Genomic DNA, 72,089 nt, shown 5'->3' on the forward strand with positions numbered 1-72,089 from the left:
CGGTTTACGGTTCCAACGCCATCCCCACGTCATCACCGTGCCTGCCACCTCATTACCCCATGGACCCATAGCAGCTCGCCATGTCACCTGATGACGTCAGCTGACGTCATCCGACCTCGACCCAACCAATGACGTCATGCTGACGTCATCCCAAAAAGGGCGCCAAATGGCCAAAGGGTCTATATTTCAGCCAAAAATCACGTTTTACGTTCTTTTCGTTCATTTTCTACTATTGTTTTCTGCATGCTGCTCACGTCCAAATTGCCACCAACCTGCTAAATCGACCAGGAGACCTCTAGAGCACCAATCCTGCCCGCATATACGACCTCTGCTCGCTGTTTATCAGGTATTTCTCATCATCTATCCTCCGTACGCCTGGAATTGTCTGTAAAATTATTCAGAAGGCTTAAGGAACACTGAAACTCACAATTTCACCGGCTATTTCCTTCTGCAACACCTCTATTAACAACTGCAAGGTCGAAAAACACTAGCTGAGCCTTAATTCCCGAGTTCCTATCAAAAAACTGTAAACTGCTCGCGCAATCGTGAGACAGTGGGTTATTCCATTAAAAAACTGCCACAAGAGACAGAGTGAAACCTGACAGTGGTCCTATTCCTAATTCAAACAGTATTTCAATTGCTGTTGGATCAAATCTCCCTCTGCTACCTGAAACTCACTTTCATTGTAAGAAATCATCCCTGGGTTGATCTGCTCACTTCAAACAGTTCAAAAAGCTTAATAGACCATGGAGACACCAATTGCATTGAACATCAAGCCTCTCAATGCCCCTCACCAGGAATTAGAATGGAAAGCCCTGGGAGATATGGATTATCAAATGCTAGACTGGTTTCCATTAGGCTCCAAATATAATATCCAGATGCTGAATGAGTTGAAAGCCCAGCACCTTAGTGGAGCTGATATCCTAGGGATTTGGGATTCAAACTTGCCCATCTACAACCTCCCCCAGGTAAATTCTATGCCAGAGTTGATCTACAGATGCCAGGAGTGCTATGATCCAGGCCAAAGAGCTGTCCTCGGCCCTACAGGCGCAATTCTGTTTCATATCACCCCAGAAAGCATAAATGAGATGCTGCACTTCCACACTGTAAAGCCATTGAACCCCCTCCACATGCAGAACTTGATAAAGAAGGGGAATAAGTTGTCAAATGACCAGACCATCAAAATCAACCAGATGTTTGTACAGTCAGGCTCTGAAGCCATCAGAACTTCTCCTATTGGATATCATTACTTGAATGAATTGGGCAGAATGCTAGTAGATTTGATCAGCTATGTCCTAGGGTTCGAGGGAATGGAGGATGTGGATGAAATCATAATGGCAATGTTGTCTATATTCTCTCCTGGAAAGCCTCCAGCTGTACATTATGACTATGCCACATACATAGCAGACAAGATCCATGAGCAGCTAATGAATCTGCCAAGGGAGAGATTGTTCAGATATACTTCATTCATCTACCATCTATTCTTGTTTAATCAACCAGGCAGCTTCTCCATTCCCCTGAAACAAGTTAATGCCCAGGGGAACCCAAGATCAGTTGTGTTTTGGACCTCTCTCTTTCACTGCACCTCTGTGTCACCATACACATACTGTGAGTTTATAGACTTATTCATACATCCAGCTATGACATTATTGTACGGTGTTCCTCCTCCAAGATTGACTGATGACATGAGGAGAATTCCCCACCTGAACAAAACCTACAGCATTGGTAATTGGTACCTCTACCAAGACCACATAGTCATCAGAGTATATGGCTGTGAGTTGAAGCCTTTTAGGTTGCCAAGGTATGTCCCCATGAGGCTTTTTGCCTTAGAATATTTCAGGCAATTTGGGAATGCCGACTACCTCCACTTTCAAAGCAAAAACAGGAAGGCACAGTTGAAGGTAAGGAGCCAGCTGGGCCCTTTCCTATACAACAGAAAAGAGAAGGGGTGGAAAGAGGCAAACAGTATCCTAGAGGCCCTCAAACTGCAAACTAGCTTTGAATGGATACCCTATGATCCCAATCACTTTGTCTCCCTCAGGAGGATAAGATACAAATTGGGCAGCTATTCATACGTAAGGCAGCCTGAGATTGAGCAGTATGCCAATAAATTAAGCTGGGAAGAAGGTACCCTAGAAGAAGAAATTACTAGTGAGGAGCTGCTAGAGAGAGAGGCTAGAAATATTCAAAAGAAAGCTGACTTAGAAACTTGTGGACAGGTTCCCCTCTCATACAAAAAACAACTTGGAGCAGCTGCCTCGTCCTCAACAACGAACCATGAAGCTGCCATGAATCCTCCACAGACAGTCAACAAAGGCAAAGAAAAACAGGTGGAACAGCCACCTCCTATGACCGAAGAGCAAATGGAAACCCTAATGCAGCAACAAGAAGAGATGGAGCAGCAGGGAGAAGGGCAGCAGCAAGAGGAGCAGCAACAACAACAAGAACAAAGGCAGGAACAGCCTGCCCAGCAAAAGCAAACAGTGGAAGCCCCTAAATCCACTGAACAAACTGAGCCTCCAAGGCAAGAGACTTCAGCTGAAGTATCTACACTCCAGACTCCACAAAAGGAGGACACAAGCAGGAAAAGGGACAGAGAAACTCCCCTTACAACATCAGCAACTCATGGAAAGAAGAGGCAAAGAATCAATCCTCTTTCAGAGGAAGAGATGCCAATAAGGCAGCCTCTGGGTATGGTCCCACCCAGCAGGGAAACATCAGCAAGTTCCTTTCAACAGGAACAGGATAGAGCAATGGGAGGAGAAGTGAGTTCCTCTAGGCAGCAAAGGGAAGGTGGGCCTAGTATTAAACAACAGTTCATCGATATTAAGATGAGAAATGAGCCCATCAAGAGACAGTTGTACAACCATCTGCTAAACTTGGCTCCCACCAATTAGCAAAGACTCATTTCTGCATATGATGTGCAGGAAGGCAAAATGATCATGAGTCATTTTATGCCAACAGCAGTACAGCCCCAATCTGCCTCTGATTATTTGAGGACTAACTTGGAAGTCCTTGCCAAGGATATCCACCCAATGGACAAGATAGAACTGCACAAGCAAACGGGTGAGATGGTCTATGCTTCCCTGGCAGACCAAACCTTGGATAACTATAGGTTACAAAATAGCCTTAACAATACAGCCTCTCAACTGGAGTTGGAGAGGGCATCATCCCAGGCAAAGGACAACAGAATAAGGTCCTTGGAAGACATAATCATTGAGATTGGACATGATCCCAAAGATATCAAAGGGATACAAGAGGTATTGAAGTTGAGGGATGCTAACATGACAGCCTTGAGGAGAAAGATCAAACTCCTTGCCACAATCCACCCTCAAACAAATGAGGTGGCCCAGCAAAGGCATGATCAAGAGGCCACAACCCTGTTGATATCTCTATACAAGGAGCTAATCCGGACTCAAGACAAACTAGGAGAATCAAAGGCTGCAAAGGCAGCACTACATGCAGCATTGAAGCAAAGAGAAGAGGGTCAAACCTCCCAGCCTCCTCCCGAAATAATCAATCTTGAGGAAGCTCCTCCAACAACTGCCCCTCCTCCTCAGCAAACAGGACCTACAGCACCAACTACATCAACAACTGCACCAACAACAGAGCAGACTCATAGTCTGGATATGCAGAAGCTCCAAAATGAAATTCAAGTCCTGGAAGCTCAAATGTTGGAGCTCAATTCAGCCAAAGAATCTTTGGCTAAAGTAAATGAGAGATATGATAAGAGCAAACAGAATGCAGCTGAAAAGGAACGAGAAATAAAAGCTCTAAAGAAGAGGATAACTGAGCTTGAGAAGGAGCTCACACTAGAAAAGGTGACAGCAGAGCTAAAAGAAGTCCTTTGGGCCAATATTGGCCGGTCTATCACCAATCAGTGGCAGTACATTGAGACTATAGATGAACAATCAGTACTCATTGCAAAGGCAAACAGGGAAATACACAGAGCTAGAGCAAGCCTTGGCAACATGCCTGATGCTGCCACCAGAATGATCAATATTTTAAATAACAGGACAAGCTCTCAACTGGCCACCATGGGAATTGCAGACAGGACTGAGACAATCTCAATGGTTAAAAGGGTCCTGACACTACGAAACCTGGTTGGAACATTGGAAAGAAGAACCCAGGATATGCAGACTGAAATCAACAAGTTCATGGACAGATTTCAGGCATTACAGAACAGAGGCCTCCCCAGCATATTAAGCAGTGTAGGAAGACTGCTTACCCTTGAAAACTACACTAAGAGGGTTGATGCCTATGCCGCAGGACAAATTGCAAGACAGCCCAGCACTTCAGCAGAATCAGGGCCAGCATCAGGGCAAACTTTATACAATAGGGTGGACAACCTATTTTTTATTATGAATGAGATCAATCATCTGTTTGATGTGCCTCCAAATTTTTTTAAGTATACAGAAGCAGATGAAACCATAGAGGCAATTATGAAGCACCAATTGCCCCCACAGGAAGTCTGGAATAATTTGACACAGATGATATTATCAAGCCAGAACCTGTAAAATGTTAATTTTTTCCAGTTTATAAGTAAGTCATACACAGGCAGAATTTTGATAGATAAGCATACACAGCAAAGATGAAAGGCTGAGCCAACTCAGCAGGGCTATTCGGTCGCCACAGCAGCAATCACAGTCACAGGTGGCAATCCCGAGAAAATACAGCGCAGCAAACATAAAGACGCGTTCGCCAGCATTAAAGCAGAGCGGCTCAACCGACTCCCTGACCTCCAAAGGTCAAAATTATCCTCTGACAAACTTAAAGAGCACTTATGCTGCATTCAAAGTTGTAATAACTTCTTTTCTACTTTCTGTACGAATTTATGAAGATATTTTCTCTCTCAGATGACTCAATGCCTGAGATATTTTGTAGAAACATTCCTATAAAGTCCCCTTCGCATGAGCTTGCAAGGGTTGTTGTTGATTTCTCCTGAAGAAATTCTTATGCTGTAATCCTTTCAGAAGTTTAATAAAGAAAGTGATGGAATTTCTCGGATTTCTGAGGTGTTGAATGTGTTCTGGTGTTTGTTGATAACTGTTGGATTCCTGTGTATTTCACCATACAATAAGTCTCTGTAACTCTCTCTGTTATTTACTTGTTTTGTTAAAATCCATATATGTTATCTGATTTTCAATACTAAGCAACAAGGAAAAAGAATAACTTTCAGGATTTATTCACTGAGTACCCTGGGTTCAATCTGTGTTGTTAATGAATGTTTTCTTCAGCTGTAATCTAGATAAGTGTAATTCTTAATTGCTGCACTTTCAGAATACACCTTTCACAGTGGCCTTTGTCACAGGAATTCAAGTTTTGCTCCTGTGCAACGTGCTACACTTTCACCTCACCAACTTAATAGAAAATTCTTAATTGCTTTCTGTTGGTTGACATATATCACCATTTAAGCTAAATTTGTTTGTCTAAGATACACTATAGGCCCTGCAGTTTGAACACCACCAATCCTGCATGTCTAAGCACTTCACAACTCCAGACTCCATTGCCCAATGATATTTTACTCTCTAAACAGTATATCATAAGACCTGAAAGAAATCCTTCAACCAAAACATAAACCAAACCTGAGCATAATAGCTAGCCTAAAACACCATCATAACAGAGACAAATCATAAAGAGAGAGCCCTCTCTGATTACAGTTTGGCTAGAAACTGTGATCCAAAGATTGGTTAGTGGTTACCCCGGCCGTATTCCCTTGGGAGTCATAGGGAACAACCTGGGTGTTAACACTGTTATATTACAATCCAGTCCCGAAACTTGACCAGGGAGACTACTCTTCCATGCCAATGAGAATGGCTATTACGTCACGTTCTTCCTCGAGATTCTCAATTTCGGACAGTAAATGTGACAATGGCCTATTACAGCCAGTTCTTAAACATCAAGACCATATCCAACCCAGAACCCACAGACTTTTGTCTGACTTGGAGCTTTCCACTGGCTCAAGTCCAATGAAAAAAATGCTCCTCAAGTAGCGTCCTGCCTCACCCTTCAGGTGTTTTGTTCAAGTTTTCCTTTTTCTCTCTTGGTGCCTTTTCCACACTTTTCCAAAACAGCCCCATTGTTTCCTCTAAGATGAGAGAAGATCAGTGTCTCTAACCGTCCGGAATTTGGAAATTCTTTTTAGGGTCTTTCCCGTGAGTTTCCGATTTTCAATCAAACCAAAAATAATTAATAATCTTTTAAAACATTGAAGTTGTGTTATGCCTTTCACTATGTCCATATGTTATTAAGTTCATAGTCAATAGTCAATTAAGTGATGGTAACAAAAACTATTTACAAAAATATGAAGTGTTATATTAAACAATTTAAATTCAAATTTTTAAAAATATATAGGATTTTGATTAAAATTAATTAGAAAAAAAAAATATCAGAAAAAGAGCCATTCTTTCTATAAGTTAGATTATACCTTATTATTTTCTTGTAAATATTTTTTTTTACTACTAAAAACTCTTTTCAACTTGAAATTTTTATTAATAGAAAAACCACATAATAAAAAACAAATTAATAATAATATATTCAGAAATTAACTATATTTTAAAATAAAATTTATAACATAAAATTTATATGTTTTTATATAGTTTTTGATATATTATCTTTAAATGATTGAGATCACTGAAATAATGAGTAATATAAATGGATAAATAAACAAGATAACTAAAATAATGAGTAATAAATTGATAAATAAACAAAATAAAAGATATTTGCTTATATATATTTAACCACATTTATTGTGCTAATTACTATTTTTGTATCATTCATATTTTTAGTATTTTTTAGCCTAGAAGCTCATTCTACAACCCACTATGATGTGTAAGTATGTCGGCGGTCATCAAAGTTGAAATTTTGTAGCCAAAAAAAATAACTATACAAAACATTTAAATAATGTTTACTCATAAAAAAATTGCAAGTGAAAAAATTGAGAGAGATTTACAAGTGAAAAAAGTGGATCCCTCTACACTCATGTTAGGTCCATATTTAAAATAAATTTATGTCTGTATAATTGAGCCGAAAAACTCATTCTAGTCAAGTTAAATTCATATTTAAAATAGATCTATACCAATACTAACCTAAATCGAAATAAAATCTAAATACAAAATTAACACGAGGCATGTATTGCTCGTCGTCGCTAGTATAGTATATGGTATATGAGATTTCAGCGCACACCCGAGTTTTCCGTCGAAATGGATGGAACCTTCTGCAGCTTTCCAAAGGTGACCACGGAATACTTTCTCACACGCGATCTTGCCCGGAGAGAAGAAATGTTTTCTCACACGTGAACTGGCCGGAGTGGTTCTTTTACGGGTAGTCTAACGAGGTGGAGGAGTTGTTAAGAAAGTTATGGAAATTTTGGTCATATTTAGAGAAAATCCGGCAAGGATTTTTGTAAAATGAAGTTATAGTTCTTAAACTGCAAAATTTTAGGTGTCCTAGACATTTTTGATGGTCTTGAATCCATTTCTGCCATCAAAAACACAATTCAAACACTCCCTCTACAAGATTTTTTGAAATTTTTTTACCCAGATTCTGGCTACTTTTGGTCGTCTGGGCAGTTCCTCCACCTCCACCTCCACCTTGCAATTCCTCCACCTCGTTAGAAGGTACCAAATAACACGGATTCCTTCAATGATTTCCGCCCAATCTCACTTTGCAACTGTATATACCTAATCATTGCCAAAATCATTGCAAACCACCTTCGCCCCATTCTATCCACTCACATCTCATCTGAGCAGTTTTGTTTCCTTTGGGATCGTCAAATACATGAAGCTATCAATACAGCCTAGGAGGTACTGCATTCCATCAAGTCGAAAACGCGAAAAGGTATGATTCTCAAGGTAGATCTGTCAAAAGCATTTGATCGCGCTAGCTGGTTATATATAAGAATACTTTTAAATCATTTAGGTTTTCCTCTCCGGATTTCATCAATTCGATTATGTGTTGTATAACAAAAGTATCTTTTAGTGTTCTCATAACAGGTTCAACTTCACCCCATTTCCACTCAGAAAGGGGACTCAAACAACGTTGCGCTCTCTCCCCACTACTATTTATGCTGATTATGGAGGGTATAAGCAAGCTCATCTTGGAAGAACATAGGCTGGGCTGAATACAGGGAATTAAGATCTCCAACAATTGCATATTGACTCATTTACTATTTGTAGATGATGTCCTGCTCTTCCTTAATGGAGGTATCGGAGATCTGACTGGGCTACAAGCTATCATGACCATCTTCAATATTGCATCGGGCATGGAGATTAACAACAACAAGTCTACCATCACTACTTCGGGTTGCTCTCCTCATGAAATTCAATTTTCACTCCATAGGGTTCCCTTCACTCTACACTCCCTGGATGATGGACTAAAATATCTTGGATATCGACTAAAACCTCACCACTATAGAATTACTGATTGGCTATGGTTGGTTGCCAAGATCAAGTGAAGACTCTACATTTGGCATCACAAATGTCTATCTAGAATAGGTCAACTGGCCCTTATAAAAGCTTTTCTAGTGGCCACACTTGTCTACTGGATGTCCCTAACATGGATCCCTAGGGGCATACTATCTAGAAGACAAAACCTATGCTACAAATTCATTTGGAAAGGTAAACAAAAAGGCAGGATATTTGCTTGGGCCCAATGGGAATTGATAGAACTGTAGAATTTCCTGCAAATTCTCTACAAATTTACCTCTAAGATCTATGTAGAAAATCTGACTGTAGATTAACTTGATAATGCAATATACCAAAGTAAAATACTATAATCTACTTCTACTATCAAACTTGCAGAAGCTTAAAGATTGAGAAAGATCGAGTTGAACACTTATAACCAAAAGAAGAAGAATCAATGCACATGAAACACAGAAAATACTCAGGGGAAAGCCTCAGCTAAAAACCCAATTATTTATATTATCATACAAGGTGGAAATACATCAAAATTATACAAAGCCTTAGCTCTCACAGCTAACCAGCTCTCAGTAAAATCCTCATGGATGCTCACAGGCAATCAAAGCTTCTCACAAGCCTTCTCCTCTGCCCTCCAAGCCTCCTATTTCTTTGCGCAGTTTCTCCTGGGTGATTCTCTTGTTACCAAGTGTAACATTTATCTCTCACATTGATCTCACACCCTGTAAAATTGTTCAATCCTCAAGGAACCTTCCCTTGACTACATGGATGAGTTTCCTTTATAGGAAAACACATGCAACTAATAGTAACCTGTCCTTGACATTTAGCTCAATTGGGTCTTTCTCATAACATACATGCATGAGTTTCAGATGAGGGAATCTTCAGTTATCTGAAGTACACTAGTTGAGTGCATGCATGCATCAACTGACTGATAAATCACAATTAGTTCCTCAAACAGTTTGGAACTAATTTAACTAGACTTAACTCAGTAAACTGCGCTAACTAATTACAACTCAAATATAACTCAATCTTATCTCCTTAATTAAGGGATAATCTCTTTAATTTAATGGATAACTGTTGCATGACTTTAGAAATACTTCTAACTTGAATTTCTCCAACTAATTAATCCATAATGAATTAATTAATTAATTCCAAGCAACTGGTGAGACTAAATTCGAATTTTAATTCAAGGACAAATTAAAATTGGAATATTCTAGTTTTTATTTTTATCATTTCTTATTGCTATTTTCAACACTCCCTCTCAACAAGAAAGGAATTCAACTCGATCCTGATCTTGAACATTCGGAATGTTTTGCATGCAACACTTCTCTTGAGTGTTGTAGCTCTAGCAACTCCAAAAAAAAAAAAAAAACACATCTAGCTTGAATTAGAATAATCCCTTTGTCGACTGAAAACTTTGCAGTTCTGCTAACTCAACCTTTCTGCACTGTTGTCAATCCTTCTTTGCGTTCTTCATTATCTGACTTCTCTAGCCTCTGTCACCTTGATCTCTGAGTGCAACAATCCCACGACTATGTACTTTGAGCTCCCATAGCAAGGTACGATCCATGAGATAAAACCTCTCAATGGACCCTACCTAATTTCAACCTTCTTGAGACTATCACTTCACATCACCCCACCTCACACCTAGAGGTATGGTTGCATGTGATCCCTCTGCTAACTCTAATTGTGGCTCCTCCATAATTGTCTGAGACTTCTTTTGGGACTACATGTTGAGAGGTAATTTACACTCCCTTTCAAGCACCAAGTCTCTAACTTTTTCCTTGCTCCTCAAGGCTTTGCATGCATCTTGAACCTTAAAAGCATACAGGTTCATGACTTTTGAACCGATCTGTTTCACCTTTCTCATGGTGATGTGTCTAAGGAAAACCTTTCCCTTACTAAAGACAACATCGTAGCCTTTGTCCTCCAACATCGCAACTGATACCAAGTTCTTCTTCAGTCCAGGCACATACTTCACATTTGTCAAGGTGATGGGAGCTCCATGCTCTCTCTGAAAAGCAATAGTGCCCACTCTTGAAACACTAAACCTTTTGTCGTCACCCATCTCTATGCGCATCTTGACGTCTTTCTCCTCCAAGGTACTGAATAAACTCTTATCACCGGTCATTTGGAATGAGGCTCCACTATCAAGATACCAACCACAACCCATCATCGATGACACTACGCATGTGATGAGGGTAAATTCCATTTCAAATTGAGAGGCTAATGCCTCACCTTCCGATCCTTCCAAGGATCCCTTCTTGGACTTCTTCGATGGGCAATTAGTCGCATAATGTCCCATCTGGTTTTTTTTTTTTTTTTTTTTTTTTTTTTGTAAATTGAAGTATGATATGAATTCGATTTTCACCTGCAACCCATACTTCAAATTTCGAATTCTCTTCTCAGTATACAAATTCGCAGCTCCGATAAAGTAGGCTCTAATACCATGTAGAATTTCCTGCAAATTCTCTACAAATCTACCTCTGAGATATATGTAGAAAATATGACTGTAGATTAACTTGATAATGCAATATACCAAAGAAAAATACTATAATCTACTTCTACTATCAAATTTGTGGAAGCTTAAAGATTGATCAAGATCGAGCTGAACACATATAACCAGAAGAAGAAGAATCAATGCACATGAAACACAGAAAATACTCAGGGGAAAGCCTCAACTAAAAACCCCACTATCTGTATTATCATACAAGGTGGAAATACATTAGAATTATACAAAGCCTTAGCCCTCATAGCTAGCTAGCTCTCGGTACAATCCTCCTGGATGCTCACAGGGAATCAAAGCTTCTCACAAGCCTCCTCCTCTGCCATCCAAGCCTCCTATTTCCTTGCGTAGTTTCTCTTGGGTGATGCTCCTATTACCGAGTGTACCACTGATCTCTCGCACTGATCTCACACCCTGTAAAACTGCACAATCCTCAAGGAACCTTCCCTTCACTGTATGGATCAGTTTCCTTTATGGGAAAACACATGTAATTGATAGTAACCTGTCCTTGACATTTAGCTCAACCGGGTCTTTCTCAAAACAGATATGCATGAGTTTCTGATGAGGGAATCTTTAGTTATCTGGAGTACACTAGTTGAGTGCATGTATGCATCAACTGACTAATAACTCATAATTAGTTCCTCAAACAGTTTGGAACTAAGTTAACTAGACTTAACTCAGTAAACTGAGCTAACTAATTACAACTCAAATATAACTCAATCTTATCTCCTTAATTAAGGGATAATCTCCTTAATTTAAGGGATAATTGTTGCATGACTTCAGAAATACTTCTAACTTGAATTTCTCCAACTAATTAATCCATAACGAATTAATTAATTAATTCCAAGTAGCTGGTGAGACTAAATTCAAATTTTTATTCACAATTTTAATTCAAGGACAAAATTAAAATTGGAATATTCTGGATTCCAATTTTATCATTTCTTGTTGCTATTTTCAACATAAGCTACCCAAGAAGTGGGGAGGATGGGGAATTAAAATTCTATCACACTTCTCATCTACACTAGCTGCAAAATTGGGGTGGAAAATTATCACCACTTACAGCTTATGGTCGAGGGTTGTCTCCATGAAATACATTCATCCCCTCAACACTCTGGATTGGATTAGACATCTCACAAGGAACAAAACAGGTATATTCAATATTTGGGAAGTAGTCCTCAACTCCCTTCCACACATTCAGGAAGGGATTACCTAGAGAATACATTCTAGATCTTCAGCATGAATTGGCTTGGATCCTTGGATAGATAGTGGTAACTCATATAGGCTCCCTCGTGTATTAATTACGATGCTCACTAACTCTGGCATATGACATTTAGATCACATAGCCAATCCTAAGAACACCACCCTCTTCCAACAAGCTTGGAAATCTGCTCACCGACTAAGCCTACTTGAAATATGGCATCAAAGTTGGGAATCATATATAAATTCCCTCACTGAATCTCATATAAGGATCACCAATGGAGAAGTTGAACTGATCTGGGCACTGGAAAAGCACGGAAAGTATTCTTCTAAGGAAGGATACCTCAACATCTTTGCGGACCATCGACAATCGATTTTGGAGTAGTGGTGGAGTGAGCTATGGAAATTAAAGGCACCACCTAGATCACGATTTTTAATGTGAACCATGCTTAGGAACAAGGCCCCCACCGGGGACAATCTCATGAAACAAACATTCCATGGTCCATCCTGGTGTTGCTTATGAAGGAACAACAAAGAATCCACAGACCACCTTTTTCTACATTGTCTTGTCACTGTGGATCTGTGGCACTCGATCCTCTCTGCCACCCTTGTCCCCATCCGATGGCAAGGCAATTCTGTCTTCGATGCATGGCACTCTTGGTGGGAAATGGCCAATCTAAACAAAGTTAGGAACATACATCCCCTCATCTGCTGGGCCATTTGGTTAGCCTGGAACCAACTCATTTTCTCAAATAATCTATCAAAATGGCAGCTTATCTCTGCCTGAGTTCTGGCAACTTATTATCTTATCCCTGATGAAGATACATCACCTTCTTCTAGGCATGTTATCCCTAAATTCATTAACAAAAACTACCCCTCGGAATATTTCGATGGGTATGAACAAGAAGGAGGTTGTGGGGGAGGAGTTATCCTATACCTATCTGATACTCATTTATTAAAAATTCAAATGGGGCTGGGAATGGGTACAAATAATTTTTCCGAGCTCATTACTCTCAGACATCTACTTCAATTTGCATTAGAAAAGCAGTGTAGAAATATTCAAAAATTTGGGGACTCAAAGATCATAATAAATTGGATCAACAATATTTCTAACTGTCATGCTTACTCACTGAGGCACATAGTGGATGAGGCACAAATACTTATAGCACAATTTCACTCCTTTGTTTTTTGTCATATATATAGGGAACGCAACTAGATTTCTGATCAATTATCCAAGGAAGTTGCGATCCGGCCTAGAGGTACATGGATGATTCAGGAATAGAGGGACGATGAACACTACCAATACTATCATATATCATATATGGACTTCAGAGTATAAGGGACCAATGGGCCTGATTTCATGGTTTATTTTTTGCTTATCTATTAGTACATATTTATTGTTTACTCAATGTATATATTGAAAGAATTGTAACTGTACTCCTTGTGGGAGCATTTTTGTACTCTGATATTTTTTATGGGCAAGTTGCCCCACCTGACAGCATATGCTACACAACATCTACAATATGTAATTTTCCTAATACCAATGAAAATTATAATTTTTCCTTAGGGGGCAAAAAAGAATTATTTAATATTATTTTCATTTTAAATTTATTAAAAATAAATATCAAATAAGTTTGTCTTTTCTACTTTTATTATTTCTCCTCATAATGTTAACTAACAACACCAAATGCCACTCTCCATAGTTCAAAATAGTATAAATTAATAATAATAATAACAATTGTCCCAAAAGTCACAAAGAGAGGCCCATAGAAGTGCTAAATCGGATTAATTGTATTTTGGTTTAAAATAATAAATGTTATAATAAATTTAGGTTGCTTAGTGTATTTCTATTTTTTTCCTTTTAATTTATAATTTGTAATAATATACATCACCTAGTGCCCATATCAAATACATATTATGAAAACAATTTATAATTAAATTTCTTATCAATGGTTGTTAGGTTTGCACAAAATGTGTATGTTGATGAGGCCTTCAATCTCTTCCAAAAAACACCTCAGAAAGATGTGTTCCCATGTATTGAGGTGCTTAGGCGTGCTAAATTGAAAGAATTGTATTTTGGTTTAAAATAATAAATTACATAATAAATTTAGGTTGTTTACTATATTTCTAATTTTTTTCCTTATATTTATAGTTTGGAATCATATACATCAAGAACCAACCTAGTGTCTGTTGGGTCCCTATAATACTAGTGATTACCCCATTACTATTGTAGTTATACCCCTTATTTATATTGATGTACCCATGTAGTGCCCATATTGTTACTATTGTGCCACATAGAAGCCCACTATTGTTATTGTTGTGCCCTACAATATTATTGTTATGTAGGCTTTGATTGTATTAGGACCACTTAGACTCCTATATATAGAAAGGAGGTTTTTTCATTTGTATCATCCAAGAATTGTTCATTTATGTAATGTAAAGGAGGTTTCCCCCTCGAAGAGGCTGAATTCTAAGGCGTGGATCTCTCTTTTCTATCTTTTTGTGAGCTGGTTTCATAACATTTGGTATCAGAGCTTTGGATTCTAGGGTTTCGCTGCTCCAAACAGGTCATCGTGGCATTTTCGCTATAACTTGTTTTCTGTGACGTTTCAGAAGTCGCAAAAAAAACCCATTTGAGAAGAATTGGCGCTGAACCTTGGGTCCAAATTTCAGAGCTTTTCTCGCGATATTTTCGGAGATATGATCTGAGGAAGTTGGTCTTTTTGCAGACTCCTGAATTACATTCAAAACAGGTGACCTGGGGAAAATCGTCATAACTCTCTCTCTGAGGATCGGATTGAAATTTCGTAAAAAGTTACAGAAAGAGGACGGACTGTAGTTTCTTGTGGGTGAGTTTCAGATTCAAAGGTTGAAACAGGACTCGTGGCACGTCGTACAAGTTCGCTCTACTGAACCAGTCTAAAAGCAAGTCACTGTGGGAGATTTCACATAACTCTTCCTTGGAGAATCCAATTTGGCTCAGACTTGTGGCATTGGAAAGAGGACGCAGAAGGCTACTACAGATAGCAATTTCAGAACTGGATGATCCGAAATTACAGAGATACATCAGATTCAATATCAGGCTTCTATAAAGTGAAAAAAGGTGTGTAGTTTTTTTTTTAAATTTTTGTGTAAGCTTGGTTTAACGGAATTCAAAGGGCATAGTAAAGCATTATTATCGGTAACTGATGCCCCGAGGAAAGAAAATGCAAACACCTAGTAAGGAACCTGAAAGCTCTAGCATGACTCATGAAGAAGAGGAAGAAATGCTACATGATATATCAAAATTACAAGAACAAGTGCAACAAATGTCACGCTCACAAAAGCTAACAGAAGCTAAGATAAGTGGCATGGAATCTAAGATAAATGGCGTGGAATCTAAGGTAAATGGCGTGGAATCTAAGATAAAGGGCATGGAAGCTAAGATGGATGGCATGGAAGCTAAGATGGATGGCATGGAAGCTAAGATTGACGCTAAATTTGATGGCATGGATGATAAGATGGATGAATTGAAGAAGTTGCTACAAGAAAGGGTCACTAATGGTGAAAAGGTAGTAAAGGAAACTCATGATGAGAACAAAAGAAATGTTAATCATGATTCCATAGACTCTAATGTTGGATCGAAGACTCACCATGTTCCAAAAATCGATATGAGGAAGTTTGATGGCAAGGATCCCGCCACATGGATATTACAGATGGAGCAATTCTTCGATCTCAATAATGTGCAAAACACACAAAAGGTACGTATGGCAACTTTATATTTGGAACCAAATCAGTTTGTATGGTATCAATGGCTTTGTTCTCGTAAACAATTTATCACTTGGGCAATTTTTACGGAAGAATTGATAGCACATTATGAGGATACAAAAAGCAACACTTTTTTTAGCCAATTGATAAGTCTCAAACAAAAGGGTTCAATAATGGAGCACATTGAGGAGTTCCAAAAATTGAACATAAGGGTAAAAGATATTCCAGAGGAGCATAGGATTGATGTGTTCATAGGGTCTTTAAAGGATAATATCCAACATGATGTTCGCCTTTGGGAACCTGATTCATTAGAGAAGGCATTCAGGTTAGCAAGAAAAATGGAAAGCAAAATTATGGCAACTAGGAAGCATACCATTCACAACTATAAAGATGGAAGTGTTGTTGCCCATAGTCTTCCACAACCTACAAGGTTGACACCACAACAATTGGAAGAAAAAAGAGCAAAAGGGCTTTGTTACAATTGTGATAGCAAATACACAAAAGGTCATAAGTGTGCTGAGAAGAAATTATTCTACATAGATTGTGAAGAGGAAGAAGAAAAGGAGCAAGAAAGGTCAAAAGAAGAGGATATATTCCAGGAACAAAGCCTAGATGAAGAACAAATAAATCCGACCATATCTTGTAATGCATTGGCGGGAATTACCACTCCTCAAACCATCAAGATAGAAGGACAAATCAAGAAGAAAAAGGTAATAGTGTTGATTGATTCAGGAAGCACCCACAATTTTATTCATTGTAGGGTAGCAAAAGAATTGAATTGCTTCCTATATCCAGCACCAGAGTGTCAAGTGATGATTGCAAATGGAGGAACAATAAATTGCTCTGGAAAGTGCCATAATATCAAGCTATCCATGGGAGAATATGTATTGACTAGCCCAATGCTTTCCATTCCAATGGGAGGTGCTGATGTTGTACTAGGAGTCCAATGGCTACAATCCTTGGGTACAATAGCTTTTAATTTTCAAGAACTTTTCATGAAATTTTCTGTGGAAGGAAAGGAAGTTGAATTAAGGGGTATTGCAGGGAAACCAGGAAAGATAATCAGCTCTAATGGTATGACAAAGCTTCTAAAAAAGGAGCAAAGAGGTGTAATTGCACAATTATGTTCGCTAGATGTTTCCACATTGGAATCATCTATTTCTCCAGATCTCCAAAAAGTCCTGGACAATCATTCCAAGGTATTTGAGACTCCCAAAGGTCTCCCACCTATGCGTGATCATGATCATGCTATTCATCTGATTCCAGGAAGTGTTCCTCCAAACATCAGGCCGTACAGATATCCCTATGTCCAAAAAAGTGAAATTGAACGTATGGTTGCAGAAATGCTAGAGGCTGGTATAATTCAACCGAGTCAAAGTTCTTTCTCTGCTCCAGTAGTATTGGTGCACAAGAAGGATGGATCATGGCGCATGTGTCCGGATTATAGGGAGCTCAACAAGCTCACTATTAAAGATAAGTTCCCCATTCCTGTCATTGATGAATTACTGGATGAATTGCATGGATCAATTTACTTCACCAAGTTGGATCTTCGTTCAGGATATCATCAAATCAGAATGAAGATTGAAGACATTCCGAAAACGGCATTTAGAACTCATGAGGGTCATTATGAATTTTTGGTCATGCCTTTTGGCCTTACCAATGCACCTTCAACATTTCAAGGTTTGATGAATTCAATTTTCAAACCATTCCTTAGAAAATTTGTGTTAGTATTTTTTGATGATATACTAATCTACAGCAAGTCTTGGAAGGATCATGTTGAACATGTTGACAGGGTGCTACAACTATTGGAGGAGAAACAATTATATGCAAAAAGATCCAAATGTTTCTTTGGAGTCCAGGAGGTGGAATATTTGGGTCATATTGTATCTCATGAAGGAGTTAAGGTAGACCCTAGCAAAATTAAAGCCATTAAGGAATGGAAAATCCCCACATCCATAAAGCATCTGCGAGGATTTCTTGGGTTGACAGGGTATTATCGCAAGTTTGTTAAGAATTATGGGAGAATAGCAGCACCTCTAACAACATTATTGAAGAAAGATGCATTTTCATGGACTCCGGAAGCAACAAAGGCCTTTGAACATCTTAAAGAGGCAATGTGCCAAGCACCGGTCTTAGCTACACCGGACTTCACAAAAACCTTTATTGTGGAATGTGATGCTTCAGGAAATGGAATTGGTGCTGTTCTAATGCAAGATGAAAGACCCATTGCTTTTGAAAGTCGTCCAATCAAGGGAAAGTTTTTAAGAAAAGCTATTTATGAGAAGGAAATGTTGGCAATACTCCATGCACTTAAGAAATGGCGACCCTACCTAATGGGAAGACACTTCAAGGTAAAAACGGATCATGATAGCCTTAAATACTTTTTAGAACAAAGATTATCCTCTGAAGAGCAACAAAAGTGGGTCACAAAGATGTTGGGTTATGACTTTGAAATCATCTACAAAAAAGGGAAGCAAAATGTGGTGGCAGATGCACTCTCAAGAAAGGATGAGGATGTGGAAGCATTGTTGTGTGCCATTTCTATTATCCAACCAGATTGGATAAATGAAGCAAGGGAGGAATGGAAGAATGACGAAGAAGTGTGGGCACTTATTCGAAAGCTACAACAAGATTCCAGTACGTCTGATACATTTAGCTGGAAAAATGATTCGTTATGGTACAAAGATCGCTTATACCTCTGTAAGAATTCCCAGCTAAAACAAAAGATTCTTATGGAATTGCACACTTCTCCCTTAGGAGGGCACTCAGGATTTTTAAAAACTTACCACAGGGTTAAGAAGGAATTTTTTTGGGATGGCCTTAAATCAGATATTCAAAAGTTTGTGGCAGAATGTTTGGTTTGCCAGCAAAATAAAGTTGAAACAATTAAGACACCGGGTCTATTACAACCTTTATCCATTCCAAGCCAACGTTGGGAGGAGGTTTCAATGGATTTTATCACAGGTTTACCCAAGTCTGAGGGAAAGAGTGTCATCATGGTGGTAGTTGACAGACTTACCAAGTATGCACACTTTTGTGCATTATCACATCCATTTAAAGCCAGTACAGTTTCTACTGCATTTATGGAAACAATTCAAAAGCTACATGGAAACCCAAAGATTATTGTAAGTGACAGAGATCCCATTTTCACTGGAAATTTTTGGACAGAATTATTTTCTTGTCTTGGTACTCAGTTAGCTCATAGCTCATCTTATCATCCTCAATCTGATGGGCAAACTGAGATAGTAAACAAATGTTTGGAAGGATATCTTCGTTGCTTTGTATCTGATAAACAGACACAATGGGTCAAATGGTTGCCTCTGGCTGAATGGTGGTATAACACTTCCTTCCATACAGCAACAAAAATGACCCCATTTATGGCACTTTATGGGTATCAACCACCATCCATCACATCATATTTAAGAGAAAATTCTAAGGTTCAGGCAGTGGAACATCACATCGAACATCAACAACAAGTCCTCCAACTCTTAAAGGATAACCTCGTGTTGGCACAGAATAGAATGAAACAACAGGCAGATCAACATCGCAGTGAAAGAAGTTTTGATGTAGGTGATTGGGTATTCCTACGGCTACAACCATATAAGCAAATGTCCCTCAAGCAAGCTAAGAAGGATAATAAATTATCACCAAAGTATTATGGTCCGTACAAGGTGTTGCAAAAGATTGGTACTATGGCATACAAATTGGAGCTTCCTGCAGCTTCTCGATTGCACCCAGTTTTCCATGTTTCATGCTTAAAGAAGGTTATAGGTGACAAGCTCCCAGTTCAAACAATATTGCCAGAACTTGACGAAGAAGGAAAAATTATATTGGAACCAGAAGCAGTTATAGAAACAAGAACTCGACAGCTACGAAATCGATCAATTTCAGAGTATCTTATCAAGTGGAAGAACTTATCCGCTGAAGATTCCACATGGGAGGATGAGAATTTTATGCAGAAGTATCCTGAACTACTCAAGCGTTGAGGACAACACTTTTTTGAAGGAGAGGGGCATGTTGGGTCCCTATAATACTAGTGATTACCCCATTACTATTGTAGTTATACCCCTTATTTATATTGATGTACCCATGTAGTGCCCATATTGTTACTATTGTGCCACATAGAAGCCCACTATTGTTATTGTTGTGCCCTACAATATTATTGTTATGTAGGCTTTGATTGTATTGGGACCACTTAGACTCCTATATATAGAAAGGAGGTATTTTCATTTGTATCATCCAAGAATTGTTCATTTATGTAATGTAAAGGAGGTTGCCCCCTCGAAGAGGCTGAATTCTAAGTCGTGGATCTCTCTTTTCTATCTTTTTGTGAGCTGGTTTCATAACAGTGTCCATATCAAATAAATATTATGAAAACAATTTACAATTAAAGTTATTATCAATGATTGCTAGGTTTGCACAAAATGGGTATGTTCATGAGGTCTTCAAGCTCTTTCAGAAAACACCTCAGAAGGATGTGTTCCCATGTAATGTGGTGATTGCAAGGTTTGCTGTTGTTTCGAATAGGCCTTGAAGCTATTTCAATACATGCATAGGATAGGCATCAAGCCAGACTCTAACGCATTCACAAGTGGAGGCCTTGAAGATGTTTCAAGATATGCATAAGATAGGCGTCAAGCCAAACTCTGAGACATTCACAAGTGTTCTCTCATCTCGTGAAAGCTTGGCATCCTTGGGTTGTGGGAAACATATCCATGAAGGCATAATTAAAAGTGGATTTGAGCATAATATATTTGTGGCAAGTGCACTTGTAGACATGTATGCCAAATGTGGGGTTATAAATAATGTGCGTAAAGTGTTTGATGAAATGCTTGGCCGGGATGTGGTCTCATGGAATGCAATGATTGTGGGATATGTCATACAAGGGTGTGGGAAGGAGGTTCTATGTCTTTTTGAAAAAAAAAAAGCACTATGGTTTGAAACCAGACCATGTGCCCCTTGTTGGCGTTTTGTCTACATGTTGCCATGTAGGGCTTGTTGACAATGCTTGGAAATACTTTCATAGCATGAACATGAAAATTGAAAAAGTTAAGGTAGAGTTATATATTTACAAATCATTTGAAGACTAGTTCCATATGCATTTGCCGATAGTGAGATCGCCAAGGGAAAAAACATTTTTAGATGATTAAAAACATATTGAGAAGTAATAGTGAAATCCCTAAAAAAAACATTAAATTACGAGTATATGATTTTTGAATTTTAATATATTTACAAATAAATAATAATGCATTTTTTGAAGATAAAAGTTTCAATTCAACAACGAGTAGTGGGACCCATGAGGCGAAAAATATAAAAAAATATGTTGAGATGAGCAGTGGGATTTCTAAATAAAAAAATGTCTTAAACCATGAACAAAAGAATTGCTAAATTACATAGAAACTATATCCAGTATTAAATTAGTGGGACTCATGAGGGGAAAAACATAAAAAAATACGTTGAGGTGAGCAGTGGGATTTATAAATGAAAAAAATGGCCTAAATTTCTAAATTACGTAGAAACTATATCCAGTGTTGACAGGGATCAATGAATGACAAAAAGGATAAAAACCACTTTGAATAAGAATAAAACGCATTATACTTAAAAAAGATGAGTTGTGAAATCACTAAAAGAAAAAAACAAAACAAAGAATAAGAAAACAATACATGTTGGTTTGAATGCATCACAATAACACTCACAACCCTCCACATGTATAAGCCACCATAATGACGACCATAACCATCAAAACAATAACCATGAGCAACACAAGAACCCATACAAATCGTCTAAACAATCAAACCACCAACTCTCTACATTTCTTATTGGATCACGAAACACACTAACAACTACCACCCTTTGCATCAACAAGTCAATGGAGCATCTATGACTAAACAATGTGATAAGATAGAGAAGCCATAACCAAGAGCAAAACAATGCCAAATAGTTTAAAGCAACAGGAAAAACTCAAATAACCATTAACCATGAGTAGAAGCAACTAAAGAACATAGAGAAACCACTACATGACTAGCAACTAAGGAACATAGAGAAACCACTATAGCATGATTCCAATGCAACAATAACCATACAATCCTCTAATTCAAATCAATCACACACATTTACCATTGAGCCACATAACACATTAACATCCATTTAACACCCAATTACACAATAATACAATAATCCCAATTTGCATTAACTTCCACCATTAATATCTCCAATTTTTAATCAAAATTAGATAACAAAAATTGTTAGAATGATGAAGGAAATTAGTCTTCTCATCAATTTTAAACATTCATTAAATTTTTATTAGTCTAACTTAATTTGGAAATTGAAAAGATCTTCTAAAATCTTTACTCCATAAATTTTCGATATATCTAAAATTTATATAAAATTCAACACACACCAAAAAAACCATTAATAAAAAATATTCTAATAGCTTAAAATATATCATTTTATTAAAAGATTTGCCAACACACAATTTACCACAAGATTAAACAATCAAACCTATTGATCATCACAAAATAATAAATATACTCTACTTACCCACAATACCATAAGTATTTACAATTTTTATTTCTTTTTAAATTTTACCAATATAAAAATAAATAATCCCCTTTAAAATAATGTAAAATTCTTAATAATAAAAAACTAAAAATATAAAATTTATTATAAAACTTTAAAAATTCCTATAATTAACCATTTAACAAAAAATCAATTCCGCTAGTAAAAGCATTGTAAAGAATCGAAATACCATAACACAACAATGGATGGAAGCCTCTTTTCTTCTTTTATAAATGGTTTTTTTTTCTTCTATTTAAAATAAACTAACGGAAATATATATTCATGACCTAAAATATAAATTGAAAACGGTCCAGAGTTATTTTAAAAGTTAATCCCCATTTACATGGTATTTAAAATAGTGTAAAATTTTTAATAATAAAAAAATAGAAATATACAAATTATTTTAAAACTTCAAAATTTCTTAATAATTAACCATTTAACAAAAATCCTAATTCCTTTGGTAAAAGTGTTATAAGGAATCATAATACCACAGTATTACCAATGATGAAAGCCTCTTTTCTTCTTTTATAATTTGGCTTATTTTCTTCTATTTAAAATAAAAGAAAGGAAATATATATTCATAATCTAAAATATAAATTGAAAGTCATTAAATGTAACATTCAATGACATAACAACAATTGTTTTTACCAAGTTTTATTTACCATTGTTAATTTTTATTTAGTTTAATTTGAGTTGTTAAAATATTTAGGCTGAAAAGCGCGAACAGAGGTTGTTAAATATTAATTAAAAGATTTTGAATCAGTTTGCAAAAGAATTGGAGAATTAGTTAAATTAACTTTTGAAAAAATAATTGCAGACAGTTCATTCACCCTCTCCCTTGAAAAGGAAAAAGGACAGAACCCCGTGGGGTTGGAAAAAGGAGAGGAAAAACTATATTGTGATTATTTTCTTCCCAGAGCTGAGTAAGTTAGCCAGTGGGAAAGAAATTGTGATAAGAGCTGTGGCATGATACTTGAGGTTGGACATGGTCCTGACGCCCAAGGTACCAGACTGTTTATCATTGACAGAAGTGGAAGAGCTGAGAGGGGGATTCTGGAGGTAATAGCCAGATCTAAGGCTGGGTGGAGGGACCTTCCAAAATAAAAAAGTTACGTGCATAAATCACACTCATATATGAAAACAGATAAGTAATATTACTGTGTCAACAAATTATTGCTAGGAAAAGAATATATTGTCTGGAGAGAACTCATCATGAGCCAAGTACCCAGACTCTATTAAAACCCTAAAACCTCTGAGTTATTAAACCATAAGCTATATTCGAGCAGGACTGAAACGTCTATATATAGAAACAGAGTAATGATGACCATAGTCATATTATCATTCGAATCATTCACTTAATAACCAAAGATGTTCAGTTCACAGAATTAAACCAGTACAAAAATAAATTCAATCTTTCTATATATATATATATATATATCAGAAGCCGAGTTATCATGGCAGTTTAGATACAGTATTTAACATATATTCTGTATGCCAAAATGTACAGTCCGACTTCTCGTAGAAAACTCTTGGAACCAAACCGCTAGCCCAAGCTATCATAATGGTAATGCAAAGGCCGACCAGTTAAAAATTAACTAAATACAATCACTAACAGCAGTAGTATTCTAGCTGCAAGGCTTAAAATCATGTCTAATTACAGTTCTAAAAACCCTTTGTTCGTGGAGGACTATCTCTAAGAGCTCGAATTAAAGGAAATATTCTGAATCCAAACCCACCTGGAAAACGAGAACAGTAAGTTTATTTAGAGCGCTGGCACCACCCAAAAAGCCATGCTGCAAGAAGAGTTCGAATCACTGGAATGTGTACCTACACAAAGAACAACGGGTATGAGGACCAGAATCGATAATAATTTGACAACCGAAATGAATCTTGCAATAAAATGAGGATATTTACCTGGGTTGAGGTTTAGCATTCCTTGGAGCTGCAGACGAAGCCTGTAAGTGCACATAGAGCCTTAACATTAAGATGGAGAGTAAATTTCAACATAAACTTTATAAAAATTGTGAATTACCTTATTCTGCCACGTGGAATCGACCGCTCCACCAGAAATGTAAATCCATTCTGTGGTAGATGCCCCTATGCAAGGGAAACACTAAAAATCCCCATCAGTTGCCCATCAAATACGCATAGATTCATAGTAGAGAAGTCTTTAAACGGAAGGTCATGAGCTATTAGTTCAAGGTTTGCAGATACTTGTAAGGTTGAGGATTCAAGCATGGTGAATCGATGAACCAAGTCGCCCCTTTCGTTGCAGAGCTAAAGAGCCAAACCCCAACAGTCAAATGAACCTCTCATCACCGAAGAAAAACATTATCATATTCTGTCAGCCCTGAATCGTCAAGACCATAGATCAATCTAGATCTGATGGTGGAGAATGTGCCATCTGCATTGGTTTGAGACTCTTCCGAATGGCCAAGGTAAGAATCATTAAAACCAAACTATGTGGCCAACAGGGAGAAGGATAGTTGTGACAAGGGAGGGCCTCGGGGCTCTCTCGCCTAAATGAGGAGGAGGCATCCCCAGGTAAGTCCGCTCAGGCAGCGTTAATGCAGTGTACAACGATGCAAATGACGTGGAGTCCAACGAGGAGGTATATGTTTCCGTGGTGTTAATCAAATATCCACACTAACATTACCTATGATCTATATGGGTAGCATAAACTTTAAAAATCCCTTAAATGTGTTTGGAATTTGACCTAGAGTCGAATAATTTAATATTAACATAATTTCATTAACTGAATAGCTTTCTCTATTAGATTTAAAAAAAAAATTGTTGGGATAAGGATGTTACATTAAGAGTCATTTAAAATTAATAAACATGAGTTGGAAATGTTAGGTAGTTGGATACATGAAAAGCACTTCGTGAGAGCTCATAATATCACACTTGTTACATTCTCCTAATGCTAGTATAGTGAATAAGAGCTTCGTCAAGCTGACAAGCATTCATCGCATTGCCTCTTCAGTAAGACAGCGCATTCATCGCATCACCTTTTCCACAAGATTCCGAGTTCCATTTTTTCCATTTTATTTCTGATAAATCTTCTGGTAAAACCATTGGGTTCAACAAAGTGCAATTAAATTTGGAAAACCTACATAACTTAATTAATTTTAGTAGTACACTGATGTCATTGGCACAACAAAAATGTAGGCGAAAAAGTGAGGTGCAGTGATTCAAAAGGAAGGCTTACTGACCTAATAATAATAACTAGTAATTTCTTCTAGAAGGTACAAAGAGAAGTCGATAGGAGTGCTAAATTGAAAGAATTGTATTTTGGTTTCAAATAATAAATGTTATAATAAATTTAGGTTGTTTATTTTATTTTTGTTCTTTTATTTTTATTTATAATTTTGCAATCATATACATCAAGTACCATCTTAGTGCCCATATCAAATAAATATTATGAAAACAATTTATAATTAAAATCTTATCAATGATTGTTAGGTTTGCACAAAATAGGTATGTTGATGAGGCCTTCAAGCTCTTTAAGAAAACACCTCAAAAGTATGTGTTCACATGTAATGTAGTGATTGCAAGGTTTGCGCGGAATGGTTGTTTCGAAGTGGCCTTGAAGCTATTTCAAGATATGCATAGGATAGGTGTGAAGCCAGAGTTTGATACATTCACAATTGTTCTCTCACCCTGTGAAGGCTTGGAATCCTTGGTTTGTGGGAAACATATCCATGGAGGAATAATTAAAAGTGGATTTGAGCATAATATCTTTGTGGAAAATGCACTTGTAGACATGTATGCCAAATGTGGGGTTATAAATAATGCGCGTAAAGTATTTGATGAAATGCCTGGCCAGGTTGTGGTCTCATGGAATGAAATGATTGTGGGATATGACATACAAGGGTTTGAGAAGGATTCTCTGTGTGCCTTTTTGAACAAATAAAGCACTGTGGCTTGAAGCCCGACCATGTCCCTTGTTAGAATTTTGTCTGCATGTTACCACGCATGCCTAGTTGACAATGCTTGGCAATACTTTCATAGCATGGACATGAAAACTGAAAAAACTAAGGTAGAGTTCTATATTTACAAATCATTTGAAGACTAATTCCATATGTTTTGATGGACAATGAGATTGGTAAGGGAAAAAATGTGTCGCCGTGATTAGTGGGTTCACCAAATGTAAAAAATTATTGGAACAGTGGGCAATGAGTTTTTTATATTAAGTGGAATATTCGGTGCGGACAGGGATCAATGAATTAGAAAACAAAATATTGTAGGGATTTACAAGGCAAGTTCCTTAGATAGAACAACAAAGGACACTGCTCACAAACAGATCACAGATCAGTACACTAGTCTTATTGACATGGTTAAAACTCTCAAAGAGGGAAACAGTCCAGGACCTGAGCCAACATGGTCATTTCAGACAATTTATTAATGTAAAAGAAAGAAAATTTACATAAGCTTCTCTCATGAACGGTCACCTAAAAAATGACCCTCCATGGTCTTTGAATAGAGATCATAGACCAATCAGGTGTTAAGCCAAGGATCAAGTGTCGGTAATACTGAGGAGAGAATGAACCATAGGATCACTTCATGTCTAGAACATATTGTGACCTTCGGATTGTAAGTTACAAAAGGTACATACTAAAGAAACACACTTTACCTAACTATACACTAGACTAAGTTGTACTTAATTATTTCCTATGTGTCAGAATATCCTAACATCCCCCTTTAGGAAAAACTTGGGATAGGATTGAAGGATGTACAAAGATGACACAATAGGAGAAGGAAGGAAGCATTAGAGCCTATCCCCCCTTAGTGATAACTTCTTGAACTCCAACCATAAATCAAAGTTTAGTAAACTTCACCTTTGTGAGAGCCTTTGTAAAGATGTCTACAACTTGATCATCAGTTGAACAATATTTCACTTCAAGAACATGGTCGCGAATGGGCTTTCTGATGAAGTGCATGTGTAGCTCAATGTGTTTGTTGTCCTGATGTTAGATTGGATCTTTGCATAGTTGAATGGCACTTTGATTTTCACACCAAAGTGTGGTCAGATGCTGTTGTTGAAAACAAAACTCTCACAGGATCTGATGAAGCCATAGGGATTCCTTACTAGCTTTAATAATGCCACGATACTTTGCTTCTGCTAAAGAAAGTGAAATGGAATTTTTTTTCTTACAAGCCCATGTAATAGTTCTAGAACCAAGAGTTGGAGTCTGTTTATATAAAGCCAGGAGGTTGTTGCATATATATTTCTTCATGTAAGTCCCCATTCAAGAAGGCGGATTTAACATGCATCTGATGGACTTCCCATTTGAAAGAGGTAGCAAGGGAAAGAACAAGGTGGATAGAGTTCTTTTTGGAAACTGGGGAGAAGGTTTCATTATAGTCAATGCCTTTAACCTGTGAAAAACCCTTAGCAACAAGATGAGCTTTCTGTTTATTAAATTTTCCATCTGGTCCAAAATTGGTTCTATAAACCCATTTGCATATAACAAGTTTTCATCCCTTTGGAAGAGGAACAAGGTCCCATATATCATTTGCCAATAGTGAACGATATTCTTCATTCATAGCTGCATCCTAATTTGGATGGCCTAAAGCTTCTACAAAGGTGTCGGGATCATAATTCTCTGAAGCTTGAGCCAGTAAAGAAGAGGGTCTATCAATCTGATAACATGTATGATGCTAGTCTATAGGATCACTTGTAAGAGAACCTGTTGCATACTGAATAGCACGGATCCATTTTGGAAGCTGGGGAATTGAAAGAGGATCCCAAGAAGGTGGGGGAGGATTGTCATCCTTGATGTCATCATCTGAAGAAGGAATATTTTTAGACGTAGAAGGGATAGAGAGAGGTGGTACATCCTTTAAACTAGGCTCATAAGCCAATATATTTTCACCCAACTTTACATCTCTTCTAATGATAACATTTTTGGATTTAGGTTGAAGAAGTATATATCCTTTAACATCTTTAGGATATCAAACAAAAATACTTTTCACTCTTAGGTTCTAAGGCTTTATGTTTCTCATTTGGAATATGGGACCATGCTTCACTTCCAAAAACACAAAAGTGGTTTACATCTAGTTTAATTGAGCTCCATGCTTCTTCTGCAGTGATATTCTTTAAAACCTTAGTAGGAGTGTGATTTACTATGTAATTTGCACAGTGAATTGCTTCTGCCCAAAAATTAAGACTAAGTCCTTTAGATTAAAGCATAGAATTAGCCATTTCCTTTAAGGTGCAATTCTTCCTTTCAGCTACACCATTTTGCTATGGAGTATATGGAATAGTATGTTGCAATTGAATTCCATGCTTAGTGAAAAAGTTGATGAATTTGTTGTTAACATATTCTCTGCCATTATCAGATCTTACCTTAAGAATTTGATGTCTAGATTGTTTCTCAACAAAGGCCTTAAAGGCCAAGAACATGTTAAAGACTTTACTTTTGAGTTTTAATAATTATACCCAAGTACGTCTGGAGAAATAATTAATAAACGTTAAGAAATACTTGTATCCAGAGAATGAAACAACTGGAAGTGGACCACATAAATCACTATACATAAGCTATAAAGGGGCTGAGGTATGCCAAGAGGTATATTTTTCAAAATTATCCCAATGATGTTTTTCGAGTACACATCCAGAACAAACACCATCTCTGCAAGATACCATAGGAAGACCTATCACCATATTTTCTTTACATAGATTTGTAAGGGAGCAATAGTTTAAGTGATCAAATCACTCATGCCAAAGTTTGTTCACTTCATCATTATGAGCAGCAAATACTGAGGGAAGAGTGGATGAGCCAAAGTTGTTAAACTTATACAACCTTGTAGAATCATCAGCAATGCCAGTAGCTAAAATGTGTCTAGGATCTCTTAGGTCCTTAATTACAACATCATGATGTGAAATTTCAACAGTTTTACTTTCACTTGAATGAGTTATCTGATATACAGATAGAAGGTTGCACGATAAGGTAGGAAAACATAATACATCATTAAATTGGCCATTGTCTAGATGAATAGTTCTAGCCCCTACAATGCTAAGAGATCTATCATCACCAACATCTATATTTTTTTGTGTTACAATCATTTAAAGAAGAAAACATGGCTTTGTTTTTTGTCATGTGATAAGAAGCTCTAGAATCAATGAGACACTCATGAGAATGAGAAGAAGAAGATACATTTAGTGCATAACTAGACGAAGATGCTTGAAAACCACATGTAGAAAGTGCTATTCCTGAAGATGAAGTTGAAGTTGAAGAGTTCTCCAAATGGATATTACGATTCTTCATTGGTTCTTCCAAGGCTTCCATATTCTTAAAGCATTTGGATTCTAAGTGGCCATTACGATTACAAAAGTTGCAATGTCTATCAGTCTTCTTCCCTTTGTTTTTAGTTGCCTTATCATTTTTTTGAGTTGATATTTCGTTGTGAGACAGAAATTGCTTAGGACCCTTGTTTGGTTTAGGACCATTCTTTTTAGGATGCTGCTTCTTAGGATTCTTTGAACTTGGTTGTTGTTGGGGTGCTAAGGATTCCTTAGAATAGTTTCCATTATTAAAAAGACCAAGATGTAAGATTTTTTCCTACTCCCTTGTTAAAGAATCAAAAAATACATCAAAACAGGGGGACTTGTAGTCTTGTTCTTTAGAAATAAAGGCTTCTCTAGTATAATGGAAGGTGGAAACAAACATAGAGTAGGCTGGTCCTAACTTAGTAAGAATGGAATAGATAAGGCTACCATCTTCTTTATTAACCTTAACACCTTCCAATCGAAGTCTAAGGGTCTTGAACTTGGACAAAAAATCTTTAGTGGAAGAAAAATTATTGGGGTCCAACATAAGCAACTCATTTTCGAGTTGATGGGCTCTAATTTCATTTTTAATTCCAAAAACTTTCTTGAGTTGTTTCCTTGCTTCATCGGGGCTATCAATTTATGCGATATGGAATCTAATATCTGAAGATATAGACATCCCTATCAAACCATGTGTTTGATCTTGATTATTTTCCCATTTGGCTTGCTTATCTTCATCTTTAGGTTCAAACTCTTGGCTTGAGGCTGTTTTATAAACACCTTTACTTCTAAGAAAATCCACAGTGTAGGATAGCCATTGGAAGTAGTTGGTGTTGTCAAGAATAACTAGGCATGATCTTTCCATTTTAAAAGAAACTGAAGCAGTATATATTGAAACTAAGTGTTCCAATGGAAACATATCAAAAAGTTAGGCCAATTAAAAAACAACAGCTCTGAAAACGGCTTCCGGATGAAAATGTTATTGCTTTTTGAAGAAACATTGTTGAAGACGCTGACAAACCATATGAATGTTGGGAAGTGAATGATAATGTTATATTTAACACCGCCCCACCCCCTTTCCAAACTTAATCTAATTAGCTCACTTTTAAAAAAATATTACTTTATATGACTCACTTTTATAAATAAGTAAAATTCACTTTTACAATGGTACTTTATGAACTATCCACTAAATGACAACTTAAATAAAATATAAAGTGACTTTAGAATTATAAATGACTCACATTTTATAATGAGTGAGAAATATTTTACATAAAGTAACTTTAAAACATAAGTTACATGTGTTTTTTGAAAAAGTAACTCAAAAAAAATAAAGACTTGAACATATTGACAACGTTGGACTTGCTAACATGTCAGGGAATCTCCCCAGTAAGAAGTCTCAACTATACCTCAGACCATTTGGTGTAGGAGTCCCAATAGTGGGTCGTATGGTATCACCTTGACCTCAGTTGTGCATACAGGTAAGTAAAATTTCCTTGTTGGTAGCAAGGGTGTAACATGCACAACAATACAAGGAAGGTGTATGAACGGTTCTATCACACAAAGAGTGAGGTGAGTGTGCCCTTTGGAAACTTGTGAAAGCACATGGTTAAGAAGGGAACACACGAGAAAGGATGCATCACAAACTGGAAGGCAAGTAAGCTGACAATCTAAAGTGATGATTAAACCAACAACACATTTCAATAAGATTCATACATACATATACAAAAAGAGTCTATACACACATGTAAGCAAACAAATATATATATATATATATATATATATATACATATATGTATATATATATATATAGATGTATGTATATATATATATATACATACATATATATATATATATATATACATACATATATACATACATATATATATATATATATATACATACATATATACATATATATATATATATATATATATATATATATATATATATATATATATATATATATATATATATATATATATATATATATATATATATATATCATTTAGAGTAAACAAGATAGCTGAAATACAATAACGACATATGCATGAAATGTGTTGGCTCTGTTATATTAAGAAGTGAAAGTTCCAATCATACAGTATAAGCATGACTGACCACTAGTCCCGATAGCAGAACGTTACAGTCACTAACACCTGCTCCTCCAAAGAGATGTACTAGCACTACATTGTGGAGAAGCCAAGACTCGTTACAATACTCTCCAAGCTTTCTCTAAGATACTCGTATCAAAAGCTTGGCTGACCAAAGGCCTCTACAATGAGTTATGAGGTACTATATATAGCAAAGGGTGGGATGACCCTTGACATTCCCCCTTGTGACTGTTCGCCTACTCTCATGACTCTTCAACTACTCTATGATTGTTACATTCAACTATCAACACTTGAACTTCCACTTGACAAGATGTTACATACAATCTGAACATGTACCCATGTGAAAAAAAATAGGCTTGGGCAAGCCATGCAAGACATCAGTAACACTCAGACAATTGTGTTAAGACCAACCCTTTGAAATCCTTGCGATGATTGATGGTAGTGAACTAATGCCATGCTTGGTCGTCCTGATGGTGTCTATGCGTTTGAATGGTGACATCCTGCTGAAAGTTAAATCTTGCCTCCGTTACATCCAGGTACACTAATATGTCTCCTCTGTCCAACTCATCTAATAACATGCACATCATCATCTTGAGTGTAGCTGGACCAACAACATACTGATGCATAGTGTTTTTGTTGATCTCCGAGTGTGTGTTAGTGACCATGCACATCAACTTGTCAAAATACATGTTCAGATCCAGTTAGACTTGCTTCTTTTCTTCACCTGGGTGAGTGTGCCAAATGGGTGGGATTGCTTGCTTGTGCACAATGACATCCATGCTCCTGAATACCCTTACATGTAATCAACAACACTACTCACCCTATCTACTCCATGCCAGCTATTGGATGGGTCAATACCTTGTATGGGTGCAATTTCATCAGTCTGTTCATGTTGCATCTCCTGTTGTGCTTGTTCTTGTTCTTCTTTGAGTTGCTGCTTCACCACCTATATCTCCTTCTCTATTTCTCTCTCTGGCTTCGCACGATCCTCTTGTCACGCTATCACCTCATAGCCTCAATCTCCAAAGATGCTTTCATCATAGGTGGATCTGATTGAGCTTGCAACTTTGTTCCACCTCTGCACTACCAACAACCCTCCTTTTGCATTTTTCACATGCAGATGTGATACTGTTGTTGATGGTGTTGATCATTGTGATGCCACTGCCATTTAATCTTGATATCCTTGTCCATGAACAACTTGATGTCTTCATAGATAGGAAATTTCATAAACACTTGATTGACTACATCCCCAGTTGTGCTCTAAACAATGTCATCGACTCTTCTCTCCTGGAACCATTATACCTATGTTACTGAGAGGAAAATGAACACCTGTGATACTTGGAGACATAGAAACACTCATGACAAGCAATCTTCCAGTCGAAAACCAAAACAAACTGGAAGACTAACATGCAACATACCTATGTCACTATCTGTGAAGATTGCATAATTTTCACCGGGAGACTGGGAGACTGATTGTCAAAACTGCGTAAGGCATAGTCTAGGTTGTCGGGAGGCTTACTGACTGCTGGAACTATGAAATGCACAGTCCATCCTAGTCTGTTGAGGATTGAAACTGCATAATGCACAATTTCAGTCATGAGTGACATGCAGACCAAAAAATTGCATTGTGTAGTTTCTAGGGCCAGCAAGGCACTACCTCCTAGAATTGTGTAATGTAGGCATGGATGTCAGTGCTAGGCTAGACTTGCACAATTTCTGCAAGGAAGGAAGAGCCTTCACTTCTAGAAATGCACAATGCTAGTTGGGTAAGGCAAGGTCTGGGCTAAGGTAGCCGAGACCCGCTGATGGGAATTTGAAAACATGAGAAGTCTGAATGCATGGTGATACTAAGTGAATTCAACAATGAATGACCATTCATGCAAACAAAAAGTGAAGGATTCAGAAAATAGGAAAGCATGCATGTGTGTGAAATGGGTCGCCACAATAGCAATCATCGGTGCGAAAACAATGTCATGCATGTGACATCAATGAGATGCAAATGAAAACTGAAACGATGCTTCTACAAGGTAACATACATTGAAATGACAACAAGCGCTCATTAAAATCAAGCAGACAACACTCACACAAAGCAAAACACAAAAAGTGACATAGACATAGTGCAAGACATGTAAAGCATACTTACCTTGAAACAACTAAATTGAAAGTGCCGAAGACTCCTAGATGTGATGTGGGATGTCAGAGATGCAAGGTCGATGTGAGGAATGAGCTATGTATCATTTGGTTGATGAGTTTTGATAAGATTGAGGTTATGACGTGCATGCCACAAATTTAGGAAAAAGCGACACTTGGTGAGAGGTTTCTAAAATGAGATTTTCATGTAACCTCCAGCTGCTAAGAATAGATCCCTAGATCTAGGGATGCCTTTTGCATGCTGCCTTTTGCTATTTTGGGAAGAGCAGCCCATGCATGCAAATCAGTTTTGCTCGGTCTTGGAGGGAACCGATCAACCTGAAGGCACATGTAACAACCTGCTTGAATGAGAGGGATTTCCGGAATTTCTAAGAGGAACTGAGCTAGCTATCTCAGAGGGATTGTACAATTTTTGGGAGGAGTAGGTAACTATTGCACAATTTCTGGGAGGAGCTGGGATGGCTATCCTAGAGGGATTGCATAATTTTTTCGAGGAGCAGGTGACTGCTACATAGAATTGCACAATTTCTAGCTTGAGTTGCAGTGCTAGCTAGATTACACATTTTTTCCAAGGAAGCATGTCTGACTACTCTGCGCAATTTTGGAGCTCAACAGTTTGCCCAACTGATTTCGTAATTTTTGGGCTAAGTTGCAGTGCTAGGCCAGATTGCACAATTTTCCCAAGGAAGACTGTCTGACTACATTACACAATTTCTAAGCCCAGCGGGTTGCCCAATAGAGTTGCGCAATTTCTAGAGGGAAGGATCATTCCCCTCCAGAATTACGCAATTTTCTGAGGGAGCTTCTCAGCCAGCAACTAGCCCAAGTTCGAAATGGAAGCTTGTGAGGGAAGTGAAGAAAACTAACATGCACAGGCTGGCAAGCTGTTGAAAAACCAATGAAACCTATGTACTTGACAGTGCAAGACATGCTGCTATGATGGTTGGTACAGAGGCTCCAAAACGAAGCTAAGAAAAATTTTTAGAGGGTCATTGTAGCCACTGCAACAAAGCCCAAGACCTCTATTCTCGTAAAGTAACTATGGACCAAGTGAGCTAGTTTAAAAGGTTAGTAATTTTTGGAAAAGAGGAAGGGTTTTTTTTTTTCTCACTGAAGCTTTAGAGTGTGTGCTTACTTGAAAAACTCTGTTTTGCCTACAAAAAAAAAAAAACATATAGACCAAAATGAACACGCAAAAATAATCCAAGCCTTATGACTTAAACTAAGATTTAGCCAGAAATTATAAATTTTCCTCACTGTTTCTAGTTTTCTAAGATCACACTAAGGCATGACAGAAAAGAGCATATGCATGAGAAAAATCCTTTCTTTCTGTTTTTGGTTTTCCCAAATCACACAGAGTCATGGGGAAAATAGCATACACATAAATGAAAGGTATATATCTGGTTGAAAAAGGCAGAGAGATAAATAAACTGAAATAAACAAAGAGATAAATAACTAAAACTGCAAATAAAAACTATATACCTCCAGATCTTAAAAATGGCGTAACTAGGGCTACCAAAAACCTTTCCGCATGAAACAAAAGGTGTTCCCCATTAGAACAGATGCTCCTAAAATAATGGAGCATTCCCCTTGGCCCGAAAGCGGTAAGAAATAGTAGATCTAGGAAACTGCAGTCCGATGCAGTTGTACCGACTTCTAATTTGGATGACCAATGGATGCCACCATCGAATAGCTCTGATACCATCTTGGAATTTATAGGATAAGTTCCTTATATATAACACCATAGGACATTACTCACAAACAGATAACAAATCAGTACACCAGTATTCTTGACATGGTTAAAACCCTCAAAGAGAGAAACAGTCCATGGCTTGAGCCAATGCGTCCACTTTAGGAAGTTTATTAATGTAAAAAAAAGAAAATTTACATAATCTTCTCTCATGAATGGTCACCTAACAAATGACCCTCCATGCTCTTTAAATAGAGATCATGGACCAATCGGGTGTTAAACCACAGATCAAGTGTTGGTAATACTGAGGAGAGAATGAATCGTCAGATCACTTCATGTCTAGAACATATCGTGATCGTCGGATTGTAAGTTACAAAAAATACATACTAAAGAAACACACTTTACCTAATTATACACTAGACCAAGTTGTACTTAATTATTTCCTATGTGTCGGAATATCCTGACAAATATATCGAACAAGAAAACATATGTTGAACAATGAAATGTCAAATTGTTTAAGCAACCCCAAAGTCTTTAAAAAAACCTTATTAGATTATTAAAAACATATTGAGAGGTAATTGTTAAATTCCTAAAAAAACAAACAAAACATCAAATTATGAGTAAATGATTTGTGAATTTTAATATATTTACAAATTAATAATAATGCATGATTTAAAATATAAATTGAAAGTGGTTAAGAGTTGTCTACGGGGCTTTAGATTGACGATGAATGAGTGCACTGTTAGGGCACTCCTTGTAGGTCACTGATTCAAATCCCCGTGGATGCTTACCTACCAAAAAAAATGGTTAAGAGTTATTTAAAAAATAAGAGGAACATAAAATTTATAAATTTGCTTTTTTTCTTCTATTTAAAACAAAATAAAGAAAATATATATTCATGATTTAAAATATAAATCGAAAGGGCAACAACTAATAACATAATACGGAGCGGGAGACGATGAGGGTTTCGAGAGAGGGAGTGGATTTGACTGAGGGTGGACGATAGGGTTTCAGAGAGCAGGACCCAGTGGGGCAGAAGCAGCCGACGGCGGAAGTAGGTGACTAGGCGGCCGTAGAGAACTCGGCCGGGAAAGAACAGACGGTTAAGAAAAGAAAGGGGAAGAAAAGAAGGGTGGGACAGACTGAGAGAAGTAATGGGAGAAAGGCAGGGGAGGGGAGAGATCCCCTCCTTTAGGAATGTGGTATTGGGAAATACAGGGAATGAAGATGGGCAACGGAGGGAGCGGGAAGTAAATAGGGAGGTACCAGTCCTGGGAAACAAATGGCAAGCAAGAATGACAAACAGATGTCTTCCTAGGGCACAGAAAAAACCAAGATATGTGATCCCAAGCAATAAACTTGAGAAGTATCGCTGCTACATGAGAGACCGCGCGTTAATCTGCAAGTTTATAGGGTATTGGCCATCAGAAAAGGACCTTGCGAGATGGATTCAGCAGAGATGGAGGCCAAAAGGGCATATAGACCTCAAGTTGGGAGCTAAGGGATTTTTTACAGTCATTTTTGCAAACCTCGAGGATAAGGAAAGAATTTTCGAGGAGGGACCACACTTCATGAACAATGCGGGACTGTTCATGCGTTACTGGGAAGACAGATACAACCCAGCTGAGGAGAAAATAATGGCAGCTCCGATATGGGTTAGATTGTTCGGGTTACCGATAGAATTCTGGGATCCAGAGATATTGGAAGGCATTGGAAATTCGATCGGTACTTTTGTGAAGGTAGCAGAGTCGACGAAAAGAGGGAAATACACTTCCTACGCAAGGATCTGCGTATACATGAACATTGCAGACCCTTTACCGGAATCCATAGAGGTTGAATATCAGGACGAAGTATGGCAGCAGCCCATAGATTACGAGCATATTCCTTTCAGGTGCAGGAGATGCCATGAGTATGGGCATCTAGCAAGGGAATGCCCACAAAATCAAGCAATGGAGGTAGAGAGGTTAAATAGGGAAGAATTCAGAAAAGGAGAAGGATCCGGAAGTGAAGAAAGTGAATTTAGGGAGGTTCAGAGGAGGAGGAAGCCAAATCTGGGGGCAACAAAACCACAATTAAAAGAAACAAAATCACCAATTGAAAGCCAAAACAAGTTCAAAATCCTACAGGAGGAGGAAGATGAGAACGACGGAGAAAACCAGGAAGAAAATGTAAACGAGACAACTCCAATGGAAATTATAAAAGAAGGGAAAAGAAAAAGCATGAGCAAAAGCAAAGAAACAGAAGGGGAAATGGAAGGAAGACAGGAGAATATGGTTGAACAGTCGATGACAGGGCTGGACTATATAAAAGAAACGGGAACAGAGGAAGAAAAGATAATGAAGAAATTACTCAGTGAATGGAAAAAGTTGGACGAAAGATTCACCCCTGAAAAATAGAAACAGTTGTATAAAGAAACTTTTCAAAAATACAAGGAAAAGAAGGGTGGTTCCTTAGAGATAAGATCAGATCAAGCAGGAAACCAGGAGTCCCAAAGTATAGAAGGGGATGGTAATGGCAAGAGTGGAAGAAGAAAAGGGAGACGAACGTTAAGTGAGTCGACCCAAACAGTAGGAGAGATTCTAGTAAACTCAGGGAGGGTGATACCTCTTTCAGAGGTATTTCAACAAACAACTAAAAGTTTCAAATGATCGTTACAAGTTGGAACATTAGGGGATTAAACAGTAAAGGGAAACAGAGATATTTGAAAGAAAGGGTGAAGAAAGATAAACCAAGCATCATGATAATTCAGGAAACAAAAATGGAGTGGCAGCAATTAGTAGAAATTATAAAAAAGTTGAAATTAGGATATGAGGTTATGGCTCTGGATGCTGTAGCAACAGCTGGGGGCTTGGCAATACTGTGGAACCCGGAGGAGGTAATTTTTGAAAGCTGATTTAGTCTCCCCAGAATTCTATCAGGACTATTCAGACTAGTGTGGATGGGGGAAAGAATCCTTATCTCAGGCGTGTGCGGGCCTCATATATACAGAGAAAGGAAAGAATTTTTGAAGAACATTCAAACCATGAGAAGCTTGGCTCCGGAACCTTTATGGATAATAGGAGGGGATTTCAATATGATTCGGGATCTAGGAGAAAAGAGAGGGGGAATAAGGAAAGAGGATCAGAATATGGAGGAGTTTAATGATTTGATTAGGGATCAGAGGCTAGTAGATATCCCTACAACAAATGGGATCCACACATGGAATAACAGAAGAGGAGGTCAGAACCAAATTGCATCTAGATTGGATAGGTTCCTACTATCAGAGCAAATTCTGAATCGTGATGTGTTTATTGAAGCAAAAATCTTACCTAGCCTTGGTTCAGATCATTGGCCTATAAGATTAGATATTGATATCAAAAAGGTTAAGGGGAAGAAACCTTTCAGGTTCGAATCCTTCTGGCTTAGAGATCCTCAGTTCATAAAGAAGCTGGAGGAATGGTGGGCTCAGAGTACTATCAGAGGTAAGGGGAAAATGCATACCATACAATTAAAGCTCAAAGAGATTAAAAAGAGAATAAAAAAATGGAATAGGGAAGAATTTGGGAACATTTTGGAAGCGAAACAGAAATTAGAAGGAGAAATGGAAGAAATCCAGCAAAAAATTATCCTAGAGGGCAGGGATGAAAAGAAGAGTATCGAGGAAGGAAGGATCATTAGCCAGCTGGAAGAGAGAAGGAAATAGGAGGAGATCCTGTGGAGACAAAAATCAAGGATAAAATGGTTAAGGGAAGGGGAAAGGAATACAAAATTCTTTCATCAAGCTATGATCCAAAATAGACAGAGGAATAGGATCTTTCCGATTAAGAATGCAGAAGGAGTAAGAGTTATAGAGCAGGAGGACATAGAAAAGACCCTAGTGGAGTATTACAAAGGGATCCTCACAGAAAACCAGAGGGACAGAGGAGAAGCAATAGATAATATATGCAAGGAAATTCCAAGACTAGTAACAGAGGAGCAAAACAAGGCGTTAATGCGGGCAGTAACCATGGAAGAGTTAAAAGAGGTAGTGATGAGTATGAGCAGGAATAAGGCACCAGGACCGGACGGGTATACAGTCGAATTCTTTCAGGCTAGCTGGCATTTTATAGGGAAGGAGATTCTGGATGCAGTTGAAGAATCAAGAATGAAACAGAGAATATGGCCAGGCATAAACTCTACTTTTTTGACCCTGATTCCCAAAAGTAACAGTTCGGAGGAGCCACAGGGTTTCAGACCGATAGCCCTATGCAATGTTATATATAATATCATATCCACTTTGATAGCGAAAAGATTGAAGCCTCTCCTCCCCAACATAATTGCTCTAGAGCAGACTGGTTTTGTGGAAGGCCGTCAAATTTTGGATGGTATAGTGGTAACTCAAGAAGTGATACATTCCCTGAAGATGAAAAAGCAGAAAGGGATGCTTATGAAGTTGGATTTATCTAAGGCCTATGATAGACTGAATTGGGACTACCTCAGAGCGGTTCTTGGAGCTTATGGTTTTGAAAATAGGTGGATTGAGTGGATATTCAGTATGATCTCCACCCCAAACTTCTCAATCTTGGTCAATGGGATACCAACGGGCACGTTCAATGCTACCAGGGGAATCAGGCAGGGGGGCCCAATTTCACCATTTTTATTCATTCTAGCTGTGGAAGGCTTAGGTAGAAAACTTAAAAAGGAATTAAAAGAAAATAAAATCAGAGGAATCAAGCTGCGGGGGAACAATCTGACCATCACTCATCAACAATTTGTTGATGATGTGATGCTATTTGGAGAAGCTTCGCTCAAGGAGGTGAGAAATTTTAAGAGAGTCTTAGAAGTTTTTATGAGGGCATCAGGCATGGAGATAAACAAAGAAAAATCCTGTACATTCATATTCAATTCGTTAGATTCTATTAAAGCTCACTTAACCAGAATACTAGGTTTTAGACAGGGAGAGCTGCCCACAAAGTATTTGGGTATCCAACTGGATATAAACCCTAACAGGATGAAGAATTGGCAGAGCACGCTGGAGAAAATCAAGAAAAGATTAGCCAGTTGGTCCTTCAGATCAATGAATATTGCAAGCAGAATTGTTCTATTAAAATCGGTCCTAATGGCTATCCCTATATACCCCTTATCCATTATGGCCGCCCCCAAAGGAGTTTTTACCAAAATGAGGGAGATTTTGGGGAAATTCTTATGGGGGGGTCCCAAGCAATAGAGGAAATGGACTCTGGTCTCATGGAAAAATGTAATTAAGAGGAAAGAGGAAGGAGGCCTGGGAGTGAGAGATCCGGAAATCTTGAATAAGGTTTTAGGGGCGAAGTTATGGTGGAGATGGGTCCAGGGGGGAAACGATGTGTGGAAAAAAATATGGAACCAAAAATACGACATGCCAGAGACAATTGAAGGGCGATTGAGAGCAGAGGAAACCCCAAGAGGATCACAAATTTGGGATCTAGCAATGAGAAATAGGGATATAGTTCAGGACTTAGCATTCTGGGAAATTCGAGAGGGAAGCTCAGCGAGATTTTGGGAGGAGGGATGGCAACAGCGTGACAAACTGGAAAGAATCCAAACTCTTCATGAAATTCCTGGAAAAGCGAAAAGGGCCGGACTGGAATATGTAAGGGACTATTGGAGAAGAGAAGAATTAAACGACATATGGAGAGTCTGGAGAAAGCCAGATGAATGGGATGAGAATATAAACTTGGGTGCAGAGCAAGTGTACAACAAAGAAGTAGAATCGAGAAAAATCAAAGTCAGGGAAGGTAAGGACATCCTTAGATGGGGTTAAGTGATGAAAGGCATTTTCACGGTGAAAGAAGCATACTACTGGGTAACGAAAGAGGAAAGGGAGGAGGGATCAACGGAGTGGAAAAAGATTTGGGAAGGAAAATGGTGGCCGAAAATAACAATTTTTGCATGGCGGGTGAGTAGAGGAAGGATCCTGACATGGGACAATATTCAGCGAAGAGGAATGAATGGACCTTCAAGGTGTAGTCTATGCAGCAAGGAAAACGAAACTCAGGAACATCTACTAAACAAATGCTTATATGCTCAGAGCCCGTGGGAGGAAATTAGGGTGCTCTTTGGTAAGACAAAAAGGGATCCAGACAATATCAGGAACACTCTGATACAATGGGGCAAGGGGAATTTCCAAAGCAAAATCATAAGGAGGATATGGAATTTGGCGGTAGGATTTGTAATATGGTCGATATGGAGAGAACGAAATCGAAGAATCTTCAGGGACAAAAGCTGCCAAGAATCGAGAATATGGGATGAAATATGCAGATCAATTAAGGAAACTGTTTTGTCAGAAGTATGGGACGAAGAAGATTGGAAGTTAAATCCGGAAGAGCAGCGAGTAGTCTCAAAATTGAATATAGAATTCAGGATGGTCTACCCCAATACAGAGAGGCGGAAAAGATCTGGCATACAGATCCCCAACCATTTCAGACTTCCCGGAGATCAAAGGATTAAATTAAACTTCAACGGGGCCTCAAAAGGTAACCCGAGACAAGCAGGTATGGGAGGTATCTTCAGGGATAGCAGAGGCAACACAAGATGGGTGTTCGCCGAATGGGGAGGGGAAATGACGAATAACGAAGCAGAGTTGTGGGCGGTGCATCAAGGTCTCCGGATAGCAGTTAGAAATGGTTACATGAGCTTTGAAATAGAAGGCGACTCCCAAATCACAATAGAAATGCTAAGGAAGTTAAGGGATGGTAGAAGATGGGATCAGGTAACGAACAACTGGAGGACAACAGGGATAATACAGGACATCGAGGGGTTGCTGAGTAGGATAGAGTATACAATCATCAACCACGTACTGAGATCAAGGAATCGAGCAGCTGATCTATTGGCCAATTGGGGAAGTGGCGGGTCAAACAGGACAGTGGATGGCAGCTGGACATTATTAAAGGATGATCCAAGCTGGATTGAGTTAAATAACATTCTAAATCAGCACTATAATGAAGCGATCACTCAGGAAAGAAATAATTAGGCACTTCCCGGTCGTGGGAAGGTGGAGAAAGGATAGGTTAATCAATGTTCGAACAGAGCGGTTGCAGGAAGAAGCATACGAAGATCATTTCATTAGAGACGGGATCAAACATACCATGGGAAAGGTGAGTATCCCAAGGAGAGATACGGGAATGGTACCGAGGAAGGGAGGTGGCACTGTCAGAAAGACAAAGATCGTTGGCCCTCATGATAGAGAGAAGCGGACAGCTGGAGAAACTAATGATAGGTGAATTAATGAGGAGAACAGGTAGCAACGACATTTTAAGAAGGAAAGGTGGCAAAACAGGTTTACCAAAGGAGCAGCATGCAATAGAACGACGCAAGGTGAAAAACTAGAAGCGAGCCAAGGTAAAGTGAGGTGGAGAGTCGGGCTTTCGCAGCGAACAAAGGTCAGCCGGGGAAAACAGAGGAGAGTTAGAAGAATGGCCGGAAACCAGGAAAGGGGAGCAGAAAGATGGACGAGGAGCAAAGTGACAGCTCGGGAGGAGAAAGGGAAGAGTATAGCAGAGGAGGCTCCGCAGAAGGTCTTCGTAACAATCCAGGATGAATCGAAGGAAGAATTCGACATTGGGAACTACATTATCGAAGAAGAAGAGCTAGGATGTGAGGCGGCGGGGAAGGAAAGTAAGTTGGAAGGGAATCAGCCGAGAACGAGGAGCCGGGAAGATGAGGAAGACGACCAGGACGAAGGAGAGGAGGAAGAGTATGGTAGAAGAGTAGGGGGCAGAGGAAAGCGAGGTCGAGGAAACCAAAGGAGCAGAGGAATGAGAGGAGGACGAGGCGGAAGAGGGAGCAAGGGCGGAAGAAGGGGACCGGAGAGGGGTGAAGCCAGTGAAATAAGAAGCAGTAAAAGGGGAAAAAAGGATATGAGACAGAAGCTACAGGAAGCAGAGGAGGCACACCACCACGACACTAACCCGAAGATCAGAAGGATTATCGATCATTTAGAGGAAGAGGCGCTGCAGGAACTGTCAGAACCCGAAATGGAGGATTGGGAGAGTCTCCTCCCGGACCCAGGGCATACGAGGGGGAGAATGTCTCTCTACAAACAATCTCTCCATGTCTACTGGGGTATGAAACGATTACTGGCCAAAGCAATGGAGCAGGTGGCCATGGAGATGGCCGAATTGTCCCAAGGAATCCCTACTCTGAAAAAAGAATTGAAGAATATTCAGATAACCCTGCTTATGCAGGACAAGAAAATGGATGAGATTCAGCAAATGCTTCAAGCGGGTGGACTGGGAGTAAAGAAGGAGAAGGAGACAGAACCTGGCCCCATGAACCAGTAGAGGAAGGAGCAGCTCCAAGGAGGTTTTTTTTTTAGAAATCTCCTTTTTGATTTTATTCTGTTACATGTCATTTATATTAAGAAAAAATAGTTGGAATAGAAGTAGAATAGAGGCATATCTAGCTTGGGTAGATAGACTGAAAATATATTGTTTTTGGTTGGCTTTAAAGAACTTCAAATGGTCAAGAAACCCGGTTTCCCTTAAGGGCGGGTTGAGACCTGCTTATCTTTGTACTGGTTTTATTTTTGGATAATGAAAAGAAATGAGTATCGCCTCAGCTTACAAAAAAAAAAATATAAATCGAAGGAGATTAAGAATTATTTTAAAAAATAAAAACCACATAATGACAATGTCACTTGACTTCTGTTTTTGTATAAAATTGAAAAAACATAAAAATTTATTTATTTATTTTTATAAACAATATTTTTGTTGCAAATAAATCAACAGAAAGACTATGGAGCAGAAGATCATAATTGAGGGCCAACAAAGAGAGATTTTGAAACAACTTTGGATAACAATGGGTTACAAAGTCAAAAAAAAAGGTCCAAATTTACAATAAATATAAACTAAAATTTGATAAGAAACCACGAATGTAAATTCTAAAGCAATTGATTTGATTTTTTTACAAAATCTTTATTACAAGAGTTTTCCCGAGAATTTTGGTATTTATTTGCGAGTAGAAGAGTTAAGGTAGTCTTTATTACAAAATCTTCTATTGTATTGTTTATTACAAAAAATTTGGTGAGGAGTACAAGAATTGAAATGACTCAACCTAAACAGTTCGGTGACAACCATTATGAGGCCGAGATTGACATTCATTTGGCTCAAATAATATATATATATATATATATTTTCAAAACATACACAAAGTTTTAGAATACAAAAACCGTTCAGTAGAGGCACGATTCCGACATCCCGTCTATGGCTTCGTTGCACACATTTACGCCTTGCAGCAATAGGTAACTTAAATGTTCACCGCATCTTGAGAACGTTTATACAATGTGTATATGTCGATAGCCTCTGCAGAAGCATTTTTTGTTTTTTATATTTGCAGAAATTTTCTTGCAGATGAATTTTTTGTTCTTTACTTTTGCAGAAATTTTCTTCTTTATAATTTTAAAAATCGATTCTGCAGGTATCTCCGGACTCAAGATATGTGTCATGAATGTATTACAAGTTGCAAGTTTGCAGGCGGAGTTGGTTTTCACGCAAGCACAGCTGGCGAACTGCGTGTCATCCGGATCAGCGTCAGACTCCGCGATTTATCATGTCATGTCTGCTTCATCATACAGTCAGCATCCGCATCAAATCCCTGCACCCTACCATATGATCCCCCAGCCATATAACCCTCGAGTCCTTGGTGTGAAGGAGGAGAACGCCTGTGGTTTCGCTAATTCCATGGACTAAATTTTCCATGCCTCCCAGTGATAATTCGTCGGCACAAATGGAGGTCCTCTAAAGATGCAGAAATCTTGACAAAACTCGAGAAGATAGTGAAGAGTTGGAGGCTCTGGCCCGTGCTCTTCTTCTGAGAGGTTAAGCTTTTCCAAATTTAGCTAATAAAATCAAATTCAATTAGACACTTGAATGTATGATGGAATTCAAATTTGATGTCAATTACAATTGCCTTTCTCGAACCTATTCACGGACTTCCAATTAGAGATCACGAAACTCAAGTAGAAGCGAGATAAGAATTCTCACGCACATTTTTTGAATTTTATTGTTTAGAAATGTAAAAATTTATATTTTATAATAAGTTTATAGGAAATATGGTTCAAGAGACTTTTTGAATTTTGGATTTGAATTTAATAATAGAAATATTTAATTGATACTCATTTTACTACACATTATTTTTTTATATAGAATATGTTTTTTTAGGTATATATCTTACTTTTATAAATATCAAATTTTGTTTTTTCAAATGGTTTAGTAAATATTATTTGTATTACAATAGATTAATTCAATTTCCTCTTCTTTCTTATAAAATGATGTACTGTCTCAATATACTTTGACATATACTGGGTTTTATGCTACTTTGATTGAATTTTGGTTATCATATTTTATAATTATTTGTACTATGTGCTTTGCTCCCAAATCTTCAAGAATTTGCATCAACCAAACTATCTCATAGGTGGCATTTCATAACGCTTTCTACTCAGCTTCAATGGATGACAAAGAAATAATTGTTTCCTTCTTATTTCTCCATGACACAATTTCAGATCCTATTCCAAATGCATAGCCTATGGTTGAATTTCTATCATCAAGATCTCAGATCCTATTCCGAACGCATAGCCTATGGTTGAATTTCTATAATCAAGATCTCCTTCCTAATTTGAATTTGGATGACCTATCTACTCAACTTTAAAATCATAATATCAAAATTAACAATCTATTTCAATTATAGGACTCACTTTTCTACTTTCCAGTGACTAAAATGAGGCTTGGCTATTAATTGACTAAGCGTACTACCCAAATATGCAATATCTGACCTAGTTGTAGTGAGATAATTCATACTTCCCAACAAATATGAATATAAAGTACCATTCACTTCTTTTGTTTCACCATCACTACTGAGATTAACATTTTGTTCTAATGGAATAAACAATTGTTTACATTCACACATATTAAACTTCTTACACTCCATTGTATACTTTCTTTTTGTGATTAGTGTTTTGCCATCTTCTTTCTATACATCAAGGCCTTACTTCCACTTTCTTTTGTTTCGAAGGTGAGTTCTATGAAAAAACCTGCAGTGTAGCCATGGGCTCACCCCTATCCCCTATTGTTGCGAACCTGTTCATGGAGGATTTTGAATCCAGAGCTTTGGCCTCAGCTATTTTTAAACCTAAGCTTGGAAAATATTTGTAGACAATAACTGCTCTATTTAGCAGCATGGTCCGGATAAGTTAGAACCCTTTTTTCAACACCTTAATAATCAATCAAGCTCCATTAAGTTTACCATGGAGAAAGAAATCAATGGTTGCCTCCCTTTCCTTGATGTCCTCATTTCTAAGAAAGAGGATGGCTCGTTTTCCCATCAGGTGTTTCGGAAGAAAACTCATACGGAGCAATATCTTCATGCGAGGTCCCATCATTTCCCTACTCAAAAATTGGGTGTTCTCTGCACTCTAGCTACCCGTGCTATGAGGGTTTCTGATGTTGACCATTTTTCCAAAGAGAAATCCCATCTCTTGAAGGTTTTTGCTAATAATGGTTACAGTAAGAAACAAGGCCTTAAAGCCTTCCTCAAAGCTAGCAAAAGTCCTAAGGTTAAGACAGACCCTAAGGATCGTAGTTCTGGAGTTAACTTCCCTTTCATCCAAGGGACGACTGACAGGATTTCGAGAATCCTAAGAAAGCACAACATTCCCTCGACATTTCGACCCCTTAACACCCTTAAAAGTTCCTTGAAATCGGCAAAAGACCCTGTGGACCCCAAGGATATGAAGGGTGTTTATGTCATCCCATGCTCCTGTGGAACTTCATACATTGGTGAAACAGGTCATTCTATTAATCAAAGGATTAAGGAACACGTTGCTGATATTAAGCATGGAAGGACCCGCTCTTCGGCCTTAGCAGAGCATGCTGAGAAGACCAAGCATCAGATATGCATTGAAGAGGCTAGGGTCATTGCAAACATTTCTCAATTTCATCACCGTAAATTTAGGGAAGCCATTGAAATTGAGAGGAGGCCCAGTAACCTTAATAGAGACGAGGGTTGGAAAATCAGCAGTTGTTGGATTCCAGCCCTTTCCTCTTAGTCCCTTCCCTTTCTTGTCTCTTTTTCCTCTTTTCGGTTTTTCTCCCCCTGAGGTTTGCTTATTTGTTTTTTTTTACAAGAACAAAAGAAATGAAAAATAATTAAAATTAAAATACATTAATTTATTTAATCAAATTACATTTATAACTACTACCTATGAAATAAAAAATAGACAACTATAGAAATAATTAAAATACATTCAAATTTAATTCATAATTAATCATTTTTTTATTTTATTTTATTTTTAACAAATTTCATTTATACCAAGATAATTTATTTATAACTAAATAGTATATCTATTTAACATTATTTGACTTAAATAATTTAATATTATCTCTATTACATTTAATTCATTTGACTTAATTATTATTTTACTTAAATAATAGTTATATTTTTTGACTTATAAGGGTCATGTTGGTTATTTATTTATAATTATAAAATATATATAATTATAAATAAACTTATGACATAAATAAATCTCATTTATACGAAGATTATTAATTTATAACTATATAATATATCTATTTAATATTATTTGACTTAAATAATTTAATATTATTTCTATTTCATTTAGTTCATTTGACTTAATTATTATTTTATTTGAATAACAATTTTTTTTTACTTATAATGGTCATGTTGATGATTTATAATTATATACTATATTTGATTTATTATTTTATCATTAATTAATAATAAATAATAATAATTTGTCCCATTTTCCTATCGAGTAAAAAATAGCCGTTTTTTAGTTGTTTCCATATAGCTGTTAAAAGTTAGCCGTTTTTTAGCTGTTACATGGTCCCGACTCCCTATTTAACTTGGAGCTATGATCTGATTGTTCATCTTCTCTTAATGATGAATCACACTAGTTGGTTCGAAACGTGTCGACCTAATTTTACTAATGTGATTTCTTCTGAAAATGTCTTCGAATAATCAATTATGTTTTTATTTCTTCAATTAACTCATTAGAATTTCCTATTATCATTAGATCATCAACATATAAAGAAATCAAAGTAATATGACTATTTTCATCCTTCTTCATATAAAGGTTTGGATCACCTTTACTTTTAATAAAATCTTTTTGAAAGAAGAAGGTATCAATTTTCATGTATGGCTACTTAGGTTCTTGTTTAAGTTCATATAATTCCTTTTTAAACATACAAATAAGGTGTTCTTGGCCCTACTTTTCATACCTGATACTACACACACAAACCTCTAACAGTGGGTGGTGGGTGGTAGTAAGGTCACGTGACACCCATGTGGCCTCCACATCACCCTGCAATTCATTAAGAAGGGGGATCACCCCCAAGTCTAGGTCATCACTACATATTTAAACAAGGAAAAGAGGTAGTGAGTAGTGTGAGGGCTCCACTTGGCGTGGTACCCATTGGGTTCCTCCGTTCAAGTGAGGCAGGCACTCATGACCCCAATCTTCAGGAAATAGTGGAAAGGGAGGGAATCAACTTGCAAAATATGGTAGAACAATGGAGAAAGAAGGGTATGGATGCAATTCCAGTTGAGCAGGTGGATCAGATCCAATACCCTTACGTAATGCGGGAGGATGCAAAACTTCATGGGCTGAAGCGATCACATGGGAAAATTAGGGAGATGGGTATCAAGGTTTCAAAATCCCAAATCCCCTCATTATCGAAGCAAACAAGAAGGAAACGGGGAAGGAAGTCGAACAATGTGGCCCTTCAGGATCTTGGTGCAATGCTGATAAACTTAGGTAAGATGAGAGCTCTAAGCTCTCCCCCTAATCCCCTTAGTCAAATATGAAAATTATAACCTAGAATGCAAGAGGCATGAATAGCCTCAAGAAACAAATACTGTTGAAGAAGAAGATTAAAATGGAAAACCAGATTTGATGTTCTTACAAGAAATGAAGTGTACAATAGATAAGATTAAGGAAGTCGATAGGAAGTTAGGTAGAAGTCTTAGTTACTTAGATGTTGAAGTTCAAAGTAGTGCAGGAGGACTTGTCACATGGTGGAATCAACAAGTAATGCACCTACTAGTTGTAGAAGCCACTAGATTTTTCCTCTCTTTGGAGATGCCAATAATAGGTGTTCATGGGTCCATTATATTTACAAATTTCTATGTATCGCAGAGGATTAATGACTAACTAGGCTTCATTCAGGCCTTGAAGGACCTTAGGGGAAGAAAGCAGAATCTCTCTTGGATTATAGGGGGGGATTTTAATATGCTCACCTCATTGGCAGAAAAGAAGGGTGGTTTGAGACAAATAGATAGAGGCTCTAAGACCTTTAAGAGTTTCAATGGGGAGGAAATTTTGACAAATATAGAGACAAGTAATGGAATTTTTACCTGGAGTAATAAATGAGGAGGGGGGCATCAAGTAGCCTCTAGATTAGACAAATTCCTAATTTCTGAGGATCTGCTACTGTAAGTGTTGGACATAGAGGCAAATATCCTCCCCTGTAGGGGGTATGACCATTGGTTGTTGGTGTTAACAGTTGAAATGTTAGGAAATCCTAAAAATAGACCATTCAAATTCGAGGCCTTTGGATAGATCATCGGTTCTTTATGGGGAACATAAAGAAATGGTGGAAGGATCCTCCCCCAATCTGGGGCACCAACACGTTTAAAATGAAGGCTAGGCTGATATATATTAAAACCCAACTAAGGCATTGGAATAAAACATATTTCAGTAACATCTTCCAAGCAAAAAAAGAATTGGAGTTTAAGATGGAAGGATTACAAAAATCGTTGATGGAAGAGGGGTATACAGAGGTGAGAAGGAAGGAGGAATTGGAGTTGTCGAATAAATGGGAGGAAAGATGCTTACAAGAGGAAATATTATGGAAACATAAATCGAGAATCTTGTGGCTCCAGGAAGTAGAAAAGAATACCAAATTCTTTCATAGGTATACAATCGAGCACAAAAACTCAAATAGAATTCTCATGATTAGGGATGTATCTGGACAATCTTAAGAAGCTCACCAGGACATCGAGGAGGTGTTGTGCAACACTTCTAGAAGATAACAGAGGAGCCCCTGATTGATAGATCAAAATCCATCCAAAAGATTGTTAGGCATATTCCAAGACTAATTACAAAGGAGCATAATCGAAATCTAAATAAACCTATCTCCATGGAGGAAGTTGCTTAGGATGTCCAAGAGATGCCTAATGGTAAGGCACCTGGCCCAGATGGTTGTACCATTGATTTTTTTAAATCCTTTTGGGAAGTGGTAAACAAGTTGTTTTTGAAGTTGTGGAAGACTACCATGACTCAACCACTATCCTTAAATCTCTAAACTCCAAATTTATCTCTCTAATCCCGAAGGAGGAAAAATATAGTACTCGAGACAAGTTATGACCAATAGCCATATGTAATGTTGTATATAAGATTATATCGAAATTTGTAGCCAACCACATTAAAATGGTTCTTCCTATCCTGATCTCAAAAGAACAGTCTGGCTCTGTTGAAGGCAGGAAAATATTGGATAATGTTATCCATGCCCATGAGATAGCCCATTCACTTAAAATTATGGGGAAGGCAAGAATGATAATACAACTAGACCTATCTAACACATATGATAAGGTTAGTTGGGAGTATATAGAAGTCATTTTAAATGCCTCTAGTTTTGATAATTGGTGGACTAGTTAGATCATGTCCTTGATCACCTTCCCTAGTTTTTCGGTTTTAGTAAATGGAACTCCTGCTAAACCCTTTATTCCTTCTTGAGGAATTCATTAAGGGGACCATGTGTCCCCTTTTTTGTTTCTTATAATAATGGAAGCTCTAGGGAGAGTGATGAAGGTTGCTGCCAATGAAGGGGATATCAAGGGCATATAACCACACGAAGGGTTCCTAGCAACAACACACCAACAGTTTGTATGATCTGAATGGAAAATGGCATCAACCCATGGTATTCATCCACCCATGTTATTCAGCCACCCATGGAACTTACCCATAGTATTGTAAGTGGCATCCACCTATGGTATTTATCCACCTATGGTATTGTAAGTGGCATCCACCCATGGTATTCATTCACCCATGGTATTGTGACATCCACCCTTCGTATTCATTCACCCATGGAATTGATCCATGGTATTGTGACATCCACCCATGGTATTCATTCACCCATGGAATTGACCTGTGGTAGTGTAACTGAAAAATACTATAAGTACCAAGTCACATTTTGTAAAAGGACAGATTGTCCACCACAATGTAACCTTTATCGCTATTACCTGTTTTAATAAAAAATTCTTTGTGGCTTTATTTATTGTGTGTTCTGTCATTTTCTTTCTAACATTGCAGTTCTTCAGATCTTGGGGGCCTCCCCCTAAGATCTGGATCAGTGGTATCGGGGCAGGTTATGATTCCATCGGAATGAGTGTTTCATGCATATTTCAGTTTCAAATTTTTTCAGCAATATTCAACAAACTTCAAGCATGCACTACGACCTCCACAGAGCACTTTCTTAGGCCACAGAGGATGGATTTTCCCTTTTTCATTTTTTTGCAGGAATTGTTTTTTGAGCAGCGAGTTTGCAGATCAGATATGAAACATTTGGTGAAATATTTACAAAAAAATAAAATATCTGGATTCCTTGCGAAAAGATACCAAATTTCAAAAAAAAAAATGGCCGAATCGGAGTCTGGATGAGGGAGATATCGCTCATTTAAAATAAGCTATGTTGTAGAATTTTTTTTCTGATGACAACTAGTGGACGGCGACTCTCCTATCATTTTTTTGAAGTTTTTGTGCATAATTTAAAAAAAAATGATTGTATATTTGAGCTCCTCTTGAAAAATCACCCAATTTAAAAAAAAATGGGTTGCATCGAAGTTCGAATGTAGGAGATATCACTCATTTAAAATCAACTATTTTTTCAGAACTTTTGTGATGGTGGAAAACATCGCAACGTGAATCAAAGATTCTAGGGTGTCTAGCTAAGGATTTCCAACACATGGGAAGATGCAAAATGGTCCTTCTACTTCCAAAAACATGTTATAATAAATATTCTGAGTTATATTGACCGAGTTATGTCCATTTTAATTCTGGAGCAGCATTCGAAGTGGGTTCCCATTGGAGACATGCCCTCCCACCCCACTTTTCTAGGCACCTGCTTCACATTCATCATTTTCAGCATAGCAGCATTCGGCTTGGGTTATTTGGAGACGTGCCCTCCCATCCCAGGCTATGTAGGCACCTGCTACTTCATCAACGATCAACAACACAGTTATGGGTCAAACGCACAAAATCCTTGTCATCAAAGTCCATTTGCTAGGCCGCACACTGTTAGTATCACAGTTGGTCACAAGCATTATAGGGTATCTCTATCCTCAGATCTTCATTTGTCATGGTTATGGGTCATCCACAAACCCAATTTTCATCGAAGTCCATTTGCTAGGCCATGCACTGTCAGTATCACAGTTGGTAACAAGCATTATAGGGTATCTCTATCATTGGATCTTCATTCATCATGGTTATGGGTTAACCACATAAAACCCTTCTCTTCATTGGGTCTTCATATTCAACAAATGCTTCGCAGGAGGGAACTTCACGCAATGGGGACCATTGCTTCTTAAGGATGGAGGAATGATCTGAATGGAAAATGGCATCAACCCATGGTATTGTAAGTGGCATCCACCTATGGCACTTATCCACCCATGGTATTCATTCACCCATGGTATTTTCCCATGGTATTGTGACATCCACCCATGGAATTGACTTGTGGTATTGTGACATCCACCCATGGTATTCATTCACCCATGGAATTGACCCATAGTATTGTGACATCCGCCCATGCTATTCATTCACCCATGGAATTGACCCGTGGTATTGTAACTGAAAAATACTATAAGTAACAAGTTGCATTTGTAAAAGGACAGATTGTTTGCCACAATGTAACCTTTATAGTTATTATCAGTTTTAATAAAAAGTTCTTTGTGGTTTTATTTACTGTGTGTTCTGTCATTTTCTTTTTAGCATTGCAGTTCTTCAAATCTTGGGGGCCTCCCCCTAAGATCCGGATCAGTGGTATCAGAGGGGGGAGGCCCCCATGATCTAAAAGATTGAAAAGGATTTTGGGGGAGAGGCCCTCGAGATATGAAAAATTGAAATGCAAGAAGAAAAATAGGAGAATGCCCTATAAACAAAACCATAAAGAAACATTTTATTAAAACATATAATAACTGTAAGGACTACATTGTGGTGGACAAACTGTCCTTTTACAAAATGTGACTTGTTACTTATAGTATTTTTCAGTTACAATACCACGGGTCAATTCCATGGGTGAATGAATACCATGGGTGGATGTCACAATACCGCTAGTCAATTCCATGGGTGAATGAATACCATGGGTGGATGTCACAATACCACAGGTCAATTCCATGGGTGAATAAATACCATGGGTGGATGTCACAATACCCTGTAATGCTTATGACCAATTGTGATACTAACAGTGTGCGGCCTAGCAAATGGACTTCAATGACAAGGATTTTGTGCGGTTGACCCATAACCATGATGTTGGTTGTTGATGAAGTAGCAGGTGCCTACATAGCCTAGGGTGGGAGGGCATGTCTCCAAATAACCCAAGTCGAATGCTGCTATGTTGAAAATGATGAATGTGAAGCAGGTGGCTACTAAAGTGGGTTGGGAGGGCAAGTCTCCAATGGGAACCCACTTCGAATGCTACTCCTTGATGGAATCCTAGAATGAATCCCAAGTGGGTGTGGCTAAAAATAGTGAGCCTGTACTTTCATCCTTTTGCTCGCAGTAGGTTTCCCACCAGTCTTTGACATGGGGCGCTGCTTTGAGAAGAGCAAAAATAATCTTTCCCGACTCGAAAAATCATGAACAAACAAATAACCCTCTAGCAGATTTATTTATCGACGACATCTACTTCTATCTAACCCTCGAATATGTGGATTTCAAAATTAACTTGTACCTTAAACGATGTGGCGTTTTCAGAGTAGCTATTGGAAGCCGATGCGTCGCCCCTAGGTAGCCGCTGAAGGATCTGCGCAAAGCTATCCATCATCACGTTCCTTTGTTGCTCGAGGGCTTCTTCAAGCAATATTTTAATAGGATCTCATGCCCCCTTGTCTTTCTTTTCATCTTCCATGGGAGGCCATCTGGATTTGCGAGGCTGGTCTTGCAAAGGTTCGACCAACTCAAGCCCTAACTCCTTATATCTCGACCTCGTTGGGGACATGCAAAGAAAAAAGAGAAAAAGCAGACTGGTCTGATACCATTGTTCGACATCTTGGGGAGAGGCCCCCAAGATATAAAATATTGAAATGGATTTTGGGGGAGAGGCCCTCGAGATCTGAAAAATTGAAATGTGAGAAGAAAAATAGGAGAATGCACAATAAACAAAACCATAAAAAAACTTTTTATTAAAACAGATAATAATTGTAAGGACTACATTGTGGTGGACAAACTGTCCTTTTACAAAATGTGACTTGTTACTTATAGTATTTTTCAGTTACAATACCATGGGTCAATTCCATGGGCGAATGAATACCATGGGTGGATGTCACAATACCGTGGGTCAATTTCATGGGTGAATGAATACCATGGGTGGATTTCACAATACCATGGGTGAATAAATACCATGGGTGGATGTCACAATACTATGGGAAAATACCATGGGTGGATGTCACTTATAATACCCTGGGTAGATGGTGCTTACAATACCATGGGTAAATTCCATGCGTGGATGAATAACATGGGTGGATGAATACCATGGATTGATGTCATTTTCCATTCGGTTCATTGTAGACGATACCATGTTACATGGTATTCCTATAGTGAAGAAGTCCAGAACATTCAAGACTATCTTGGGCACTTTCGTTGAAGCCTCAAGTATGGAGATCAACCAATCTAAATCCATGATTTTCTTTTCTAATATGCATATTGCTATACAGAGGAATTTTACAGCCATCTTAGGGTTCCAAAGGAAGAGTCTTCCTTCAAAATATATGGGCATCCCTCTCACAGTCAGGGCTTGAAAGAAATCCAATTGGGAGAAGGTTGTGTCAAATCTGGAAGATAGAGTTAAATGTTGGACCTATAGAGCCTTAAACTTAGCTGGAAGGCTAGTTTTGACTAAAGCGGTATTGCAAGCGATTCCAAGGGATATGTTATCAATACTCCTGGCTCCCAAAGGAGTTTGGAAAAAGATAAGGGTGATCCAAAGGAATTTCTTATGGAGAGGAGACAAAGACAAGAGGAAATGGGAATTTCTTAAAACGTGAAATGCATGAAAAACATGATTGCAATAATGTTTTTTCATGTATTTCACATTTTTTTTGTGTAGTAGGGTCCATCAAAAGTATGCAACATGAGTATTCCTTGGATGTACAATTAAATTATGCATCCAAAGAGTACTCCTCGTCCAAATTTGAGTAAAATCATACGGAGATAAGTTGAAAATACGAGTTGAAAAAATAGTTTTTCTTTTTCCCTCCAAAACTTGATGAGTTAATCTAATCTTATTTTATTATTTCCACTATTATTTTATAATATTCCTATAGGAAGCCCATTTTTTATAAGCCTTTGGAAGATATTAATGTGGATTCTTTCACTTCTATGCTTGAGAGTTGGTTGGTTCAACTGAAAACATCCCCAAACACTCAAGATCTAATTCAAAGAAATGATTTCTACACACCTCCAAAAACATATTGTTAGATCCAAATGGGATTGGATAATACAATGAAAATGAAGACTAGGGGTTCAACCAAAAACCCACTAGTGCTACAATGAAGAGACAAGGGCTCAATTTATAGTAAAATGAGGGAGGCAAGCCTCCAAGTGAAAACAACTAGGCTCATTGAGAAAACGGCTAGATCCAAGGCTTGATCCTTGGATGAACTGCGTAGATTTCTATGAGAGAATTCGTTTGCCTTGAGTGAGGAGATGGATTGACCAAAATTTTGATCCCAGACCACAAAAATATTTTTCTTAATTTTTCCCCTCGAGAATCTCTCATTCAAAATAACAATCATGGACCATCCTTTTAAAGCATTGATTTTGTTAGGTCATGGGCCTTTTTTTCTAGACCATCAAAATTTTCCTTGTGCCATTTCCTCTTAGTAAATAGAATTCCCGCAAATTTTTTACTTGACTTTAATATTTGGGAATTTCCATCTTTTTTTTTTTTATCATTTTCACTTGGGGAGAATTTTATTTTCCTCTCATTTTATTTTCTGGCTAATTTTTGGCTAATTAATTGCCAGTTTTTTGTGAAAAATGGAAAAAATAGAAAATGAGGGGTTAAGACACATATTTTGACCCTCATAGTGATTCTAATAGAAGGTTGAGGTGTTGAGGTCTAATTTTTAGAAATCAATACCCCCTGCAACTTCTATAGACAACTTTTTTTTTTTACATTTTACATCAAATAATTATTAAAAATCTCATATAGTGGAAATTTTTAATAATTAAAAGTCGACACTTTGACATAACCAAATTTTGTGAAACTTTAAACATGATATAGTATGGTATTTTACATTGACTTTATACACTAAGAGTCACCTAAGACTTTACCATCAAGCCTCACTCTATCTTTGGGGGATATTTGTGAGAAAAACTTAACCAATTATTTAATGTTGAGAAACATAAATAATTAGCTAAGGAAAAAAAACTCCCTATAGTGAAATATCTCTAGAAAAATACTAGGCTACATAGGTGTGTTACATGAGTTAATTTTCATCATACTAGAATCATTTTTACAATATCCCTAAAGGTTTGGATAATTTGTACCTTATTTTATTAATGCAATATAGTCTTAGTTTGTGCACAATTATTTTCTGATTTGTTGAGTTTGTGAATGTGTTATAGGAATACTTCTGAGAGAAGGAAACCCCCCTTCATCTTAGAAGTAGTGCCTTAACTTATATATTTTTTGTCGTATATTACATTTAATTTCATTTTGTGTCTTGTAGTTGCCATTGAATTTGATTTACTGTTGCATGTGTGATGTACCAGTAGTTCATTATTGTCATTAATTTTCTTATACTATTTGTGGTTTTATTAGAAATGACTCAATTTATACCCCATGCTGAATAAACCACTAATTTCAATGACCCTCTAAACATAGAACTTTCAGCATTGTGTCTATATGAAATCCCTAGTCTATTGGTTTCATTAATCACTACTTACGGTGAATGATATGTTGAGGATGCTAGTATTTGTAACACCCTCCTCCCACATCTACCCAAGTAATCATCCAACCGAGGTAAACCTGTGACGAAGAGTTTGATATGATTCAAATCCCTATGTATCAGTTAAGGAAGTGGAACTGGCTGAACACAGCCAACCTGACCTTCTACACATGCAACAGAACCCCGAGGAGCCATCCAACCCTTCCAAATGACTAGCCCCTGAGACAACCTGACATTTTACTACATTAAACCCTCATTCTCTCCCATGACATGGGCATGCATGCAACTAGGACTCTCCAGTCGCTCCCACAACAAGGCATGTCTGCGACTGGGGACTTTTCCAAGTAGTTTTGTGCCACTTTTTCAGGGCTAGGACTCAGGCCACTACCCAAAACTCAATGAAACTTTCAAAAATGGAAAGTAACATCAAAACAATGATACAAATGTAAATGCTTGAACAAGGACTTGAATGGACCCCTACTAGCCATGACATACATTTCGTTAAACATGTCAAAAATATGCATTATACAGTTTGAAACAATAGATCTGAGCATAGGGGTCTCACACTTATCTGAGAATCACTAAGAAGCATTGATGCCTCATCACAACAACTAGATTACCATCTATTAATTCATATATTCATTATACATTTATTAATTAATAAAAACATTATGAGAGCCATACATTCTCACTGTCATAAAACTAACTCATAACCAACATATAACTAATAGAAATATCAAGGATATAACAGCCATATAAACCACATATAAACCATTATATTTTCCCATAAAATACCAAGGAGAAAGAGTCCCTATTTATATTTCATAGGTCGACCAGGAATGAGACTTCCACGAACCACCCAACCATACATTGGGTTGGACCAAATCTCTCTTTCAGCCAATCACCCTCGTGCCATATTCCAAGCATGAACATGGCATCTCATAAAAAAAATCAATCAAAACCAAACCAGGTCTTCCATAGGCCAAACCAAATAAACCCCAACCAATGATTCCATCTCATGTTCGAACATCACTCACCATTACCAGATTGGTCTCTACCCAAGTTGCCCAGGGCTCTAAAGAGTTTGTTCCAACCATGGCTTCCAGGACTAGTAACTCAACCCATAGTTGTCGTTGGGCTTCCAGAGCATTTGTCCAACTAGGGATTTGAGGATTAGTAACTCAACCCACCAAGGGCTTCAAGAGCGTTTTTGAAACAAGGGCTTGCAGGACTAGTAACTCAACCTAAGCTGTTACAGGGCTTCAAGAGTGTTTGTCCAACCAAGGCTTTCAAGAACTAATAACTCAACCCACAACCAAAGGAAAATGAAAACCAACCAGAAAACAAAAGTGAAACCCACAACACCATGACTATCCAGGATATGGAAAGGCTAGAAAAAAACACTATCAATCTAGGCAATCCTCCATGTCAATGATGGATCATGACCAAATAACCACATGCATATATCATGCATGCCAAAAGTAGTAAGGAAATCATATATGCAACTCGGTATCTACAAGAAAAACCTGTTGTAGCTACTAATCTCGATGTCCTCTTGCACTTTCCTTCTGTTCCTTTGCCTTCTTACTCCAAATCCCAAGTATGCCACAATCCTCCAAGAGTTATCCAAGAAAAACTCGAAGTGGCTAAGAGCATGAGAGAGAGAGAGAGAGAGAGAGAGAGAGAGAGAGAGAGAGAGAGAGAGAAAATGAGAGCTCAAAAACAGAACTGATCAAAAGCCATGAGCTGATCCTCGGAAGATTTGTTATTAATGAGGCCTCTATTTTCGTCAAATTTTCATTATTTTCTTTCATTTTCCTCCTTACATGCAACTTGTGACCTTTCACCTCCCTTTTCTTCTATTTTCCATTAATTCCATAAATAAAATGCCAATTAATGCCACTTTTCCTTTCTAAATCCATTGCCTTTTCCAATTTCGATAGCCATTAATAAATCGAATGAATACCCACTAGGATGTTTTTCCCAACATCCAGCTTGGAAATCATGTCCTATGACCAAGGTCTTATTTTACCTTTATTAAATTTTACATGGATTGTTTACCAGGGTTGTTACAATATTATTTTGGTGATTTTTGTTTTGATAAAAAGTTTTCAATTTGACAGACAAAGTGGATCCAGTAGAACACTATTGAACGTAATGATACATTCAACTCATATTTTTTTCCTTAGAATATCCACTGTTGGATGAGCAGTTGATTTAAGAATGATTTTATAGTTAATTTGTGTGTGTATCTTTGAGATTTGTCATGCATATATATAGTACATGGTACCTCACAAATATACTAACTTGGATTAACAATAAACATACCAAATTACTATTGTATAATTTTCTTGAAATTTTTTTCATCTGTCACAGTGTCCTGGCATACCACTGTCTCCACCTTGTTCGGCTTACCTCACATGCACTTTCACTATTTTTTTCACTTTCCTTCACCGTTTCTAGGATGAGCGTCAAAGGAAACCACTTCCTTTGACTACATCACATATGATACTAGAGCTTCATGGCATATAGGGGAGAAGTCATTTTCCGAAGAGATAGTTAGGGAGATACCATTATGAGTGGAATTAAAAATAAAATATGCATTAATCACAACATCTCTGATCGAGACTTTTGTAACTGCATTCACATTAGGACCGTTAAATGCATTTCTTTCCTTATTAGAGCCAAAATCCTAAGGTTCATAATGTAAATTTCCAACATAGAACTCCTACACCCAAAAAGACCAATGTTTATGAGGACTAGTGTCATAATCAATGAGCTCGAAATTTGAATCCTCTATCACCACATGCTACAATTTTTAGGACAGGAAAAGGCATCGAGAAAATGAATGACACACCCTCTCTAAGTTTCACTAACCACCTACACACCTGAGAACTACCCCTGTAAAAAGCCTTCTTAAAAAGAAGTGAGCTTAAACCATAGAAGAAAAACCAAACTTATTCTCTTGTGGTCCTTTAATCATCTTATATACATCAATGCATGATTAATTACATTTATAAAAATAAGTTGTATTAATATAATATTTATTACTAGCATAGATCCATCTTAAGTACAGATCTAACATGAGGCTAGAGGGATGAAATTTCTCATGCGCTGAGAGGGATCAAATTTCTTCACATGCAAACTTCTTTAGAGTGAAAAATACAATGTGTAATTTTTCATTGTTTAAATTGTATTTTTGAATAGGACCAAATAATCATTTTAATAAAAAAACCTATTTTTTCATGATATATATATAATTTTTTTTAAAATGATATACAATCTATACATAACTGAAATTAAAATATTTTACATAGCATATACAAAGAGACATTTTATCAAAGAAAATTAGTTAACATAGATCTATTAAATCTCCTATTGAAATATTTTTGAAAAGTATAACGTTTAAACACTTACTCACATTTTTTAAGCACATTTTATTATAATAATTATTATTATAGACCACATTATTTTTCTATTTAGAGAACGTGCCAATTCAACTGGATGGATAGACGAACAAACTTACACATCCCCTCAGAGTGATAGATGAACAAACTTTCACATCCCCTCAGAGTGACAGAAGAACAAACTTACACATTCCCTCATTCAACTAGATGGACAGACAAACAAACTTACACATCCCCTCAGAGTGACAGACGAACACACTTACACATCCCCTCAAAGTGATAGAGGGACAAACTTACACATCCCCTCAGAGTGATAGACAGACAAACTTACACATCCCCTCAGACTGGGTTGTAGAATGAGCCTCTCGGCTCAATAACTTGAAATAGTATAAATATAAGTTTTAAAAAAATAAAGTGCATTGGAAAAAAAAATAAAAAAATACAAGTGAAATTTAAAAAAAAAACATGTTAGCTTTAAAGTAAAATATTTAAATTTATGTTTTACTATTAAAATTGAAAGAAAAAAAAATTATTATATGCCAGTAATAACACTAAAAGGATTTACTTTAAAGAAAATATAAGCCTATTTTAAAATGAAAAAAAATAAAATTTGGATTTAAAGCAAATACAAATTTATCTTCTTGCAGAGAAGTTCAAACTCATGGTATGCCCAAAGGGGAATTAATATTTAAATATCTTGATATTCAAATTATGACAACCTCGCACTTGGATCTTGATCCTTTGTAGTTTATAAGAAGAAAAATAATGAATATTCATCTATGCTCATAATTTATTAATAAAATAAAAAAATAAAAATAAAAATTTAATTAGTTGGTATTGAACAAAAAAATATTAAAGTTTATTGCATTGAGAGGAGCTCTCCATCCAATAGGGAAAAATAAGAATTTTGACTTGTCAAATTACAAAAACAAAAGAAAATAAAAATAATAATTAATAATTAAAATAAAATTGAGGTAAAATAGTCAATTTACTCTTAGGAGTTTTTGGGATCTAGGTTTGACAGCCTATGCTTTTGTTAAACCACTTGAGCCAACCGTTTTATATATATATATATATATATATATATATATATATATATATATATATATATATATATATATATGCTTTTGGCAATACACACATCTATATATTTTAGTAGCCCAGTCCATCTTAATTCCATATTTACCAAGAGGAGCCCACAATCTCGAAGCTTGAAAATTGTAACCTAGATTTCCAAAAATTCATGGTGAATTTTTTCAAAATCATGCAGAGATTTTCATTATTTTTCGGGTGAAATTGTGGCCTCATTAGATTACATCTTTTTTTAATAATATTTAAAAATAAATATTTATTTTTAAAATTAAATATTATAATTTACATTGTTCGATAATACGATTAAATATTATGATGATGATGATGATGATTAACGTCCATTGAGACCAAACTTTGTTCTATTAGACCTAAAGAAACGAATTATTTATTTTGATTTAAGATTTTATTTCTATGCTGAAAAAGCTTGGAGAGAAGACTCCCAAGCTCATTGTAATTTTGACAATGTAAAAGGCTAGGAAGGTCAGTATTGCAACAAAGATTTTGAAACTGAGATCTAATGTGGTTGTATGCGGGGCACTCTAAGAGGAAGTGATTTTCATCCTCGATGTTCGTATTCTCACAAAGATGGCAGAACCTTTCCATCCATGGTGTTTTAGGAACTGCCCAACGACCCGTTTCACTATGGAGCTCATGAGAGTTTGTTCTAATCTTGGCTATATTAATTTTCTTCTTTGAGCTAGTTAAAATAGAGAGATACTTTTGATCTTCTAGGGTGGGGTTGATGACCTCCTTATAATATCTTAATTTTCTTTTAGCTGCTAAATCTTTCTCACACCACATTTTTTCTTTGAACTTAGAAGTAACAATATTTTTAATGTTATTAATGTTTTGCAATGCAACATTCTCGTCGATCTCCCAATGGTTTAACCAGGCCCTGGTGTCTTTATACCAACCTCATTTGAGCCTTAGGTGGTTTTGGCTGGAATTTAAAGTTAGCTTAGGAAGTCTATGGTCTCCTATGTTATTGAGTTTGTGCTTGTACAACAGAAGCCTAGTCATAGCTAGGCTCTTGATAGGGGAAAGACCCACTTCTATAAGGAGAATAGGATAGGGTGTGTTGCTTTTAATTTTGAGGTTATACGTTATAAAACGCTTCTGGATTTGCTCAATCTTTCTCCAGGATTCTCTAGAGATGCTACAACCCCAAACCTCACATCCATATAAGATAACCAGAGTGACTAAAGATTCAAAGAGGAACTGCTTTCTATTCCACATTACGAGGTTTTCCATTTTACAATTATTTTCAAGACCAAAATAATATTTCCATCCCCCATTAATCCTTTTCTCAATGCTATAGTTCCAGTTGAGCTTGTGATGAATATCAATTCCTAGGTACTTGTAGGAAGACACTTCCTCCAAGTTACTATTATCATACATAAAATTAGCGTAAGAGTCCTTCTTGGATTTGATAATCATAACTTTTGTTTTGTTAGTGTTAACAATCATACCCATGGTAGAGCAAAAATCCTTAAGAAGTATAAGTTTCTTATCAAGATCAGATGGGAACCTTGCGAGAAGAACAACATCATCAGCATAGAGAAGAAGGATGATGACTATCCCAGCTAAGATCGTGCCAGCGCATCCTGCTTCCTCTAAACAACCTTCTAGCTTGTCGACGTAAATGCCAAAAAGGGTAGGAGAGAGTGGGCAAACTTGTTTAACTCTGATATTACACTTAATATCTTTCAACCACCCCTCATTTCTCTTTAACTTGGAAATTACATTCTCGTATAACCTTATAGCGAAAACTCTCAAGTCAAAAGGAACCTTTAGCTCTTCTAATCTGTTCCAAAGGTTGTTTCTAGGAATCGTATCGAAAGCCTTTCTAAAGTCCACAAAGCAACAAAAGAGATTGGATTTATCATTGTGGCATTCCTCCACAATGATCCTAAGCGTAACGAGGTGTTTTGTTGTGGAGTGTTGCTTTCTAAAACCCACTTGGCCTTTAGCCTGCTTACCTTCACTTTCAAGCCATATGCTCAACTTCCTTTCCAAAACAATACCATAATTTTCTGATAATTAGAGGGTTTATTTATATCCCCACTCTTAAAAATAGGGATAATGAGGCTTTGAGTCCATGGTTTAGGGAACCCTTGCTTGACCGCTTGATTCAAAATCTTGTGAATGTGGGGGATAAGGACAAGACCTCCAATTTTTAAGATTTCTGCCTGGTATCCTTCAATGTCCTTAGCTTTCCCATTAGCCAAGTGATTAACCCCAAAATCAATGTATTCCAATGAAAAGACTTCTTTCATTGTGAGCGGGTTTCAAAGTTATCCATGACATTTGGAGATTCATAAAGCTTTTTAAGATAGGAATTCTAGTCGTGTAAAGCAATTTTATTATTATCTTTAGTTTTCCTAGTTAGAATTTGCCTCCAGAATTTCTTAGGAGCTGCCTTAGAGAGGTGTAAGAGATTCTCTTGTCTTTTACGAATATACTGCTTTTTTTTCCTTTTAGTTAGGGCTTTGTATATTTTTATCTTGCCAATTTTAAGATATTCATCAACAAATTCCTTAATTGCTCTCCTCGCACTTTTACAATCCTTGTCATTAAATATTATTAAAAATAGATATTTATTTTTTAAAATTTAACACTGTAATTTGTATTTGTCAATTCTAAAGATAAATGTTATAATTTGTCTTGGCAGGGACTAACATTAATTATTAATTTTTTAAATAAGATATTAATTTTAGAAAGTGAAAAATAAATATTTTTATTTTATAAAACAAAATAGAAAAATGTATAATGTCTTTCACACATATAAAATGAAATTTATTATTATTTTTTAATTAATTTAAAAATATAATATAATTTTAATTATGTATTATATTATTAAATTTGATATTTAAAAAATATTAGTTTTTAATAAAGATTCATTTATTTATGATTTTTTAATTACGGTATTATAGTTAATATAAGAAATATTGATGATAATTTCTTTAAACCATCTTAAATAAGGAACTATCATTTAATATATATTTTTCATGTGATCTCCATTTGTTATGACTTTTTAGTGTTTTTTTCTCCGTTTTAAACTTCTAGATTTTCCTGTGTTGCTCTTAATTAATTTTTTTGGAAATTTGAGGGGGTATTATATAACTATACATTATTAATACAGACTTTGTTATTAATAGATTTTTTTTAAATGTTTAGTGTTTTCTTGTTTTTAACTCATATATTTCTTTTCCACTACATGATAAGTCATAATTTTTACTATTTATTTTGAATTTGTTAAAATCTTTATATTATATTAATATTGTTATATGATTACTTTTTTTAATTAATTTTTAAATATTATTTAATTTAAATTAATTAAAATGTTAAACATTACATTACAACAACTATTGGAAAATATTTCTCAACACAATTAAAATTTAATTTATATTGTAATATTATATTAGCTTTTTTAAAAATAATATAAAATACATTTTGTTTTTAAAAATAATATAAAATACATCTTTTTATAAAATTAATTAATATTCATTATTTATAAATCACTATGGCTTCTTTGTAAGGGTCACTTTTTTATTTTTTAAAATTATATACTAAATCGAAATTTCTACAATATTTTTTAAAGTGTTATGTAAATGGTATCTAAAGTGATTATTTGAATTCCAACATTTTTCCATTCTGAATGTATTTAGAAAACATAAATAATATACTACAATTTATGAAAGTGCCGCAATTTTCAAGAAAAATGATAATACAACACGCTTCTTTATTATTATTTGATAGGTTTATAATTTTGATATTGTTAGCACTCCAGGAAACTCTCCTAGGTTGTAAATCAGAGATGCCTGGTAACATGTAATCTTCAATATTGTTCTCTGAACTACTGGAATAAATGATGGTTCGGATCAAGTTGGATAACCATTTCAGGTCCTTTTTTCCTCAAGATATGCATGAACACCCCCAATAACACAAGGCTTTAGACTGCAAATGCTCAATAGTTTGTAGATTTAATGGATAGATGGAGAATACTGATAATAGCAACAGATTGCATACATGAACACATATGAATGGCTAGCTATAGGCAACAAATGAACTTACTGACTATATGGCAGATGCATATATAATAACACATGTAAATGGCTAGCTACAGGCAGCAAAGAAGCTTGCAAATCTAATAAATCAAAGCAGAGATAAGATGTCAGTTATTTGGCCTTAAACACAGAGAAAACTTGAACAAATTTTTCAGGTGCAAGCATAGAACAGAAGAGAAATGGACCTTGAACATATAACGGCAAAAGAAGCTTGTATTACTAAAGAATGCAGATGAGAATCTTGAAGAAACAGAGGAGGAATAATCTCCAATGGTTGAACCCTTGTTACATCTAGTTTTCCACCTTTTATAGGCCGTTTACAATGGTTCTGAGCCTTTTGAGGCTTCAGGTGTCTTAATCTATCCCTCTATCTTGTTTAACCATTTGATTCCCTCAATAGGCCGCATGACTCAGTGGTTTTCCTCTTATGACAAAGGAATAACCATATTCAGATATTTTGGGCAGCTTGCTATGATGCTTGGGAGCTCTATCATGCCAGAGATGCCCATAATGTTTGTTAAGATGGCTGTTGCACTGGCAGGACCGTCGATGCTCCATCATCTCGTTTGACTCAGGTTGCAGCATGCTGTAGCCCCTCTCTTTCCCTTTTCGGGATCTGTCCACCAGCCGCTGTATCCTGGCCGAATCCCTCTTCTGGCATGTAAACATTTCTGCACAATGCTTCTAAGGATGGTTGGTCCCCTGATCTTGCAAATGGGGTGGCTGTTGGGCCTATGAAATCCCTGCAACAGTCCCTTTCAAATGATAATCATGAATGTTTTCTTTTTCATACATAAAACGTTGCAACTGTGTCAATCCCGCCCTTCACTGTTCTTTTCGAACCTCAGAATTCCTTAAACATGGCCTATTCTCTCATCAGTTTCGCCCTTGGGTCGTTGTCATCTATCACAGCCGGCCTAGTCCCCTTGTACCCCTTGTATCTTGAAATACTTAAAAACACGGGAAATACATGAAAATTGGCCTCCCTCCGGACTTCCAATCTTATGGATTTCATTCCCCAAACCTTTTCGGGTCCGAGCCTCATCGCAATCAGCTTTACCATCTATATAGAGGCCCTGCTCCTTTGCAATATTCCGATGCAATCTGATCACAATCGCATATCACTCTAGCCAACGGTCTTCATATAACACAACGTATGTTCTTACCGATTGCGAACTTGCGATGCGATGTGGGCCCCCAGACCCCTGGTAATGTCCCGCTGCGATGTAACGATGTGATGTGATTGCAATCGTTGATCGCTCAACGCCGGGGCTTTATAGATTATGCTCTCCATTGCTGCAACTGCTGATGTGACTTTCCGATTCACTGTCCCTTTAGCTTGGCCGATTGCGATTTAGCCGGTTAGATCTGGGCCGTTGATCAGCCAGATCTAACAGCAGTTGTGCGTTGCTCTATTCGTGCCTGCAATATTATGTTTTTTCATTGTTTTGGAGTATTTTAGCCTCCCGATAGCGTCCTTCCACCCTTCTGAGGGCTTTTGGGATATGATTGTTTTCGGTCTTGGGAGGATCTTAATCCACTCTTGAAGAATTTAGGAGTGTTTTGGGTCCATTTTTTGGCCCAAATGCCAACAAAGCTAACACTAGCTCCTTCTGGGGATGAAATCCTCCCCGTGAGGCTTCAAGGATCTTAGAGCAATGCCTTTCCTGTAAAACAAAATTAAATCTTCCCCTAGTGTTCCATTGGGCATGGAGTCTATTTAGCATAAACATAAAAACTGAAAGAAAAAATATGTACAATAATAAGGTTTTAAGGCCTTAAATGAAATAGAGTTTCAAGAACCGCCCATTTACCGGGCTACCCAAAGTATCTCCTCCCTCCAAATTGTGCAGGATGAATGTATTGTTGTGTTGAACTTGAGCAATGACAAAAGGACCGGTCCATAAGGAGTTGAACTTGCCATGGTTACCTTTCTTTTCCTTCAATGCATCCCATTTGAGCACCTAATCACCAACTTGGAAATTGTCCACTTTTGCCTTCCTGTCAAAGGTTTCTTTTAGTTTCTTCTGATGGACTTGTGACTTCTCAACCAGCTGCTCTCTGATCTGTTGTAATTCAACTAGGTTATTCATTCTACTTACCATATCATTTTCTTCATCTTGTTCTTCTTGCAAGAAATTAGCCACCAGGAGGATCAGATGGATAGGGAAAACAACATCAGCGCCATAGACCAGTTTAAATGGAGAGTTCCCTATGGAGTTTTTGATGGAAACTCTGTCAACCCATAGTGAAAACTTCAACTTGGAATCCTAGCTCTTTTTGTTGTCTTCTAACAGTTTTTTGATTATCCTTACCAAACTCTTGTTAGATGATTCTTCCAGGCCGTTGCCTTGAGGATAATATGGGTAGAATGCACCACTTGAATGCCCATGGATTCAGCCATGTCCATCAATTCTTTTGCCATGAAAGCTGCTGCATTATCAGTGACTAGTTTGGTTGGGCAACCAAATCTAGTGAAAATATTCTCATTCAAGAACTTTATGACAACTTGATGATTGGAATTTTTAGTAGGTATAGCCTCAATCCACTTGGTGAAATAATCAATGGCTACTAATCCATTTGTGTTGGCCACTGGAATGTGGGTTAATCTCACCTATAAAGTCCAAGCCCCACTGTTGGAAGGAACCATTGACATGTATTAGCTTCAAAGGTAGAGATTCTAGTTGTTGTCTCCCTGTAAACCTTTGGCACTTGTCACAGGCTTTTACGAAGAAAAACACATCAGAGAACAACATAGGCCAATAATACCCAGCCCTTAAGATTTTGTGAGCTGTGGTTCTGCAATAATAATGCCCACCACAGATGCTAGAATGGAACTAGTGTATGACCTCTACAGATTGTTCTTTATCTAGACACCTCAAGAGAATTCCTGATGGGTCTTTCTAGTAGAGCAAATTTTTGTCAATGTAGAATTTGGCTGATCTGAGTCTAGTGGTACGAGCTTGACTTGGACTAAGCCCTGGAGGAACTTCCAGCTTCTGCAAGAAATGAACTATCCTGGAATACCATTCGCATGTGGCTAGGTTCTCAGCTAAGGGTTGATTCTACTTTTGCTCTTCTAATGCTCCTTTTGCTTACTCATCATCTGAATTTAGACCTATGCAATTTATGTCTAACAAGCTGCAATTTTCTTCAGCCATGAGCTTAGCCAAGCCCTGGCCTTTAACAAGCTTAGTGGGCTTCACCTCTATGTCAAATTCTATGAATTTTGCAATCCATTTCACCCTCTCTCCATCAATATCTGGCTGAGTTAAGACATCTTTTACTAAGGCTGAGGGCACATATGCAATTACTTTGGAATGCATAATATAAATCCTGAATGCTTTCAAAGATTTTATGACAGCATAAGCTTGCTTCTCAATAAGGTCATACCTTAGTTCAGCATCCCTTAGAGTTTTGCTGAAAAAGGCCACAGGGTGCTCTATGCCTTCATTTTTCTGCAACAAAACTGCTGCCAGTGTATCATAAGAGGCAAATGAGAAGATACAAAACTCCTTAGTGTAATCTGGGTTGATTAGAGTGGGAGCCTCCATGATAGCTTGCTTGATGGCTTCAAAAGAGCTTCTTGAAGTAGCTGTCCATCTTATCTCTGATCCTTTCTTCAGCATGGAAGTGATGTGCTTTACTAACTCTGCAAAGTTTGGAATGAACCTCCTTACAAAGTTTATCTTACCCAGGAAGGATTGGATGCCCCTTTTCGACCTTGGGATGGACAAGGTCTGAATGGCTTGAACCCTTGCTAGATCAATCTTCACACCTTCAACAGAAACAATATGTCCCAGAAGTTTGCCTTCTTTTAGAGCAAACTGTGACTTCTTTGGGTTTATTGAGATTCCGAACTGTCTACACTTTAGGAAGACCTTTTTCAAATGTTGTAAATGGTCTTTGTGGCTGTTGGAAAAGACTGTTATGTCATCAAGATAAATAAGGACAAACTTGTCCTTCTCTCCCACTAAGGCTATGTCCATGGCCCTCTGAAACGTGGCTCCAACATTCATCAGTCCGAAAGGCATCTTGGAGTACATGAAATTACCCCATGGAGTAGTGAAGGCGGTCTTTTCTTGATCTTCAAGATGTACAACAATCTGATTGTAACCTGAAAATCCATCTAAGAAAGACATGAATCTAGCCCCTGAAACCTTTTGCAGCAAGTGTTCCATCTTGGGCAGGGGATAGTTATCTTTTTTAAAGCACTTGTTCAGATTTTGGAAGTCGACACAAAACCTGATTTCTCCACTTTTCTTCCTTACCACCACAAGGTTGGCTATCCACTTCAAATACCTTATGGGAATTATTATTTTGGCATCCAACAACTTCTTGATTTCTTTCTCAATCAAAGGCAGTAAGAGAGGGTTGACAAGTCTTAATTTCTGCTTAAAAGGGGTCGTGTTCTTTTCCAGTGGGATCCTATGTTGGATAATGTCTGGGTCATAGGTTTTAAGATCGTTGTATTCCCAGGCAAAAATATCAGTGAATTGGTTCATGAGGGTGCAATACTCAGAATTCTGAGTAGAAGACAAATGAGTGGACAGATTGATGAATTTCAGATGGGATGGGCTCCCTATATTATGTTTACAGACAATAGATTCATTCTCTGTTTTAGTTGGCTTGTAGGGCACATAATTATGATCGAAAAGCTTCTATAGAGGCACCAATCCCTTTGGTATGTGATTATTGGGCAGCTGGATGATGCTTTCTCGGCCGATTTCACTTTTTAGCTTGGACTAGCCCAATTCTTCCATGTTTTGATTTTCTTGGTCGATGTGCGTTTCAGCAAATTCCTCAACAACTTGTATCTTGAACCTATTAATTTCCTCATCGTATTCAAAAAATATCCAATATTTGACATTGTTTAGCAGGGAGGTCTATATTTAACTTGAAATTCATATGTCAATTTAGGAGGCAAAGGAGGAACAAACGTACTAGCAGAGACAACAAGGGAGTCGGCACGCTGGTTCTTCATTCTTAGGATATAAGAAATGCTAAAATCTTTGAAAGAATCTTTGAGCCTCCACACCTCATCCCTGTATGCTTTCAACCTTGGATGCTTTGCTTGGAACGTTCTATTTACCTGTTGAATGATGAGGTCTGCATCCCCAAACACTTGCAGGCCTTTGATACCCATTTCTTTAGCAGCGCTTAAGCCCAGGATCAAAGCTTCATACTCTGCTATGTTGTTTGTGACCTAAAATGTTAATTTTAAAGACAGATGAATGTATTCCTGTGTTGGAGACACAAGGACTACGCCTGTCCCTGCAGTTTCTTTGGAATAAGCCGCATCAAAGAACATATCCCAAATTTGTGGGCTTCCATCCTCTGCGATCCGGCAAACTGGTTTCTTGAGCTGTGTGGAGGCCAACTGAAATTCTTTGATGTGAAGAATACATGCTCCAAAATCAGTATCCATGGCATAGATGGGATGATTCTTAGGGTTCTTCTCATCACTGATGATATAAGCCAATTGCGCCTCTCTATATAATCTCTTGCTTTCACCTCCAAAAACTGGGACAGTAGCATAAGACAGATCATTTTGTAATGATCCACCTAGTCTCTTGATCCATCCTCTGGAAAGTAACATGCCGAACTTGGGTGGTACATCTGCTACCACAATATCCATCATCATGCTTTTCATGGGCAGCTGAGACAAAGTGATGGCTAGGTCCTTGATTAATCCTAGAC

The 72,089-nt window shown here is 37.3% G+C and overlaps 2 protein-coding genes across 2 annotated transcripts; both read left to right on the forward strand.

Annotated features, from left to right (window-relative positions):
- Nucleotides 1-25,876: 25,876 nt before the first annotated feature.
- LOC149184025 (pentatricopeptide repeat-containing protein At4g21065-like) lies at nt 25,877-26,338 on the forward strand. Its single transcript, XM_089415192.1, has one exon. It carries the CDS (start codon nt 25,877-25,879, stop codon nt 26,336-26,338), a length of 462 nt encoding a protein of 153 aa, XP_089271318.1.
- Nucleotides 26,339-38,582: 12,244 nt separating this feature from the next.
- On the forward strand, nt 38,583-39,326 carry LOC149184026 (uncharacterized). The gene has a single exon (XM_089415194.1). The coding sequence runs from the start codon at nt 38,583-38,585 to the stop codon at nt 39,324-39,326; it is 744 nt and encodes a 247-aa protein (XP_089271320.1).
- The last annotated feature ends 32,763 nt before the right edge of the window (nt 39,327-72,089 follow it).

Source organism: Pinus tabuliformis, chromosome 3_2, assembly GCF_031772625.1.
Source record: "Pinus tabuliformis cultivar Carrire ecotype Pingquan chromosome 3_2, CPIR1, whole genome shotgun sequence".
Taxonomy (NCBI): Eukaryota; Viridiplantae; Streptophyta; class Pinopsida; order Pinales; family Pinaceae; genus Pinus; species Pinus tabuliformis.

What these genes read in the sequence shown, in the direction of transcription:
- LOC149184026 (XM_089415194.1), top strand. Translation starts at nt 38,583, where the DNA reads ATGGGGGAAAGAATCCTTATCTCAGGCGTGTGCGGGCCTCATATATAC.
- LOC149184025 (XM_089415192.1), top strand. Translation starts at nt 25,877, where the DNA reads ATGATTGTTAGGTTTGCACAAAATAGGTATGTTGATGAGGCCTTCAAG.